This window comes from Populus alba, chromosome 12 (genome assembly GCF_005239225.2).
Source record: "Populus alba chromosome 12, ASM523922v2, whole genome shotgun sequence".
Lineage (NCBI taxonomy): Eukaryota > Viridiplantae > Streptophyta > Magnoliopsida > Malpighiales > Salicaceae > Populus > Populus alba.
This window is the reverse complement of record NC_133295.1, coordinates 11330092-11391039: the sequence shown is the minus strand read 5'-3', so window position 1 is coordinate 11391039 and position 60948 is coordinate 11330092. Positions and strand designations below refer to the sequence as shown.

General features: G+C 33.6%; 5 protein-coding genes and 2 non-coding genes across 8 annotated transcripts; 2 read left to right on the top strand and 5 right to left on the bottom strand.

Moving 5' to 3' along the window:
- The first annotated feature begins 391 nt into the window (after nucleotides 1–391).
- Nucleotides 392–1502, top strand: LOC118044747 (uncharacterized). Its single transcript, XR_012171365.1, has 3 exons — nucleotides 392–463; nucleotides 582–785; nucleotides 1240–1502. It is a non-coding gene; the product is annotated as an uncharacterized protein (transcript).
- Nucleotides 1503–3168: 1666 nt separating this feature from the next.
- TRNAR-CCU (transfer RNA arginine (anticodon CCU)) lies at nucleotides 3169–3241 on the top strand. Its single transcript has one exon. It is a non-coding gene; the product is annotated as a tRNA-Arg (tRNA).
- A 1513-nt stretch (nucleotides 3242–4754) lies between these two features.
- LOC118044748 (uncharacterized) lies at nucleotides 4755–9327 on the bottom strand. The gene is made up of 10 exons (XM_035053204.1): nucleotides 8778–9327; nucleotides 8599–8691; nucleotides 8412–8513; nucleotides 8096–8263; nucleotides 7924–8012; nucleotides 7055–7176; nucleotides 6689–6870; nucleotides 6124–6408; nucleotides 5340–5487; nucleotides 4755–5240 (listed from the first exon to the last, which is right to left on the bottom strand). Exons 1-10 carry the CDS (start codon nucleotides 9216–9218, stop codon nucleotides 4864–4866), a joined length of 2007 nt encoding a protein of 668 aa, XP_034909095.1. The 5' UTR covers nucleotides 9219–9327; the 3' UTR covers nucleotides 4755–4863.
- A 3684-nt stretch (nucleotides 9328–13011) lies between these two features.
- LOC118044752 (MA3 DOMAIN-CONTAINING TRANSLATION REGULATORY FACTOR 1) lies at nucleotides 13012–17736 on the bottom strand. 2 transcript variants are annotated; one of them, XM_035053208.2, is made up of 4 exons: nucleotides 17345–17736; nucleotides 16900–17173; nucleotides 15317–15411; nucleotides 13012–15104 (listed from the first exon to the last, which is right to left on the bottom strand). In XM_035053208.2, exons 2-4 carry the CDS (start codon nucleotides 17138–17140, stop codon nucleotides 13287–13289), a joined length of 2154 nt encoding a protein of 717 aa, XP_034909099.1. In that variant the 5' UTR covers nucleotides 17141–17173; nucleotides 17345–17736; the 3' UTR covers nucleotides 13012–13286. The 2 variants fall into 2 exon arrangements, with proteins under 2 accessions (XP_034909099.1, XP_034909098.1); XM_035053207.2 differs by having other exon boundaries at nucleotides 17422–17736.
- Nucleotides 17737–24349: 6613 nt separating this feature from the next.
- Nucleotides 24350–27371, bottom strand: LOC118044751 (pentatricopeptide repeat-containing protein At5g50280, chloroplastic). Its single transcript, XM_035053206.2, has 2 exons — nucleotides 26442–27371; nucleotides 24350–25798 (listed from the first exon to the last, which is right to left on the bottom strand). Exons 1-2 carry the CDS (start codon nucleotides 27293–27295, stop codon nucleotides 24487–24489), a joined length of 2166 nt encoding a protein of 721 aa, XP_034909097.1. The 5' UTR covers nucleotides 27296–27371; the 3' UTR covers nucleotides 24350–24486.
- A 2771-nt stretch (nucleotides 27372–30142) lies between these two features.
- LOC118044749 (protein STICHEL-like 2) lies at nucleotides 30143–36666 on the bottom strand. The gene is given in 8 exon segments (XM_035053205.2): nucleotides 30143–30634; nucleotides 30938–31171; nucleotides 31173–31840; nucleotides 32622–32840; nucleotides 32976–33161; nucleotides 33458–33677; nucleotides 33758–35442; nucleotides 36166–36666. Coding segments are annotated over 6 exon segments (2952 nt in total). The 5' UTR covers nucleotides 35345–35442; nucleotides 36166–36666; the 3' UTR covers nucleotides 30143–30634; nucleotides 30938–31099.
- Nucleotides 36667–48143: 11477 nt separating this feature from the next.
- On the bottom strand, nucleotides 48144–50033 carry LOC118044848 (probable glycosyltransferase At3g42180). Its single transcript, XM_035053330.2, has 5 exons — nucleotides 50017–50033; nucleotides 49793–49870; nucleotides 48932–49170; nucleotides 48566–48723; nucleotides 48144–48397 (listed from the first exon to the last, which is right to left on the bottom strand). The coding sequence occupies exons 1-5, from the start codon at nucleotides 50031–50033 to the stop codon at nucleotides 48296–48298; spliced, it is 594 nt and encodes a 197-aa protein (XP_034909221.1). The 3' UTR covers nucleotides 48144–48295.
- Nucleotides 50034–60948: the final 10915 nt, after the last annotated feature.

The window sequence follows — 60948 nt, the reverse complement described above, 5'->3', positions numbered from 1 at the left end:
AAACTATTACAAGGACTTGTTCCTGACAGGTATAAGACAGGGATCTGAAGTTCCATTTCCCAACTTTACTTGATTTCATAAACAAAATGTATCCTCCAGTAAATGAACAGCCAAGATATCCAGTAGATGTTCATCAAGGCCCAATCCTTGTTTCAGGAGCTCCTACTCCCAATCCTATATACACTTATGCTCCACATATGGCCGTGGGGCATGCTCCTGGTGTGGCAAGGAAGTGGTCTACTGGTCTCTGCCATTGCTGTGATGACCCCGCAAATTGTGAGCATATGAACACTCAACTACAAACACAACTTTTTTCTAGCTAAGACGATCAATTACTCTCCCTTGTAGTTTTTTCCTTTGTTAATAACTAGCTTTTATTTCATTTTATTAGGTTTGATCACTTGCCTTTGTCCTTGCATCACATTTGGACAGATTGCTGAAATAGTGAATAGAGGATCTACAAGTAAGCCAAGAAAATCAATCAGCTGATTTTAATTCTCCAGATATTTTCATTTTTTTCCCTCTTTCTGTTGTAATATCATTCATCTCATAAACTACATGTTTACTGGGTGGAATTGCAGCTTGTTTTATTAGCGGAGCAGTATATGCGCTCTTGTTGGGTTCTGCATGCTTGTACTCCTGCTGCTATCGCTCAAAACTGAGGGGCCAATATGACTTGGAGGAGGCCCCCTGTGTGGATTGCCTGGTGCACTTCTGCTGTGAGACTTGCGCGTTGAGTCAAGAGTATAGAGAGCTCAAGAATCGTGGATTTGATATGGGGATAGGTACTGTATTTATACCTGTTCAGATATTTACAGGCTTTGTGTTTCATCAACCTTTCAAAAACTAGAAGCATATAAATTTGACTGGAAAACTCCTGCCCTAATGCAAGAAATACTGAGTCCCAGGTCACATTGGAATGTTCTGACCTTTAGTTTACGATAGCCCAGAGCTACCAGTTGTGTTCATCAACAGAGTGTTAGATAGCGAAATGTTAAATACGTGAAATGATATTTTAGCTGATGATAAACTTGGTCTACATTTACTGGTGTTTGTGTTCATAAACTTCACCAATTAAGTTTGTCGAGGGAATTATACAAATTATGTCCTCGTTTAGGTATCCTGAAAGGCATGTATGAACTTATCTGCATTTTTTTACTCATTGGCTTTCTGGTTTTCTTTCATTAAATCTGATCTTGAGTTTCTTTGTTGGATGGAAATTATGGGACCAAAATGAAGGCTGGGAAGCCAATATGGTTAGATTTCAACAGCGTGGAATCACAATGGCTCCAATTGCGCCCCCAGGCATGACAAGATGACAGAGACCCTTCAGTTCAGTTCAGTTCAGTTCAGTTCTGTTTTTTTCTTCCACAGCAACAACAGATGCCAATGCTGCTGCCTATCTTCTTCTGCTATCGCGCCTGTTCTTGCAACATTTATGTCTTGTATGTCGGTTTGCTTATTTGGGCTCTGGAGTGTTTACTTGCATATATCATTTTCACATTGGCTACAAGAATTGTGAAAGTTGTGTCATAATATTATCCAGGAAAGGAAAATCTCCCATGATAAAGCTGGTGATTGGTCTACAGCGAGTGCATAGAAATTAGCAAGTGTTTATGATCATGGATCAACCAAATAATTCTCTACAAAATCTTCAATTTAACTAGATTCACCTAATAATTCCCGAAATTCTCAATTGATTAAGAATCTTTACTAACATTTTTAATCTGCAAGCACGAAATAGGCAACATTACTGACATGCCATTTTATTCTCAGATGAAAAAAAAAACAGAGACAGAAGTACATAGCTAGCTAACCTTCTTCTGAGGCTTATCCTTGGAAGTTTTCATGGCTTCTTTCCTTATGCTTTCATTAGGAAAACGACGACAACGAAGAACTACAAAATCCATGGAAGGGCCAACTTCTACCAGTTCAATCCTTGGGACCATCGTGCATGACCTTTTTAGCCGTAGTGCACAGTGGATGAGGAACACCTGATTTGAAGATATAGCTGTACATATAAGGATATTCTAAACTTTGAAAGATAAATATCAACTTATTTTCATATCTAGTCTCGCCACAACAAATTATAAGGATCCAATATCTAAGCATTATAACAGTAGTACGTATCACTTTTTGCCTTCCTTTTGGGCATTTAGCTATATATCATGTTCATATATATTATGAAATATTTAGATAGTTGCAGATGATCCAAATAAAAAATGACCTAAAATTTAAAGAACCAGAAAAGTGTTGAAGTTATGGCATCAAAACTGAAATTAATATATTAGCTGTAGGTTATTTGTCATCAATGTATATCTATTAGTAACATCATTATCTCGATATTGTTTAAGGGATAGCAGTGACAAAAATATTCTGCTCTTTGTTCTTCGCTATAAGTTCTCTGTTCCTTTATTTTTTTAACTAACATTAACTTTCAGTTCTTTATATTTCTATTATCAACATAGACGCACTGTCATCTCCCTTCTTAGTTCATCAATGGGAGATGAGGTTGATGGATAATTCAAGACAAGCAAGGAACTGGTGGAAAGACATGGCACCTTGCATTGCATGTCCTTGAACATTCACTTAAGAGTTCACCATCACCACCACTACCACACCACCTTGCATGTTCTGCGTATTTTCAAATTCTACCGTTTCATTTTCTGTAAATAAAACGTTGCTAACATGAACAAATTCTCTTTAGATGAAAAATTAATTCATCGCGGAATTTAGTTTCATATATAAATATTTAAAAAGAGGAACATGAAAACTAGCTGGCAAACATAAGTAATAAAATAAATAAATAAATAAATAAAACAACCTGGATTTCATCATCGGTGTCTCCGTCACCAACAGCTCCATATATAATCAATCACATTATATTATAAACTTGATTACAGCTTCGTGAACTTCGAGATTGAGTTGACGTAGCCCCAAGAAGCATGTATTATCTTGCCATGTTTATTATTAATTAATTAGCTAATTACTGACTATGACAAAGAAAACAAAATTAATATGATTTGAGCCTTTACACACTCATTTATTTTCTGGGGCACGTGATATGAATAAAATAATCCAGAACTCACAAGAATATTGTCATTTTTATATTAATTTGTTATTTATATTTTATTGATATATATACTTGTAGCATCCCCGTCACAACTAGCGCCTGTAGCTCAGTGGATAGAGCGTCTGTTTCCTAAGCAGAAAGTCATAGGTTCGACCCCTATCTGGCGCGTACTTCCTTTTTGCAGATTTCGTGTTTAACTAGTCGAAGACTTTTATTTATTTTATTATTTTTAAAACAATCATTTTATATCTATCTAATGTGTGATTTATGTGTTTTATTTTTGAATGAATTCTTCGGCGGAAAAATAAATAAAAAGGAAGGAAGCAATCAGGCTGTGGTCCTGAATTGAATTCATGTTATTTAGAATTATATTTATTTTTAAAAATAATTTTTTATATTTTTAAATTATTTTAATGTGATAATATTAAAAATAAATTTTAAAAAATTTAAAAAATATTATTTCAATATATTTTAAAATAATAAAAATTTTAAAAAATAATCCTCGTTATCAAACATCTTTTATCTCGGAATACATTTAGAGTGTGTTTGGCATTGCGGTAGCTGTTGCGGTTGTGATTTGAAAAAAGTTGTTTTATAAAAAATACTTTTAATTGAGGTTGGTTTGAAAAAATAGGTGTTTGGTTAAAACTGTGGTTGAAATTAAGGTTGAATAAAAAGTACTTTAATGTGTTTGGTTAAAAATGCTTTTAAAATTGAGGTTATAAAATAATTTTAAAAAATATATATTAATATTGATAATTTTAATTTAAATATTATGGATTTAACTATTGTTATTATATTATAAAATAAATCATACTTTATATAAAATATTTTTTATTATTTCAAGAAACCATCTATAATTCCATTATCTACAAAATACATCCGACAAAAACTACAATTTTTATAATTTTTTAGCATATAATAAAATTAGATAAAATATTATAATGTATAAAATTCATTCTGAATTTTTTTTTTAATTTACACACTAAAAAATAAATAAAAAAAAAAAGAAGAAGAAGTAAGTATGCGTACAAGTGAACAGTACAAGAGAATTGCATTGTTCACTTAAAAAATAGTGAACAGTGCAATTCCTTGCACTGTTCAATGAACAGTGCAATTAACGTAAACAGTAAACAAAAAGCGACGAATTCTTACTTCTCAAATGCTGCGTTTCCAACGCAGAAAAAAAAATGGGTCCCAGTGAACAGTACGCCTCAATTTTAATTAACCAAACAGTAAAACACAGCCGCAACCGCAGAGCCAAATGGGCTCTTAGTGGCGCAATGAAGGATAAGTTCGGTACCAGAAACCGTGAAAAGGACACTGTTTTGCAAAGAAAAAGAAAGGTAAATGGCATCATCGTCAACTAAAATCTCTCTTTCCCTGGCTATATTTTCTATTATTGATTTGTTTTTTGTTTTTTTTTTTTTTTTTTACAATCTTAATGACCATATAACTAACATTCGAATCTCTTCAAAAATTCTGAAACAAAGAAAAAAAACCTCCCTAGAATTGTTGGACTCCCACAGGAACGGGCAGGCAAATCAACTTGTTCCCTGCTGATGGAAATTCGGAGGACATGAGAGGGCAATGAAGACCTAATCTCTTAATTCTTTTTTTCCCTTGTTAATCCATGTCTTTGCAGGCGTGGTTATCACTAAACACTCGTTGACAAATGGAGTTGTATGAAACCAAACTGGGTTTATTATAGAGACACGTGTGCAATCATCCAACATCATTTCTTGAATTACATTTTCACAGCTATATCATCAAGCTGTTGCAATTTTGTCCTACGAATCCTGACAGCGACACGAGGACAAACCTGCACTCAATCTAGAGACAGACTCTGCTTTGATCATGTTGGACTTGGCAGCATCCAGTAAAGAGTCTGCCTCGAGGGCCTTGTTGAAGCAGTACTTGGCCTCCTCCCACCGACCCTCGGCTACAAATACCAGACCAAGATTGTTAAATGCAGGAGCATAGCCAGGCTGGAGCTCAAGAGCTTTTGTAAACATAGCCTTAGCGCGGTCATATTGCTTTTGCTGCCGATAGAGATTCCCTAGGTTGGAGAATATTGCGTGTGCTTGTTCAGGTGTTGCCCGTGCCAATGCTTCCTTATAGACGGCTTCCGCTTGTGAGGGTTCTTCTGATAATTGTAGTGAGATGCCTAGTGACCATACCATTTATTTGTAAGCCCATCTTGTGAAAGAAACATGATTTGAACTACAAGAAATATAGAAATAAATAATCATAAATCTGCTTGTACCCAGGTTTGACCACATGTAGCAGCATTCTCTAGAGCGGGAAGCTGCAACCTTGAGATACTTCTCTGCTGCCTTAAATTGTCGGGAACAGAGATAATGCAGACCGAGTTGGTGCCACTGCACCCCATCATCAGGATCCTCAGCAATTGCCTAATTAATATAACAGTGAATAATTGGGAATTTTTATTTTAGATAAGAATGAAAAGGTATATTTTATGTAAAAGATCAAGACAGGAAAGATAAATATCCAATTTTTTAGTCCTGACACGTTAGATCCTGCATGAAACCTAAATCCATCTGGAAGATGGCAAGATATTCTTTCTCCACTGCTAGAAAGTCAAGTCAGGAACCATTGTTCATCATTTCACATTCGTTTATGGATCATAATTTTTTCTTCACCAGGGGACAATTGTAAGCTGAAAAGGTGATACGAATGAAGAGAATGCGATCATAAATGATTTTGCAAGTATTCAAAATCACTAAATAGCAAGATTAGGATGAAGCATCCTTCTTTCTTTCTTTTCTTTTTTTTTTTAAAAAAAAAAATACACCTTGTTCTGTTCTATAATTTATCAGTTTAGCGAGCATGGACCATATTGCTTTTCTAAGATTAATAAGAATTCAAGTCATCATATAAAAGCACAAACTTCAGGAAAGATCAAAATGTGCATAAATTTAGTGTTCTGTGAAAGAAAGTAGAAGTTTTAAATTGTTAGTGAGTTACCATAATTATTTGATAGTTTCCAAATATAAGATGAATGAATTATGCAATGGGAAAAAAGGTACCTGCTTCAAGCTGGAGAGAGCACGCTCTTCCACCTCCATCAACTCATTTGATTCTGTATCAAATGCTGCAGCAATCTCGTGTTGGGCCTTGTGAACCATGCCAAGTCCAGCCCAAGCAATGGGAAGATCAATTGGAACAGAATCTCCCTCTCTTAATATTGAAGCCATTTCATTTCCTGCCAAGGAAAGTTGTTCACTAGGATCTTGAGACCTTTCTGCATCCTTTATTCGGTGAACTGCCACAGCATATCGAGTAGACATACAGTTGGGCTCCAGTTTTGCTGCCTGGAAGGCAACAAGTATATCAACAAAGTAATAACTTCAGCTCCACGATTTTAACACAAAAATTGATAAGGGAAAGAAATGTTGACATATGAATGCATCAGCAACCAGAAGAGTAGTTAATTATCTCATTTAGAAGATATTAAACATGGAAGAAGCTATCCAGTTGTTCATGATCAGAACTTTATCTTTTTTTTCCCCTGGTTTATCATAACATCAAGGAAACCAATGAACAACCTCAACAGTGAAGCAATAAATGACAGTAGCAATGAGCCACTAGCACCTTCTCCAAGCACTTGCTGGCACTTCTGTGGTCACCAATCATGAAATATGCATTAGCAAGATTAGCCCAAATATGTGCTGCTTTTGGTTCCAGTTTAAGTGCAGCTAGTAAACACTCCTTTGCAACATTGATAGCTTCAGCCTGATCTACAGAAGCACCTACACCAGCATTTGCCCCAGCACCTGAGAAGTTAGGAAGAGGAAGCGGGAGCTGTAGTCATGTGAGTTACATCAACCATATATGAATAACAAATGAAGTAGACGTCGATTGAACTATTCACTACATCTTAATATTCAAAGCAAGAAATTAACATAAGAAGTCAACAAAGGTCAAGATACATGAAGCTAAAACTCAACTGAATTATACCTGCAACAACCGAACCATATTTAGAGAGAAGAACAGCAGCATAGTTCACAAGGGACGAAGGATGGTTTTGATCTTTAAGGATCAAATCTTGAAAACATTTTGCTGAGAGTTCCAGATTTCCACTGCAAGCAAATCAACGAATGAGAAAGATCCAGGGAGAATATCTTACTGAAACCATAACCATAGTGTAGGTGTTCAATTGTACATCTCAATAAATCAAGTGATGAAATTAGAGCAACCAGAAAGTGCATTCAATGAGTGATCCCAATAGTACCCAAGCAAATTAATTGATTTCAACACCATTGTAAAGCAAATGAAGATAACTAAAACTAAGAAGAGAATTTTAGGATGCCCATTCCTCATCATCGCTAATGTAAGAGATAAATGTAGAAGTTTCAAAATTCTGTCAACCATCCTTTGCAGAAAGCAACTTAGTGATACCTATAATAACTGAGGTAAGATTGAAAAAAATGCCATGCTAAAAGCACATTTCAGAACCTTCAAAAAGCTTTCAAAGGAAATACATGTGCTTTGAATCCTCTCGACAAAACTGAGATAAAGTGGTCAAGATTGCTCAGAAATGATCAATAAACAGCAGATATTTTATACTTGTGGCTAAAGATACCTTGCTGGATGATATTCACCAAATTTATATAAATTATATGCTGCATTTTATGGTCTATTAGATCAAGATACCTATGATTTCTAGTCCCAGCCATTTCAAATTATTGCTGCATATTCTCAAAATATTCCTTGTTCTTTGGCTTCATCATTGAACCAATGCTGCCATTTATCTATTATCAGTAGCCAATGTTAAGACAAACGAGGTTGAGTGGATAACCAAAAGAGCATAAACAGCAATTTCTTACCTTTGCAGGGATGCAATCCCCAAGTTTGCAAGGCAATCGTAGTTGTTAGGATCAACAGCCATCAACGCGGACAAAACTGAAACAGCACTCTGAAAAGAAACAATGCAGCATACCAAGATCACAAAACATCAACTCTCATCGCAAACAACAAAAAGATCATTAGTGATAATACCTGCACACGGCCAGATTTAAGAAGTATCAAACCTAGGGTGTTCCAAACAGCTACTTGTCTAATATCCGACTGCATCGACTCCTTCAATTTAAACAGAACGTCCTCAAGCTCTTGCCCTTCAAGTTCCTTCTCCAAGCTATTATCGCCACTAGTTTCAAGCAAAATACACTACAGTACACGCATTCAATAATACGCATCACATACTTTATCGAAATAATAAATAAAAAAACAAAAACCTGCGCGTGGTGAATTTGAACTAACGAAGCAATTTCACACAACAAGAAAAAACAAAATGCACTGCAAAATATAACCAAACCTGGGCGTGGTGAATTTGAACTAAGGAGAGCAAATCCGGCCGAGCTACCTCAGCCTCGCAACGAAGCAATATCTCTTCAGCCTTCTCATAAGCCAAAATCGCCTAAAAACAAAACAAAGTTAACTGACATGAAACAAATCGAATCAATCAGAGAATAAAACGAATTAATTGTGCTCCGAAAACTAACCTTTTGAGGCTGGCTTAATCTTTGGTACATTAATCCAAGTATAAAATGCGCATGTGCATTCTTCGGCATTTTCTTCGCAACATGTAACAATCCCTAAAGAAACCCAACAAAATAATTAACCAAAATTCTATCAATTCATTAAATAAAAATAAAATGAAAATAAAAAAAAGGAAACTCACCGTTTTGAGACTGCTAACTCTCTCTTCACGATAGGAAGAAGGACCTTGGTTAGGCTGGTCATTATCATTATCAGGCCCGTAATCGAGAGGGTTGTCTAATTTACTGTTACGCGAACGTGATTTACCTAATTTACTGCTTGATTTTTTACCTTCAGTAACTTCTACGGTGGCGTTGTTATCTGCTTCTTTGGATGTTATGTTAGGTTTGTTATCCTGTGCTTCGTCTTTTAATTTCGTGAGGTCAGATGGTGACAAATGGAGGGAGTCGGTGGCGTCGGATTCAGGGGGGTTGGCGTTGAGGTCGGCTAAAATGACGAGTTTGTGAGGAGGTTGGGGAATTTTTGAGTTGGTTTCTGTGGAGTTGGCGTCTATGGTTACGAGTTCTGGTTTTATTGATTGCTGAAGGGCCCGCGCCCAGGGTTGCGGTTGCGGTTGCGACATTTTGCGTCGGAGATTGGTGCGGAGGAGGAGACGGAGGCTCTATTTTAGGTTAGAGAGAAATGTTTGGTTAGTTTGGGTACAGATATATACGTATGCAATTGGGGGTGTTCACTAGGCCGCGTTAGGACTCAACTTCGACTTTATTTAATTCAATTTGAAAATGTTCATTGAAATTTTTAAATTAAAGGTAAGGTAAGGTGGGTATTTTACAAACAAAAAACAAAAACCAAAAACTTGTAAGATACTTTTACCACTTAGTTTAGTTTCTAACTAGTTACGTGATATTTTTATTTTAAAAAGAAAATTGTATATAAAAATCTTTTCAATGTATTTTTATAGACTAGTCTAAGTTCAAATTAAAAATTTTATGTATATATAGAATTAAACAAAATGATAACTATATATGAAAATAAATAAATAAAAAGTCATCAACAATATCTAAAAATAAAACATGAAAAATCAGGAAATGAATATATATCAATATATTTAATCTCAAAAGATTGGATATTTACCTAAATGTAATTTGTCAAATTTGTTTATTAAAGTAATTTTTTATTTAAGCAAACGATAATAGAAATAAAGATATTAATTAAATTGATCAAATAAAATAAATGAAAAAAACAATATCATGCAAAACTGTACATATTAGAAATATTATATGAAAATATTTTTTATTTTAAAAAATAAAGTTTATCCGTACAAAAGATAAAAAAAAATTGTATGAATCATAAAAACTCTTCATATTTAAATATATAACTAAAACAATAATAGTCATTTAAAAGAAGCTCTTCAAATAAAATGAAAGAGGGAAGGGGTACTAATTTAAATATAAATTAAACAAATTAGAGAAAAAACCATAAAAAATAATTAAATTAAAACAATAATTAGAAGAAAAAAAGCATTAATTTAAAAATACTATCTGAAAATAAATATTTTTATTTTTTTAAAAATAAATTTCAATTATGCAAAACATAAAAAAAATATAGATGAATTAGAATAATCTCTTAAAAAAATAAATGCATACAAAATAATTAAAAAAGCAACCACTATTTAGAAAAAAAACTAATTACAAAAAATAAAAAAATTAGAGAGAATGGGTATTAATTTAATTATAAAATTATAAAATTATTTAACAAAACACATATAAAAACAACATGATTTTTTTTAAAAGGAAAAATTGTGTGTTTGTGCATAAAAGGTCAGGCCTATGCTTGACTACATCAACGATATATCGTTTGCCCCAATATCTTCTAAAATGAAAAATTCTAGACAATGAGTTTTGTGGTTTTTTCCAAATTCTAGCCACTATGGTATTCGTAAAAATAGGATCCCTTTTTTTTTTTTTTACCAAAAAACTCATTTTTCAACCTATTTGCTTTTATCTAAAACACCTTGACAAACCAATAGATTGCCTTAAAAAACCAAAAAAACTACATAAAATGCCAAGATCAACCTAAAACCAAAAATCTTCTCGAGTTTAAATATAGTTTTTTTAGGAAATTTTAAGGTGTAAAATTTTTTAAGTGGAACTCCCCTCACCAAAGGGAGCCCTTTATCACCAAGATCAATTATTTTGATGGTCAAAATTGGTGTTGATGCTGATTTTTTTTTATTATCGAAATTTGACGATCTCTTTTTATTCTCTCAAACAAAAAATTAAAAAAATAACAAAAATAAACTTTATATATCAAAATGAATTACAAAACTATTAAAGAATCAAATAGATATAAATTGCAATGTTTGAGGACTAAAGTAATTTTTTGTGATAACTTTGAAAATATCACTTATTTATGGTATGTTTTCTACTTTGGTTCTTTGTTTTTTAATTTTATCCTTGTCAATAAATTTGATTCAATTTTTTTTTTAATTTGATCCAAAAAAGATGCAATCGTGTAAAAAAATTTCAAGAACTAAAATAAATAAATAAAAATTTTCAACTGTGAACCCATAATAAAATATGAGAAGGTGACCAAAGCATGCGTGTATAGTGTTTTGGCCACACAATATATAGTTTTCTATAATACTTGTAACTAGCCAATTACACATGTTACACGAGAAGTGAGATTCTAAGTTATTTTTTAACACAAGAGAATAATGTGCTAGTATTGTGAGCACATTTTCTTAGATCATGAAAAAAAAATTAAGTGATAATTGAAAAGTTGATGCATGCATAATATAGATTAATAAATCATAAAAATATTTATTAATGCTTACTAAAGACTAAATTATTAAGATAAAAATTAGATATATATGATGATATTTAATCTTATAATATGGAAAGTTCTTGAACTCTTTCTTTTATCTAATTATATGAAAAATAAAAACATATTTTCATCCCAAATGCAATAGTTTAAATTTTATAGAAAAAATATAACTAAATATATATTATGATTTTTTTATTAATGTATCTTTCTTAACAAAACATATATCTTCCTTTAGCTATTTTTATTGCATAGAAACATCATCTCTAATAATCTGAAATACAAAAAAATGTAGATCTATAACTAAAACTTCTTTCCTTTATCAATAAGTTCTTTTTTTTAGGATAAAATATTTATTTTATCAGAAGCTTTATTTTTTAAACAAAAGCTTATTGTAATCTAAAAAACAAGTTTAAATAATAAAATGATGAATTGATAATTTTAAAAATAATATATTAAAAAATTATAAAAATAATAATGTGGAGAAAAATTACATAAAAAAGTAAGATAAAAATTTTAAAAATAGATATTTCATATACATTTAAAAAATTATACATATTAAATTCTTATACAACTATTCAGAAAGTAATATTTTAGTATTATTAGGAAAAACAATAATATCGTTTTAAAATAATTACATAATTGAATAACTATTTAAACATCATTTAGACAAATTTATTTTAAAATAATTCAATTTAAAAACATGTAAAGAAGAAAAAACGATGGGATTAAAAAAACAAAGGTCCAAGCGCACATGGGCTAGGCAAATACACCTGGTCCCCATGAAACCCAGGCCCACTCCTTTAGTTTCTTTTCTTTTTTTTTTAATGAGGCGAATGATATATCATTCGCTTTTTATTTTTATTTGGTGAACAACTCGTCGCTTGTTGGCCATCTTCTTATCACTAGATGTAGCTTCAATGACTGACAAATTAGAGTTGAAATTTTTGGATCTTAAAAACCTAGATTTCAACCATTTTCATCTAAAATATATGAAAAACAAATACATTATATACCTCTATAATCTCATCTCTAACTACAAAATACATTTATCATGATGCAGGAACTGATACACAAAACAAAGAAGATAGGGATCGAAATGAAAATTAAAAAAGGGATCAAATTAGAAAAGAAATAAATTGAAGGACTAGAGTGTAGATTTATTTGCCTTTTGAACATTAAACTTAAAAAAGGTTGCAAATTAGTGGCAATGTCCTTGTTCTTTTAATGGGCACGTGCAAACATGCAGTCTAAAAAGAGGGAAAAAAAAAATCAATCAAAAGCAGCACAAGAAGTTTATTTTTCTTTTTGGGGACTACCCTCTCTTTTTTTGAGTTATTTGTAGAGGTTAATAGCAACAAAATATAGTCATTTATTTTTCAAAAGCAGGTGAAGTGCATTTCCTAGCAATGACACTGGCCCTATTAAAATTCAATCAAAAATAAAATTTAAAATATAAAAAATATTTTAAATCTCTGCCTGACTAAGAACTTATCATCAGCAGAACCATCCTAAAATGAGAATTATGGAGCTTCAAGGAAATCAGAGAAAGGGACGGAAACAAGTAATCCTAACCATCATCACAGAGCATGTACAGAAACATCACAGGGAATTTATTTCCCCTCTTTTAACATACTCTTTTGGATGCAAGATGCGCCTAAAGCTAGGTCGTCAATAACACAAAGAAATGACCAACTTTACACAATGACTGGGATCATAAGAATCTCCATCGGATAAGCACAAAAAAGAGAGACATCAGACGGAATCTAAACATATCCTATATCTATACCTATCCACCTTTCAGCAGTACAGTGAGGCAATAGGTAACAACATACATGAGAATGACGAGAGGAAATATGCTTTCTTCTCAAGTACCTGCCACGGCGTTTGAGGAGCCGTCCGCAACAGATGACCCCAAAGGTGCAAGCAGCCAACCCTTTTTCTGGGCATACTCTACATAGAAGCTAAATTTCTCCTCTGCATTTGGAATGTCAAGAGCCAGATCATCCATTCCATCCTTGATTCGGTTGAAGCCTTTGGTCATCTGATTGATAGTGATCAGGCCTTCATTGAAACACACTTGGAGCAGATCCAGCATCCTGTCATTCTTCTTCTCCATTGCCATGACCAATGCCTTCTTCACCACCTCATGGTTAAAGAAAGGCATACCAAGATCACGAATACATTGGCAGGCTTCGCCAACAACACCCCCAGATTCATACTCCTCCAGTAGCTTTAAGATCTTGTCCTTTGCATCTTCCACAGCCCAGCCAGTTCCTCCTCCCCAACACCTCAAGAGCCTCTCGCCAGCATGGCGGGCAGCAATAAGTGATCGAGCCATGCGCACCGTCTCGCTTCCACTGCAGTTTGGTGGCAGCTTGCTGCATATTTCCTCTAGATTCAAAGGAGCCAAGACATCATCAATTACAGCCCTAGCTAGAAAGAGTGCAAGTTCATTTGAAGCATCCAAAATGTCCAGCGCTGTATCTTCTGCAGATTCCAGAAGCATGACGAAACCGTTAGCTATGTCATCGGTTGAAAATATCTCAATGTGAAGAGCTGACAGCAGCACAGACGCCATTTCCTTCTCCCTGTTCTTCCTGTCCATGGCAAGGGTGATGAGCTTTTTCAGGAAGATTGGGTTACACTCAGGCATTCCAAGATCTTCAAGACTTCGAATCAATTCAGGGATGTCATCTGAGAGAAAATACTCATGAATTATTGTCACGACCTCCTCCTTAAACCACTTAACCTTTTCATCCTCAGCTTGTACTTGTCCATCGTCACCTGAAGATTTCATGAATGAAGCATCAAGCCATCCTTCAGCAATAGCTTTGGGGATGAGGGATTGAAACAAGGATTTGGCAGATGGAATGTCAAGAGCAAGGTCATCAAGGCTCTCGGCCAATCGAGCAAAACCCTTTGCCATTTGACTGGAACTTATCAGGCCTTCTTCAGAAGCTTCCTTCAACAGCTTCAATATAAGTGGTTCTGCAGTTCGGATCTCCATGGCAAGAACCAAAGCCCTCTTGACAACCTCATGATGAAAGAATGAAACTCCCAACTCCCTTATGCACCTGCAGGCTTCAACAGCATCTCCACTCTCCACATATTCCCTCAACAGATCTGCAATTTTTTTCTTCACTTCCTCAACAGTGATGTGGGTGCTTCCACCCCACTTCCTCTCCACAAGTTCTGCATGGTGTGGAGCTGAAAGATAGCTCTTTTCAGCAGTTTGGAGAACTTGAAATCCTTTCGAGGATTCAGGTAAGGTCTTCTTTGCTCTGGTGAGGAAAGCAGGAGGAAGGATATCATCAACCACAGCACGAGCTATGAATAAAGCAAGGATGTCAACTGCATCCAGTATGTCCACTGCAAGATCATCAGCAGACTCTAGTAGTATGACAAACCCATCTCTGATCTGGGATGGGCTGATGACATCAGCATACAGTGCAGAAAGCAAAACTGAAGCCATTTCCTTCTCTTTATCATGCCTGTCCATGGCCATGGAAACAAGTCGCTTGATAAAGTACAGATGATATTCGCTAGACCCAAGTTCTCTGAGGTCAGATGCAGCCACTTCCACATCACCAGTGCTAAAGTACTCCTCTATTATTGAAACAACAGCCTTCTTGTAGTCATCTAAGGGATCTGAGATGGTTGCCCCAACAAGCTGATACGGCTCCTGTACAATGGTAGGACAGAAGAGAGCAATCTATAAGTCATGACAGGAGAATTGACCCAAATTGTTCAGAGGTGAAGCAAACAAGAAAAAAAAATATAGTAGCCCTACAAAACTAAGCTGCAGGCATATACATTTACCCAAAAGCCTCGACAAACCCAAAATGATTCAAAATGACTGGGGATGAATGAATCACATTGCAGGTAGAGACTTACCTCTCCACTGTCATAATTAGGATCACTCCGATCAATATGGGATTCGCCATCAGTGTCCAGCAGTTTTCCCCATGTTCCCTTACCACCAGCACCATCTTAAATCATTAAAAAAGAAGACAAACACTAATCAGCATGAATATGTCCTGATAATCTTCTATAAAACAATGTGTGCAAGTCAAAATAATACATTTTTTTTTATCTATTATTGGCCACTTTCAGGATTGTGTAAACAAACTAATCTAAAATGCACTAATTGGTTCTCTCTTCATTATAAATTGGTTATTCAATGTAAACTAAAGATTAGCCTGCATTATCAAAACAGTGAGGCCTTGCTGTTCAAGAGAGTTTAACACTACAGAGGCACCAAATTGCAACACAAAAATGCACAGAGCAGTTTTTCCAGTTTCTGAATCCCAAAGGAGCCATTGTCTCTCTACAGACCAGACTCCCCCCAACCCCAAAAAACCCAGTTATCCAGAGTGAAGATACTTGTATATCATAAAAAATATATAGTATTTAATTTTCTTCATTTTCTTCAATCAGCATCATCAGCGTATAAACAAATATTAGACTACTCTAGAATTAATGCCCCCTATAGAATTACCACTGCTTAGCTTTCAATTTGCCTCTGACCATCAAATGAAATGTTAACAATGAAACAAGTATTATGGCCCTTAACTAGCCTAGTGAAAGTTATATCCAGGTCACTCACTCTGTGAAGGTTATACGAGATCATTCAGAATAAATATTTCACGTACCATGCTGATCAGTGTAGGCAATGAAGACAAATTAATTAAAGTATCAGCACTTGCTAACTCAGATCTTATAACTATCCATGCACTAAGAAGAAAACAAGACATCTCCTCAGCCAGAAATTATGGTTATTATCATCCATAATATCCAAAAAAAGTACAGAAAATAGATGCAAAAATAAAATTATCAAAGATATAAAGATAATTTATCTTCTAAATGTAGATAAAATGCTTCCAAGACACGGATAAAAAAGCTAAATTATAAAGGGGAAATCCAAAGGAAACATTCTCATCATCAAACATTCGAATGAATATTCTCACTTCAGTAAAGTGTCAAAGACCTAACAAGCTTAAACTATTTGATAATATGATTATTAAATTCACTAAAGTAAGCTGCAGTGAGTCGTTTCACACATTCTCAAACAAGAAGCTCGCTGTTTGTAGGTATTCAATCAGTTATCATATTATCTCCCAGTCATTCCATTTCACGACTATTTGCTCTTTTGATCTATCCAAACATACCTTTTCTGGAATCTAGAAAGCTAATTAAGCCATGTTCTAACCTCCATCCAACATATCCCCTTCCAATCCCTCAAATACATTTAAAATAATCTATAAAAATGTCATCCCAAAATACCATGGTATGACCACACTGGATCTTCAGACATGACCATATACAAGTAAGTATCATATAATGCTACATCCAATTTTAGATTAAACTCAAAACAAAGGAAACTACACCGCCATTAATAATATTCGAAGCTATTACTCACAAGTCATAATACAAAAATAACAATCACACAAAAAACAAGCATTCCATTTCCAACACACCTTTCTTAACACGCACAAGCTTCCCCGAGTGCGATCTCCTGACATGCCTCACAGCAATCCCAGCATTAGTTGCTTTCCCGGCAGCAGGAACTTTTAAGTGATGTTCAGAAAACAATTGTGATGGGGATTTAGGCGACGAAGACAAACCCTTGGGCGACGATGACAAATTCTCTGCATTTTGGCTGGCTATTTTCAGCATTTTCCTCTGCTCACCCGTCAGAAATCCATCACCCGTCGCCATTTACACTTGTTCAATTCTATACAATCCTCAAATCTAAAATACAAATCAACAAAAATAAATAAATAGTAAGTAAATCTGGTAAACAATCTTATCTTCTTCTAAATGATTTTAAAAAATCATTGAATAAAAAAAATCAGTTTTTTTATATTTTATTAATATAAAAAAATGATGGAAACTAAAGATTCAAAATGCTCAGTTTCTTACACTTTCCCTCCTTTTCTCAGTAACCAAACACCACTCAAAGAAGAACTGACAAAATCAGAGAGGGAGAGAGATTGAACCTTTGTACACTTGAAGAGAAAGAAGATAAAATCTAAGAACCCGAGCCCGATACTTCTGTACTTGGCCCGGATCTCGAGCCAAGACAGACAGGAGAAGCAATCGGATCTCCAAACCGGACAACCTCTGATTCGAAGAATCCAAAAAAAAAAAAGAGCAAGAATATAATTGAATTGAAAAGTAAACCCCAGATGAAACGAAACGGAGCTCCGAAATTAGTGGATCCTGGAGGCTACAGTTATTTATGGGTCGAGCAGTATGAGCAACGCATGTCTCAATCTGAAAGAGAGACAGGGAAGGAAATGGATGAGAACAAAGGAAAGCGAAGAGAGCAAGTGTCTGTTATTTATAGGGAGGCTACGGTTAAGGGTACACGTCACCGGGATTTTTTGGGTTTATTATCGCTTTGATTATCCACGTGGCGTTATGTCTACAGGCTGGTCTCTGTCTTTTGTGTCCACTCGGCGGAATTGGAACCTCTTTAGGGTTTTTTCAGCAACTTCAGTTACTAAACTGCCCCTCTAGGGATTCCATGGTCCATCCACAGTTTTTTTTTTTTTTTGGTGTGTGTTTTTTTGAAGAAAATAAGAGTGGATAAATGCAATCTTGCATGACAAGAAAAAATGGAAGGAATAATGGGCAAGGTTGTGTTTTTGGAAAGTATAATTAATGTTTTCTTTTAGGGTAAGGAATTGGGTATGAAAATGATGAGGATAAATATTAAAGCAATGCTTTAATCAAATTAATTAATTAGCTTCAGGAAATTGATTGAGTGGAAGCAACATTGAATGTGTGATTTTGAGATATTTTTGGAAGTATAGGAATGGTTTCAGTTGCTTTTTTAAAATTTTTTTGTGTTAAAATGCATCAGAATAATATTTTTTTATTGTTTTTTTAATAATTATTTTTTATATCAGCGCATCAAAACGATTCAGAACATATAAAAAAAAATTAATTTTTTTTAGAAATACGGATATAACCACATTTCCAAATGCTATTTTAATTGCATTAAAATAATCTTTTTAGTTTTAAAAGTGGTGTGTTCGTTAAAAAGAAAATATAATTTATTTTTTTTTCTAGTTCAAAATTTATTTTGATTGTCATGGTAATTAATGTTTTAAAATTTTTTAGTTCAATCTCAATCACCTAAGTATAATATAATTATTTTAATTGGATTTTAATGTGCAGATATTAGACACAACATGATATATATAAAAAAAATGATACATATAAAATCTATCAAACAATTATTTTAATTTAAAAATTTAAATTATTAGATAACCTTTAACAATTTTGTATTATTTTCTAATATATTATCTCAAATAATAACTTTATGAGAATCAAAATTTGCACAAATTTGCATTTATTTAAAAAGATTCAAATCTGCGATCTCCTGGTTAATAAAGCTACGATATTAATTTGTTTTTAAATAGTATTCTTGGGAGGATCCTAGCACCACGTCTTCATTGTCATGAGTCTTATTGTGATTTAATTGTTTTTGTTTTTTTTTTTTTTAAATCTTATGCAATGTGTTAAGCTTCATCTTTTTCTTGATTCACTTCATTTGAAAAAACTTTCTTCAAATTGATGATGTTTTTGATGAAAGAGAAAGGGAGGCTTTTTACTTATTTAAACAAGGGTGGCAAATCCAGCTATAAAATGAAAAGGAGAGCAATTCTTATTGACGAATGCTAGAAGACAAGCAAAGGTCATATGAGTTTTAAAAAAGTAACAAAAGCCGGTTTATCCATCCATAAAAGTATCACCTAAATAAATAATTAAAAGATTCTTAGATTCTACTAGTTTATCCCCCCTCGTTTTCACTATGAGTTGAACAAATTTCTTGAAACTTAAAAAAAAAAAAACACATTTACATTGTTAAATTTTTGTTGGTATTATTATTTAACTCGATATAATAGTTTAACATGAAAAAATTCTACTTAATTAACTTTTTTATTGATATTTAGTTAATTTATTAATTCCACGATATAAGTTACAGACTTTACAAGATTAAATTAATTTTTATTTTATTATATCATAGCAAATACCAGCATTAATACTAAATATGAAAATTCAATAAAAATCCTATAATAAATGATGGAATTGACAATAAAAAAATTGTATAAAAAAAATATCTAAAAATCTTAACCTGATTCTTTGATTAAAATCTAGTTAAACCTATTAAACTCCTGATCTGGATTATAAATTATATTTATTTATTTTTATTTATTTATTATATGATAAAAATGCAAAAATTAATGTACTACTTACTCTAAAAGATGGACTTGAAAAAAGAATAAATTAAAATTATTCGTGTTTGTTTTAAATCAAATAGCACTCTTGGCGCTGGACTTGAACTTGCATGTGCCTCGTATGCTTCAACCAACGACTCTAAGACGCCACTTTATTTAAAGATGTCTAAAATAATATATTAACTGTTTTTTTTTTTTTCGTTAGTTGAAAAAAAGAATTACAATGAATGTTAACTAACATTCTATGAATCCAAAAGTTCCTTTATTTATTTGAGACAAAGTCCCCTTTGAAGGGAAAAATAAAGAAAAAAATCATGTTAATTGGATAAAAAGGTTTTAATTAAAAAAAAATATTTTAATCCTTATTTCAGTTCTTTCATAGTTTTTTTAATGTTTATATTCTAATATATCATCGTTACTTTCACATTAAATGAAGGAGTACATTTCTCAAAAAAACTATATTTTTTTTGTTGAGGAAAATATATAGATTAATAGGAAAAAAAAGAAGAAGGTTTATACTTGCAAATTATTTTGTTTCAATAGAATTTAAATTATAATTTTTCTTATAAGAAAATTACTAATATATAATTAAATAAAAAAAAGTCAAATAACTCTCTACAACATACATATTAGAGCAAATACTTCAATATATATTTATCTTTCAATTTTATTATTTAATCTTTAATTTATATAATTCTCTTTATATATTTGATTAAAAACTCTAGTTAGTTTTTGGGTTCACAATAAAATGTTTCTTACAAGCTAAAAAAGTATATATTGAGAATTAATACTTACATTTTCTTCTCAATTTTTTATGTTAAGAACAACTTTTGAATCTCATTTGCAATATAACGCGGGTAAATCGACAAGCACCAACTAAAATTACAAAATTGGTTAGTAATATATGAGTAATAGTAGCAATAGTTATTCGAATTAAACAAAAGAGTAATAATCTTTATAGAAAAAAAGAAGAAGAAAAGAGCTTAATGAAGATTAAGAAATTTTCTTTTTGTTTTTGTGTTTTAAAAGTGTTTTTAAAAAAATTTTAATTTTTTTTAATTTTTTTTATTTTAAATTAATATTTTTTAATGTTTTTAAATTATTTTGTTACACTGATTTTAAAAATAATTCTTTTATAAAAAAAATATATATTTTTTTTAATATATTTTTAAATAAAAAATATTTTAAAAAATAACTATAACCCACCTATCTTTAATCAGGCAAAACTAAAGCCGACACGCAAGTAAAACTGAGAATGAATTGAATAGAAAAACAATGGGCAGAAGCTAGCTTTCTAGTACCAAAAAAAATGTAAGAAAACCGCACAACTAATTAAATATAGATAAATATATAGAAAGATATAAAAAAAACTATTTATTTTTTTGTCATTAAAAATATATTTTTTATTTTTTTCTTTACTTTAAAAAAAAACAACTATATTATATAGTATCAAACAATAATAATATATTATTGTGGCTCTAAATTTCCAAGATATGACGGGAAACATTGTTTGTCTTTCAATTCTCATTCGATAATTTTTGATGTGCATCCAATAAACAAAAGAAAGAAAGAAATTAAGCAAATGGTGTCACATCAGTTATCTTCATCATCATGCTGCAACTTGCAGCACACCCCCACAGAAACACAAGGGCATATGGTGAACAAGGCAATCAATCTTGACGACGCCTAACTTTTAGAAAACTGGATTTTCTAGGGTTTTCTTTTTTTACTGGTAAAGATATTTTCGGATATTTTTAAATATCAAAATCAAGTTCCAAAATCATTGCATTGACAATAATATTAATTATATTCCCTTTCTTCAAATTCAAGTCATGAATAATAATGTATAAAGCGAGGTCAGATTTAATTGAATATATATTTGCCCTGGGCCCTTGCTTTGATGAGCAGATGTTTTTAAATTCAGAAAACTATATCATTTTTAAAAGAATATATATAAAAATCCTCAAATTCCGGTGAATCTATTTAAAAGTGTAGTTGTAGTTGTTTTTAAAATATTTTTTATGGTGAAATATATTAAAATTATATATTTTTTTATTTTTTAAAAATTATTTTTAAGATCAGCACATTAAAATAATTTAAATCATAAAAAAAAAATTATTTTTTTTTAAAACACAGTTTATAACGCGTAGAGAAAAGATTTATTTTATCACTTAACAATAAGTCATTGAATATCATTAATAAGCACGAGCATGCATATTATTAATATAAAATGAACTATAATATCCTAAAAAAACAAAAAAAAAAAAAACAAAAAGAGAAGGAAATCGGCTCTTCTTTATTTTATTTATTATTTTTTCCTTTTTGAAAATAGTTAGAAGCATTCACGATGTGGTTGGGCACTGTTTCCTGTTTTTGTAGAGCCTGGCTACTGGGAATATGACTGTTAATAAAGTGAAGGCGTTTTCTTTCCTCATCATTAGAAGGAGCTCCAGATTCCCAGGAGGTTTCCAGATAACTTGGAGGACCAGGCATGCAACTACCAGGAGTTTCGGAGTAAGTTTAAGGTAGCTGTTTTTTAGCTGTCAAGCTCCCTGCCATGTAGATAAGGAAAGGGTTCCAAGTAAGAACCCTGATTGTTAGGAGGTGTGTAATAATTATCAGACGGGAAGGTTTTTCTGCATTTTTTATTCTCGGAAGGTGTATGGATAATAATGGTTGTCAGCAGAGTGATCTGGTTCTTCTCTTTGAAACCCTAAAACCCTCACAAGCAAAGCCTGAAAAATCATGTTCAACTGTAACAGATCGTGATCCCATGGAGGAGACATTAATGGCCGTTCGTGGAACTGATGTGAAAACCTAGGAGGATGGTCCCTGTCAATGTGCAAAATCATAGTTTGGCTTCGAATGCTTCGAAGATAGTGTGTTACATGTGAGTGAGGTTGCAGATATTTGAATTAATTTCACGTCTCATGTGTTCTTTTTATAGAATTTATCCATTTAACTTTTATATTAATTATTTTTATTATTATTTGATGAGGTGTGTTTATATATGGGCAATATGGTAGGTCAATTACGAGGTATTGTCTTATATAACTTCCAATAAATTTTGTTTTTTAAAAAACACCGCATAATAAAAGAAGTGTTTTTGATATTATATAAATAACCAATGCTCTCATCTCTAATTGATGTGGAAAAATAAGATTATTATTATTATTAACAAAAATTATCTAAATATTTTAGAGACTTGGAGCAAAAACTTTAATACTTCAACATGGTAGGTAGGGCTTTTCGACTTTTGTTGGATTATATTTATTTTTAAATTTTATTTGTTACAAATTAAATTTTAATTATTTTTTTTCATTTTACTTTATATAATATTAGAATATTCTCGTTTAATTATTTTGTTATCATATAAGAACCTTTAATATTTTTTTTTAATTTAATTCTTTAATGTTTAATTGATTAAAAATCAGCTTTTATATTTTTTTTTGTGTTTTTTTATGAATTTATTTTAATAAATTTTTTAATTTCACTATTCAAACTTGGATTGATTAGTAAATAGGCTTAATAATTTTATTTAATTTGTTTTTGACATGTTAATAGATGAACTTGGAATATAATTTTTTTACTCTTTTCATTTTTAATTTTTTCTTTTTTAAAAACCTTACATCACCCTACAAATCTCAATTTCTTTTTGGTTTTTAAAAATCCTTTACATCACTCTAATATTTTTTTCATTAAAAAAAATTAAATCAACTCGTAAAGTGACGCAAGCCAACTATCAAGTCAATATCTGAGATCACATCGCAAAAGACCAGCCAAAACACCCACGCGGGAGCCTTGGTGGGGTGAACGCAGACCACCTGTCACGAGGAGGCCTTTTTTCCTCTCCTTGCCTTAAGGAAATGGACTCTTCGAGTGAGCCCAGGTCAATGGCGAGTGAACTTGGACACGAACTAGAACGGATCAATATCGAGGAAGATGGCTCCACTCCTCTCTTTTGTCCAACCTCAATGTATCAAAAGTCAAAGGTTAATAAGAAATAAACAGGGAATATGAGCGCAAGAATCATGCTTGTTCACTTAATGAACAAGCCATAAACCATGTGAAACTTTAAATTGCAAGTAGATACTGTTAGTTGCTTTTCTTAACCAAACATTTACTTTAATGCGTTTTTGAAGAAACTTGATCGCTAATTAACCAAATAAGCTTCGACTATATTTGAGAACGCGGTTCAACTTGTGTTCCCAAAAATTTCAATTTTTTTGTTTGTTAAAATTGAGTGTGGTTTGTACTTTTTAGATCGTTTTGATATGCTGATATTAAAAATGATTTTTAAAAAATAAAAAAATATCATTGACATGTATTTTGATATGAAAAGTTATTTAAAAAACAACCGCTACCACACTGCCAAACACGCTCTTAATTATGAACAGACTGCTGCGTTTTTTACAAGCTCATTCCAATTCCGGTGCACCTGTTCACTGTTTCTCTTCCTCTTTTGCAGTGTACAGGTGATTTATCGTGAAATGAAAGCTGCGACTGAGCCCTTCAAAATGAGCAACGTGGACTCTTGTTTTCACTTAATTTTGTCTTGATGTTTCATGAAGGATTATATGATTCCTGGTGATGATTATGTTCATGAAGATCTTTGTTATGCCAATTCTTTTTTTTTCTGCAGATAGTACTAAATATTGATCCAACAAAAGCATCACAATAAATATTCAAAATCCCAACTTTTTTGGAGGAAAGCCTGTAATTACGACAAATAGAAGATATATCATCTCTACAAAAAGGCCAACGTAGGTCAACGTAGCTTTACTTATGTTACAAAGCCCCCATGAATTGCAGTCATTATTTATCATGGGAAACATTAGGAGCCCTTACATGCCTTTTCTTGTTCTTCCAGAACTCATCTTTCTTCCTTTTCTTCTTAACTTTCAACATACCCATTTGGCTATTAATTATACCAAGTATAGCACTCTTGTCCCTCCTGTTCTTTATTGCAGCTTTTACATCCAATATTGCCCTAAGCTTTTGGTAGGACTTGGCATCTGGTACCTTACCACTTTTCACCATCATCTTGTGATAAAAGAATGCCCTCCTAAAATCACGAACTCGGACATACGCATAGATCATGGTTGTATAAGTGATGGAATCAGGTTCTAGTTTGAGAGTGGCCATTTCTTTCAATAGCTGAGGCAACTTTGAGTCTTGACCTCCCCGTGCATATGCGTTCATCAGCATGTTATATGTCATCACTGTTGGATGCAAGCCAAACTTCTTGAATTCATTTATCACATCCCTTGCCTCCATGTAGTGACCTTGTTTGGCAAACCCATCAAGAAGAATGTTGAATGTCACCCGTGTCCCTTCAACTTTTTCCCTCATCATCAATTTCCAAATGTCCATTAATGTTTTTGTATCACCAGCACGCCTGAATGCATCAAGAAGGGTTGTGTAAGTTTCAATTGATGGTTTGATTCCTTCTCTTTGCATATTCTCAAACGTTATATAAGCTTTTTCATGCCAGCCACTAACTGAATAAGCATGGATAAGAGCAGTATAGGAATATGAAGTAGGTTTTATCCCAGCTTTCTTCATCCTCAAGAATGCATCTGCAGCCATGTCACTCATTTTCTTCTGCCTTCCATACGCACTAATTAGGCATGTATAGGATTTAGCATTAGGTGCTAGTCCTGCATCCTGCATTTCCAGCAGCAGTTTCTCAACTATATCAGGCTGCATTCTTCTGCTGTATGCATCCATAAGAATGTTAAAGGTAGCAGATGTGGGCTTCAGGCCTTTTGCCTGCATCTCAGAATAAAGACCTTCAGCTTCTTCAATTTGGTTGGATTTGCTGTAGGAGTCCATCAATGTGTTGTAGATGATAGCATTTGAAGAAATACCTCTTCTCTCCATTTCTGTCTGGATAATAAGGGCTTCCTTCTTCAGTCCCTCGTCACAGAACGATTTTATTAGAGCACCCAGAACTTCTGGACTCCATTTGACTCCTTTCCTGGTCATTCTCTCAAAGAATTCCCATGCCTCTTTTGCAGTACAGCCCTTTTTCCTCATGACTGTAATCATTATACAACATGTCACGTGATCTGGAGAAACATTATATGCTTCCATTGCCTCATACACCTCGTAAGCGTCATTATACCTGATACAAGATGGTAGACATTAAAAATAAAGCTCTTGCAGCGCTCTTACAGCAAAACAAAATCAAATTTCCGTTTTCACACGGAAAACTGAACCAGATGCAGAGTTGCATTGGCAACAGTTAAGCCTGGATATTAATGAGATTGGGGCGCAATGAGATTGATGAAATAATTCCAGAGCTACATGCAAGGAAAAGCATGGTCTGAAAAACAAACTATTCAAGCTGACTGCCAATACTCAAGGCAGCTTATGATTGGTCATTCGGCTACAAGTAAGCAAACATTAAAGAGTTAACAAAACCTAGAAGGCACTACAAAAAAATAAGATTCACTTTCAGAAAAGCAGACACTAACAAGATATTATCCCGGTTATTTTATACACATGCGCAGAAGGGGGGGGGGGGGAAGCATGGTTGTGCAACATGTAAAAACTACATATCCCAAACACCAAACAAAGCAAAAAGTCTTTGTATTTGGCAGCCGACACAAGACATCTGGAACTTTCGATTGTGAAATCAATAACTATTAACCACATTACTCAACTTACGCAAAGAACTATCAACACCCTAAATTGGCATATACAGAAGCACATGAATGGGACTAAAAGCCAAAGCAACAACCACAAGAGAGCCAAACTTTACATACCTTCTACAGCAGAGAAGACCAGAAATAGCGGAATTATAAACATGAACATCTAGAAACTCCTTCTGTTGAGGCAAATTCCGTAACAAAATCACCAACTTATCACCCATTCCAGCTCTACCCAATATCGGAAACAAAATAGTACAAGCACGAGCAGTAACTAAAGACGGTTCTTGCAACCCCATCCACTCATAAAAATACAAACAACCCATTAACAAACCCTCCTCTCCCATCAAACCCAAAATTTCCACACTCTCCTTTGCACTAACCCTCCCTTCATAACCACCCAATATCTCTCCCAGGGTCATATTCTTTGGTAACTCCCTTGCAAGTTTCAATATTTCTCCTACAACTCCATCAGGTAGCCTGGAAACAGAATTTGAAGTAGCTATTTGTCGGCTTTCTTCATTTAGAGTGTCTGAATCAAACTGAGGAGCTAGGCGCCATGAGGAGCGTCTGTTTTTCTTGAGAGAGAATTTTCCCTGTCGAGGAGGGTCTTGTGTTGTTGAAGTCTGGGACTTGAAGAATCTTAAAATTGGGTCAACAGGGTCCTCCTCCTCCTCCTCCTCTTCTTCAACACCATCTTTGTCCTCTTCATTAGCATCATCATCATCACCATCTCCATCTTGTTGTGTTTGTGTTGTGCTTAGGTGTTCAACTTCTTGTTTTTCATGTTCAAGAAAAGGAAGGAAAATGGCAGGTGAAGAGTGAGAAGTTGCTAAGAGAGAAAATGATGGTCTTGAGGGTTTAGAGAGAATGGAAAGATGAGATTTTGAGTAGTTTGGATTAGGGTGAGGATTGTTAAACAAGAGAGGAGACGAAAGGGAGGTCTGATTTGTGAGAGCAGCAGCAGCCATGGCATGGCCTTTTCTTTTTGGTTGGATTAGGCAGGATGCTGCTTCAGCTCTCCCTCTCCGTATACACAAGCTACAAGTAGTTCCTTCCAGGCGGCCAAACGACAACTACACAAGTTTTTCTTCTTTTTTCCCTCTCTGTTTTCCCCCCTCGAAACAGACACGTCGTTTGAGTTTCATTAAAAATGCAAAATTGTTTATCATTTTGTTACTACTGTATCATTTGAAACTTGTGAATTTAACTAAAATGTGTTTAGAGTAGCGTTACTATTGTTTTTTAAAGTGTGTTTTATTTAAAAATATATTAAACTAATATTTTTTTTAATTTTAAAAAAATTATTTTTAATATAATGTATCAAAGAGATTTAAAAATACAACAAAAATTAATTTGAATAAAAAAAATAAAAAAATTCAATTTTTTTTAAATAATTAAAAAATAAAAAAAACGTCACATAATTTTATAAACAACGGTCACAATAAAAAAAAAGTATGTTAATTAAAGAAATTTTATTTTTAAAATTAATTTAGTAATTTTATTGTGTTTAAAAAAAATAAAAAAACTTAAGAAATGAAATAATTTTTATTTTTAAAAATAATTTAATTATTTTATCGTGCCTAAAAAAACTGAATTGTCTCTTCTTAATACCATATGGATTAATAAATTTTATAGAAAATATTATTTTACACCCAATAAATAAATAAATAATTTTTCTTTGAAATGACAAAATAGTAATTGTGTTCCGGTGAATAGTGATTGACCTCGGTGCCAACCGTTGTTGGGGAATTTTTTTTTTTAAATAATTCCCTTTCAAGCAAAAATCTGAAATCTCAAAACCTTGAAATATTTGCCTGTGGCCTATATATCAACTTGTTCTAAATTTGAACACTCTCCAAGACAAGCAAGTTGCTAAAAGCCTAAAACCATGTTGGGCCTCTGTGGCAGGAGAGGGTTATAGAGCTTGTCATGATGTCAAGATAAATTTTTTCCCTTCCTATCAACAGCCTTCTTCCATCCATCATTTTAGAAGGAAAAAAAAATAAAATGGTGAAATAATATATTTTTAGATGTTATACTTCTAAATTATGATATTTAATTAAATAGTATTTTAAAATCATAATAATGAGTAGGGGTGAGCAAAAAAACCGAATAACCGAGAAAACCGGAAAAACCGGAAAAAAAATAACCGAAAAAACCGAACCGAAAAAAAAACCGAATTAACCGATTAGAAAACCACAAAAAAATTCCAGTTCGGTTCGGTTTCGGTTTCTAAAGTTTGAAACCGATTAAACTGAACCGAACCGGTTCAACCAAGCCAGCACTTAAAAAAAAAAAACAAGTATAAATAGCTTCTAACCCTAAACCTAAACCTAAACCTAAACACTTTCTCACCCCTCAACCGCCACCCCCTCTCTGTCTCTCATCTCTCATCTCTCATCTCTCAAATGACAAATCTTCCATGCTTTCAAATCTTCACTTCTTTCTGCCTGGCCATATTAAAATGAAAATCAAGGCCTTTCACGAAGGAAGTCAGCCACTCATCTCATGGATTGGCTTTCTAACCATCGGCCCCCACGATTTTGTCTTCTTCTCTTTTAATTTCCAAATCTTCCATCTTGCAGGTTCATTAAAGTTGGTTTCATTAGGACTACTGGATTTTGTCTTCTTCTCTTTTAATTTTCCAATCTTCCATCTTGCAGGTTCATTAAAGTTGGCTTCATTAGGACTGCTGGAGTTTCTTCGTAAGCGAAGTTTCTTTGGGTAGTTTGATTTGTTGGCTTCTTGAAACGTAAAAGGCCTTGAGTTGGAGAGTTTCGAGGATATGTTTAAGGGTTTCAAGATCTTTCGATGGGGATTCAATCCCTTGCGTTGTGTTTGTTTAGTTTCAATCGGTTTGAACCGGTTTGGAAGGGAGAAAAATCGAACCGAACCGAACCGAAATTAATCGGTTTGAACCGGTTTTCGGTTCGGTTCGGTTCAAAAACTAAAAAAAAATAAATTTGGTTTGGTTGTTTATTTTGGTCCAAAACCGGACCGAACCGAAAATGCTCAGCCCTAATAATAAGGAATCATAAATCATGAACTGCAATATCAATTAAAGAAACCGCGATATCACTTAAATTCAGGATCAATTAATCGATTGATTCATAACAAAAATCATAAAAATATAAATATTAGGATATCATACAACAATCAAAGTAATTTAAGGAAAACAACCTCTAGAAAACTCCTATAAAAATTATAAAAATTTAAGCATGATCCAATAACTAGATAAAAAATTATGGTTTTTTTAGTTATTATTTTAGCTTGACATGATCAGACCTCTTCTTGGATTTAAATTTATCTCACTAATCTATAAATGCATATGCTATATTATTAGTAAAATTTACTTAGAGCAAATCATCATTTATTTAGTTGTGGCAGATTCTTCATTAATATATAAAAATTTAAAAAATATGTAAATAATAACTTTTTAAAATTTTAATTAGAATTTATCTTTTATATAGAAAAAAATATATATTTTAACTCTTAAAATATATTTAAAAACAATTCATAAAATTATTATTTTTTCTTTATGAAATAATTGATCAATTCATACAATTGAATCAATCGGTAAAGCCAAAATATTAGCAATGAAACTCCATGTTAAGTTATTCGGCTGAAACACGATATGTTTAAATATTGCTATTCTAAAACCTTGACAATTAGATATAAAAATAGACTTAAAAAAATATATCTTTTTAATGAAAACTAGGAGAGGGAAACAAACACTAGGGTTAGATATATTGAAACCCAGCTGTTTAGGCCAGGCCCAGACTGTTGGGTTCGCCCTCCTCTTTCTCTCCTCTCCTCTTTCTTTCCTCCTTTCATTATTTGCCATGCAAACAGTGAAATTTGAAATTTGATGTCATGTTCCCAAGCTTTCACAATTCCAGCCACATCTAGCAACCTTGTGGAATCATGTGATGGCAATATGTCACACAACTGATCAGCCAAGGATAGATTGCTACTTGTGCTTCTCATAGCTGAGCTTTGAATCTGGAATTAACAACACTGAAACTTACTTAAAATTGAAAGAACTTTGATATACTTCACTGCAGAATTCATAGCTTTGAGCATATATGTGTAGTTCGTTCATTTCACAGGGCGCACTTGTGCACGACATTCTTTAACATACATGTATGCATACAAAAAAGTGCAACGCACAGAGCATATTTGAAGCTCCTTGCAGTGAACAAAAGTACCGTCATCTTCCCTGGATAGCAGAACTACTTGGCGGCGGTACAGGGAAGAACCCAGCTAACCAAAGATGATTCTTGTTGCCAATGAGCTAGCTCCCAAACCTGCAACATTGACGCACCTTTACTCACTAAGCGAACATTCAAACCAACGTAGAATATGGCGTGCCAGCAATATCTCGGTAACTCCGTCATGTTTCTAGCTTCAAGTTAGATATTCACAGTGATTCGTGGTAAGCAAATTCATGATAACTAAATACAAGAACAAAACAGATTGAAGCAAGATGATCACATAGGGAGAGAAATGGAAAATTTCCCAATAAAAAGAGCATCCGATTACCAATACTAGAAAACTACTTTGTCGTTTAGGAAATGAATCTTCCGGGGAATGTTTGGAATAAAACTTACATTATTTAAGAAATGGAGAATCCCGTGCCAGTTCCCCAAATTTATATATTCTCAGTCTTTTTGCCACAACTTGCTTTGCTTGGCCTTAGATACTCATGCATACATTGCATTCAATAGCTAAGTACTGTAAAGTCCATATGTGATTGGATGCTAGGTGAGCTCTTACCCATTCTCAATTGTGGAGCTGTAGTTGTTGCCACTTGATAAATATGAATCACTGGCAATGGTGCATGTTTTCAATAGACTCCTTCCCAGGGATAGACAATGCCAGCTTGTTTTCTTGATGAGTACAAATATGAACCACTTTAGTAGTCTCTGAAGAACGTGACTTCTTTGGCAGCCTAAGACTTTTAGGAAAGCAGTTCGGCTGATCCTCGGCCTCTCGACCAGAGAAAATTGTATAGTCATTGTCGCTTTCTCCAGCCTTTGAAGAAGGAAACCCATACCCAGGTGTTTCAGATGTATCATTAGGTAGTGATCTGTGAGATGAGGTTGGCCCTATGCTCAGCACATTACCTTCACTATTTCTTAAAGCCTTCCCTACTTCCACTCTGTGATAACAGCTGTGTGGTATTTGGGATCCACAATCAGAGAGACAGGCTGAAATAGCTTTCTCCCTTGTCATAGGTTTTTCAGAGATGTGATCAGAGTAGTCGTGGTCACTTCCACATTCCATGGGTGGATGTGAGTTGTGACGAGTTATCCGAGAACAACCAAACAAGCTAAAAGATAGCCTCCTTAGTTTGGCACACTTTGACACAGGAGCACAAACTACAAGATTGATCCGGATTTCAACGTTACAACCCAGAACTGTTTGCAGTGAACTTGCAATAAACTTCCATGACTTTTCAGCCTTGGATGCATAGTTTGGATGATGGAATTCCAATTCAGCTACTGCCAGACCTAAAGTGCAATATGGCTCAGTCATCAATTGCAAGATAGAGAAACATATTCCTTGCTTTCAAACAAATTTATAAGTAAGCTGCTAACGAGAACCCTTTGAGCAAAAAATGAGACATTCTACCAGCATCTACAGGGTTGATGGAGGAAGAAAGCAATCAATATGGCAATGATGCCATTGAAACTTTCAAAACTTGCACATATAAGCAACTGACGCACTAAACACAAGCTTCATGAATTTTTTTGCAACAGCTAATGTTCTGAAACCCAGCCCAGGTCAATGGGTCCTGGTCATCCCGGAGACCCGTTTCCTTTTGGACTGGCTATGCAAATTACCTTGGGAAACCAGTCAAACTAGTGGGTCAACCTGTAACCCAAGTGAGACCCTGTCAACTTTTTTTTCATAAAAAAAACCAACATTGTTTCACTTTTTTTTTTTCCAAAACAAAATTATTTTGAAACAAAATTTTAAAAAAATGACACATTCAACATGTGACTAAGGCCTTGGGCCAGGTCATGGGCGAAGGCAAGTTTCAAACTTTAGTCAATTAACCTGTTTATTTATTAATAGCAAGAGATCATTTGGATAATCGTCCCCTTCCTTCCTATGGTGTAATCTACTATTTTGTATGGTTTTGACATTAAGGTTGCTTATGAATCCATTGTTTGAAAGTCGACTAGTGATAGCAAATCACATGGAAGGCCATTCCTTCATTTTCTATATGACAAAAGTATGGTAAGGGTGGATGCAGAATATTGGAAAAGAAAAACCATATGCATGTACCTTTATTAAATTGAAGAGAAGATAGTTTCCCTTGTTTCCTAAGAAAATTCCTGAGTGAATTTGATTTGCATAATTCACTAGCTCTCTTCCATATGGAATCCAATGTCACTTTACAATCCCCTTGTACTTGCAATCTTTCCGACTTCCTGTCTTCACATGAATGCAGGGCAAGATGCTTCAAGCTCTCCCCTGTCGATGGCGTGCTCGAAAAGTCCCCATCTGTATCCACAAGAATTAACTTTACATGAAAAATTTATTCCAGTTAACAGTTGGGACTTTCTCAACCATGAGAGAGTGAGGGGGAATACACTTAGATGAATGGAATGCTAAAAAAGGCCGTGGTAAACATCTGACCTCGGTCATGTCCATTTCTCATTGAAGACTTTGAATCATTCACATCCATGGGAGAGGCTTCCAGCGAGCTCAACTGCAGAAGAGCTACTGTTAGCCATGTACTTTGGTTTTTTGACATCCTCAGTTGCTTCTCACTGTCAGATAGGATTTTCAATGCATGACTCAGTCTCTGCATGTCTCCTTCAGCTGTGAGAAGAAAACTTGCAACTTTCAGCATATAATAAAGATGTGCAAATGCATATAGTGACAAATAAAGCAGATGATACAGCTAAAAATAAAAGGAGAATATGTTCATATTGAAGTTGAAAACAACACAATTTAAACAGGCATCATGTGCTAGATAATATGCAAAGTCAGAAAGAATGCAAAACTAAATGAGGGGCTTAAATAATCGTTGGCAAAGCATTCAAGTCGATGTTACTAAAATTGATAATTTTCTCCAAAGCAAGACAGCACAGATATTTGAACTGTACAAAACTTACAAGCATGCTTCCTTGAAAACTTTCTTCTGACTTCAGAACTATTATCTTGGCATTTTCCAGCAAGAACATCCATTATGAGATTTGCCAGCTGTGATACAAGTTGCATAGGATCAATCCTGGACCTCATCAATTCCCTGGCTCTTATGACAGTGCTTGACGTGTCAGATGACAAAGCCAGATCCAGCAAATCAAACAATTCATCATCAGAAACCACTCCAATCTGACAATAACATTATAACTTCTATTAATTCGATGAGAAGAAATGTGCAGTAAATATTCACAAGAAAAGAGAGCACTCACAAGCTCATGGGCCAAGGACATTGTAATTCGTTTACCAAGCAAACTCAACTGATCAAGCATAATTTCAGCATCCCTAAGGGAACCACCTGACTTAGCAGCAATGAAGTCTAAAGCAACCTGATCAAAGTCAAGATCTTCTTCAACACAGATATTCCTCAATCTGCCGGCTATATCAGCATCTTTTATCTTTGGAAAATGATATTTTTGAGACCGAGAGACTGCACTTCTCGGTAGCATATCAAGTTCAGGAGTGATCATCACAAAGACAACATTTTGCGACAGGTTCTCTAGGCTATTCAAAACAGTTCCCCATGTCTCTCCATGCAACAAATGACACTCGTCAACAATGAAAACTTTGAAACGTGATGAAATTGGTGGCATTGATGCATTCTTTATAAGAGATCTAATCCCTTTGGCCCGATTAATTCTCATGGAGTCAACTTCTTTCACATCCCGGCTCCTCCCAGAAAAGAACGCAACACATTCTCGGCAGACCCCACATGGTTTGTACTCATGTGAGAGGCAATTCAGGGCAGCAGCAAATATCCTCGAGGCAGAGGTCTTGCCTGTGCCACGAGGACCATGGAAGAGATATAAAGAGGCTATCCTTCCTTTGGAAATGGCACCCAAAAGAGATCTTACAACTACATTTTGTCCCACCAATTCATCAAAAGATTTTGGCCTAAATTTCTGACTCAAGCTCCTAGGAGTTTCATTTGTAGTGTGCTTCCAGCTCCTTTTCCCACGAGGAGCTGTCTCAGCTACATCTCTGGACAACAATGGACTGCCTTCTGCGTCGGAATATGGATTTGAATCTCTGAGTCTTGGGGTTTTTGTCCAGCAGCAGCTTATCCCGCATCCACGGTCATTTTGAACCATGAAATCAGCGTCATCATTAGCAAACAATGACGTGCTATGGCTGGACAAAGCATCACTGACAGATAAGCATGGACTCTCTGCACGACTCAAAACGTCACCCACCCCACTGTATGACTTGACTTGATTTTTGGATCGAGGTTTTTGTCTGGGAACAGATCGGTCAATACTTTCTCCTAGTGGAGATCCTGTAATGGGTCCACTAGTTGAATCCCGGTCCTCCAGTTGATTGCTCAAAGGTGTGGAGCATACCAAATCCAACTCTTTGTTCCTATGACTGCCATAATATTCTTCACTCAACAACTTAGTTCCACTAGCCTCTCTCTCACAATTATCCCCTTCAACATTTTCAGTCCCAAGAGGAGCATCCATACTTTTCACTCCACCCGAACTCTGACGGAAAATTAACTCGGACCTTCCCATATCATATTGCGAATCAAAATTATCAACTTGTTCCTCCCGGTGTTCATCAAGACCTAAATTTTTCCATCCTGAAAGACCAGTGTGATTTAAGCGACCTTCTTTGGAAACATCGGCAAACTGTATAGATATTTCTTTGGTGGAATTTGTTTCCCAGGTGGCATTTTCCAGCAAAGCAGAGAATTTGCTCATAGAATTGGTTGATGGATCCCTTAGTGACCTCACTCTCCTGAGGGCTATGAGGGTTCTTGTTATGGGAATATCGACTGAATGTCGCCTCCCGTCAGCCATCTTCCAAAATCAAACAGTACGAATAAGAAATAAACTCCTTTGGCCCACTCCAGAATCAAATTTCAGGATCCAACACCATAGAGAGATGTAATCCCATCCTGATAGAACAAAAATCCATACATCCTAGATAAGAAACACACCTTCATATCTTATCTATATCCAAAACCCATCATCGCATGGACATTATGAAGCCTATATTAATTTATTTATTTTAAAAAAAGAAAAAGGTGAGGGTGACTGGTGATGGAGGGGGGGACCTCAAGATATTTCAAAGACCAAACACGACAATCATACCCTTTATCTCCTGTTCACTCTACAAACCCATAGCCACATAGACCGGAAAAATGCAGAAAGTCAAAAGATATTCTAAATAAATTTAATTATCATCAATAAGAATCAGCATGAACAAAAGTGAGAAAAAGGAATGGAGAAAACAAGTTTGAATCGCATAATAATTAAAAACGGCATGCAAGAACGCATCACATTCCATCCACAAACCACGTCGAAAGCAAGAGAATAAAAAAGGGTACCTTTAACCTCCAAAAAGAAGAGCAACAGAGAAGAGAATCAAGATGAAGAAGACAGCCAGGAGAGCATGCACAAACGTTAAGCCAATCTCATTGCTCTTCTAAACAGAGATAATAGCAGGACTTGAAGTAAGAAAGATCAACCTTGATTATTATTTATTTTTTAAAAGAAAGAAAGACAAGAGAGCGAATCCAAGAATTCCGAGGGCATTTCAAACAAGGAAGAAATAAAATAAAGAGCAAGTAAGAAAACAAATAAAGAACACGACAAAGTTTGAGAAAACCAAAACTAACCTGGAAAATAAATTAAATGGAAACGTAATTCATGCTGCTACTACTACGTCCATGGAAATTATTCAAACATCGAAGTTAGCAAATGCTTGAATAATAGCGTAAAAGGCGGAATACCGAAGAGCCCACAACAAAACAGGTCGTCTTGGTTTTAACAGGCGATGTCTTTGAAGAAGATATAACATAGCAGTTCAACTGTACATGAACCCTGTTGATTTTGCTGTGGGAGTAGATGGCATTGATGATAGATGTCGATGAGGTGATGGCAACTGGTTGGCAAGAAGTGGTAAGTGTAATTAATGAGACTACTGGGGCTGATATTGAATTTAAAGAAGAGAAGTAAATAAGCTTTCCTTTCTTTTCTTTCCTTTTCTTTTCTTTTTATATTGTTTTTCAAGTTCCATTCTGCAATTATATTATTATATTTCTTCTATCTATCTTGGCAAATGGCACGCAGAAGCAGAGGTAGCAGACGGGGGTGGGGGGAGACTGGCTGTCTCTTCTCTAGCCTCTCTGGTCTCTACTGTCTGTGGTCTGTATGTCTCGAAAAGAGAGCTTCGTTGGACTATAAGGGTGGTTTTAGTAATTTCACTCGATAGGATATGGTGTCCGTTTCAGTTAGTTTTGGTGGTTGGTGCCAAAAAGGCTGCATCTGTGGTCCGAGTGTCAGCGTGGGTAAAATAAAAATCAGCTTCTTCTGGTTTCGGACACTGTTGTTTCGCACTTGTTTTCTGAAGATATTTTTATTTAAAAATATTTTAAAAAATTTAAAATTTATTTTTTATATTAACTCATTAAATATCTAAATATTTTTTTATATTAAAATAAAATTTAATCCGACCCGCGTGAAAATAATCTAGTTCCTACTATTCTTCTATCACGCTTCTAAATTCTACAGTACTCATGAAGCTGTGCAGCGGCTATGTACCCTCGCTGGAGCGAGGGACAGATTATTCTGTGTTTGTCTTTCTCAGCTCGCTTTTATGTTTGCAGGGAAACAAACATAATAAAATATTTAATAATATATTAAATTGTATTTTATACTGGAAAATCATTAAAAATTTAAATTTAAAATATAATTTTGTGAAGCTATTTTTATATATTTTTTTAACTGAATTTTGTAAAATTTTATTTATTTTTTTCTTTGCTTTAAATTAATTTTTTTTATTTTCACATCATTTTGAAGTGCTAATATTAAATATAATTTTTTAAAAATAAAAAAAATATTATTTTAATACATTTTCAAATAAAAAATATTTTTAAAAGCAACTTCAACCACACTCATAAATATAATAATTAAATATTTTACATATTTGTTTTTGCTACAAATAAATTTTAACCATAATTTTTAATAAACACATATTTAAATCTAATTAATTATGGCTAGGCAGTGTACGCTTATTATAAAATTAATTTTTTTCGATTCAAATATGTTTGTCTCGGTTTTTTTTTATTTGACTTTTTTTTTTCTAATTTTTTTTAGTTTGGTTTTAAGCTTATAAAATTGAAAGCAAACCGAACCAATTGATTTTTTTTAAAATTCTAATCAATTTAATTAGTTTTTTTTTCATGATTCGGTTTTTTTCTGTTTTTTTTTCTGATTTTTTTTATTAAATCAATTTTTTGATTTTTTTATCCACCTCTACTTTGTTAAACCATTAAAAAATAAAATAATACTTATCTTTAAAATAAATTTCAAGATAGGAAAAAAAATAAAGATCATGAAACCATTCAATCGCCGTCATAGCTATTGGAAGTGTACAGTTGGAGTTTTGTTCATCGGTTTTTTTTCCATCGAATTTCGGGTCTCTCTGGACATTCAAAAATGAATAGATTTTCAAGGTTTCAAAAAGGAACCTGAATACTTTCCTCCTTTCAAGATGCTCAACATTGAAAATTGCTGGGACATTGAATTTTTTTATTTTTAATTATTTTTTATATTTTTAATTGTTTTAACATATTAATATCAAAAATAAATTTTAAAAAATAAAATAAATATTATCTTAATATTTTATAAATAACTTTAAAAAATTAACTATCATCATATTATTAAGAATTTGTTTGGAAAGTGGTTACTGTTATTTTTTAAAGCATTATTTACTTAAAAATATATTAAAATAATTTTTTTTATTTTTTTAAAATTATTTTTAATATTCAAACTTCAAAATAATCTAAAATATAAAAATATTAAAAATATATTAATTTAAAAAATAATTAAGCTAATAGCAAGTAAATACAATCAAGAAAAGGGTATTAAAAATCCATGAGGCCTAAAGGCTGATAAGACAGGCTATAGGGCTAGAAATTAGAATATCATTTGACAAAGAAATTGTGAATATCTCTATAAGGCGAGGGGTTGTTTACGACAAGAAAGGAGTCCTACCCTACTAAATAAATAACATTGTTGTCAGAGCCCTTTACAACGAGGCAGGAAATAGGGAATCCTTGACACCTGCACCCTATACTGACCCTACAAGAAAATATAAGGATAAATTTCACAATTAGAAACCGAAATATAATTAAATAAAAAATAACATCAGATAATTATTTTTTAAAAATAGTACAGTTTAAAAATATTAATTATGATTTAGAAACGTGAAATTTTTAAATTAAAAATATTTGATGACTGTGATATTCTTAAGAAAAATGTTTTGAGAAGCGAATGAATATTTTAAAAAATATTAGATATTTATAATATTTAACATTTAATTAATATCATGTTTTAAAATTATAATATTTGATAAATTCAAGTATAACAAAATCAAATTTTTTTTTACACGTAATCATTCTTTAAGTTTATTTTATATATATATATATATATATATAGCAAAAGAACAAAAAGGACGTAGGATGGAAGCCTATATAGGAAATTATGGGACTGTGTGTATAGTCTGTGATCCGCCGTTTACCTATGCCTTCGATGGCGACATTTCCGTGACGTGACGTCGTCTCTTTTATCATCTTGTCTTTTGCCTTTTTATGTGGCAGAGGCCCAAGAAATTCTCGCCGTTCCCGTTTTCTAGTTAATTAAATACAATAAATATCAAGTCAACTAATCCAACCGTGCCCATTAATCCTCGGAGGGTTCCGGCCCATGAGCCCATCTAATTACAATTTGTTAACAAGCTATTATTAATCTTTCTTAATAGTTTTCAGACCTGAGATCTAGATTCAGGTCCCGTCTTGATTAATTTTTTTAATTTTTTTAAATTAAAATGATATTGTTTTAGTAAAAAATAAATAAAAATCAAGAAGTTATAACTAAATTTTTAAATATACCTTGTTGGGTTACATCAAATTTTTTTCTTCTTTATTTTTTTTTCAATCCAACCCGATTTTAACTTTAAATATACCGGGTTTTAAATCAATCCACCAGATCTCAAAACCATGCTTAATATACCTATATCCCTCATCCCTTCAAGTATTCAAGTCTATAATTTAAATCCACGGAGGCTTACGAATTTGCTTCTTAACTAGGTTGGAAGCAAACTTTACTAGATTTTGGTATTTTAATTATAGGTAATTGCAATGAAGGCTCCTAAATACATGCAAAACAAGTTTCTTACGAGGATAAAAAGGAACTCTTCAATACTAAAAATATAGTTTTAAAAGCTATGAGCATTGTGTTGGAGAAATAATTGAAAAAAATAATAAATGCATGAAAATAATAATAAACACACTTAAAAAACACATGAACTTACATGGAGTGGGGGGTACATGAGAGAAGATATTATTTGACCTAGTTTGGAGATAATTATGTGAGATAATAAACTTTTATGATTATATTATTGATTAAGAAATGATATTATTAGGTAGATCATGCTCTAACACATATATACCTTAACACCATTTATATAAGGCTACCTATGATAAGGTCACCTTAACATTTGATACCCATAACCAACTACATAAAAGACAGGTTTGAAAAATTAATTTCGAGCATTCTACACCAAGGTAAGAGAACATTGGGTTTGAAATTACCCTAACGAGGGTATCCAAGTTAAGTTACAAGTAAAATCAGATAAGACATCGATTTAATAAAATCTAATTGACTTAAATATGATTTTTAGTAATTCAATTGATACATTCGAGTAAACACTAAAAATTTTTATTTTAAAAAGAAAAAGACGATGAACTGGGATTTTACAATTATGCTTTTAGGTTCCTAAACTCAAATGAGGGGTTAAATTCTATTTGTGATAAGTCATGTGACCCACCAAGCCTAGGGTTGGCAATCTTGGTGACCATCGCTTCATGTCTTGTGTCAATGCCCAATAATAAATGGGGAAAATCCCAGGCTCTTTCATAGCCCTTCATGAGAGCAATTATGGATCCATTACTGCACTCAGTTTGGGTAAAAACAAATAGAGGCATTGAGATGAGTTATTATTTTTCAAGTTAATATGTTATTTTTTATTTCTAGTGACCTTATAAAGTTGACTGAGTGAATATCAAGGTATTTTTTTATATATAAAAATAAGTAAAACAACAAGTTAGGTCTGAGAACTACGCTTCTAGGTGCCTAAACTCAAAGAAAGTCAAGTCCTATCTCAAATAAAGGGTGTTTAAAAGCGTGTTTGACAGTGTAATAGTGGTTGCTTTTCAAATAATTTTTCGTGTCGAAATACATGCCAATAATATTTTTTTTTTTTTTTAAAAATCATTTTTTGACATCAGCACATCAAAACGATCCAGAAAGTACAAACCGCACTCAATTTTAGCAAAAAAAAAAATTCAAAATTTAATGAAAACGCAGATACAAACGTAATGCCAAATGGTGTCTTTAAAAATGTGATAGCAGTTGTTTTTTAAAGTATTTTTAAAATTATTTAATTTTTTTAAAATTATTTTTAATATTAGTATATCAAAACAATTTAAAAATAAAATATAAAAGATTAATTTTAAATAAAAAATTTCAAAAATTTATCTATATCCCATTTAAAACGCAATACCAAAAAAGGGCATAAGGCATGCTTGGATGATATTGGTGACCCACGAAGCTTTGGGTTGGTAAAGTTGATGGGCGTTGTCTCGTGTCTCGTGTCTAGTTATAGATTGGGCAAATCCCGGATCCATTCATGAGCACAATTTTTGATCCATTATTGATGTGCTTGGTTTGGGTTTAAAAATGGACGCATTCAACTTGATCTCATATTTTAATATTAATATCTTGTCATCATTATTTAAGTTTTTTTTTTCTTCATAAATAGTAATTCATGAAAATTTATTTATTTTTAAATTAATTTTTTATATATATTCTTGAATTGTTTTAATGTATTTTTTTAAAAAATATTGCAAGTTGCTAAATCATTATTGCTTTCGCTGATTTGAATTTGCATTCCAAACAATATTTTATAAAAAAATAATTTTTTTTTCAAAAAAACTTATTTTATGTATATTTCATACATATACATTAGATTTTTTTTTTGATGTGTTGATGTAAAAAAATATTTAACAAATAAAAAATATTATATTTATATATTTTCAAGTAAAACACACTTTAAAATACAATTATTACCATACTCCTAAACAACCATCATCTATCTATTATTTGTGTAGAAAAAATATCATTTTTTTTATTAAATTATATTTATATTTTTGCGAGAGTGCACAACTATGCTTAAATTCTAGTACTTGTTTTTAACTCTCCATCATTATTTTTAGTCAACTCATATTTTAAAAAATTTCAATATTGTTTTATAAAAAACTATTTTTATATATATTTTAATTTTTTTAATACGTTAATTTTAAAAAATAAAAAAATATATTATTTTAATATATTTTAACATAAAAAATATTATAAAAAATAATTACAACTACGCTAAAAAAAACCAAGTCGGGTGGGTGGGTGGCTGTCTTCGTTACTTTTAATGACCTCTTTCGGGAAGGTCGAGTCCACTTTCCTTTTTTGGATAGTTGAATTTCGAGTGTGACAGATCATTGATTCGGTGAACAATTTGTCTTTGTTTTGTCATAATAATTCCTCTCTTTTCCTCAAAACACGCATACTTTTTTAAGGCATAATAATGGCTCCGCAACGGAAATGATATGGCCTGTCTTATATCATTATATTTAAATAAGTTTAAAAAAATAAAAAAATAATTTTAATTAAAAAAATAACTTTTTAAAAAACATAATCGCATTTCCAAATATTAACTCAACTCTGTAAGGAAAATAATGTCTCTTGATATTCAAAAAAATATTTAAAAATATAATAATAATTGTGTTTTAAAATGTTTTTTTATTCATAAATATATTAAAATAATATATGTTTTTTAAAAAATTATTATTTTAATATCAACATATCAAAACAATTTAAAAAATAAAAAAACTAATTTTAATTATAAAAATCAATTTTTTTAAAAATATAACCGCGTTTCTAAACACTACCTAAATCTTATCAGGTCTTTTTTATGCACATCTGTTTCATTTGTTGTAAATTTCACCTATATATTTTTGCAGTAACACTTTAATTTTTTTTTTTTAAATAGATTTTTGTTGCTTTAAATTAAGTTTTTTAATGTTTTTAGATTGTTTTGCTATTGGTGTCAAAAAAATAAATTTTAAAATTAAAAAAATATTTTAATTTCAATACATTTAAAATAAAAAATATTTTAAAAAATAATTACTATCACAATATTAAATACTTTATGAGAGGAAATTAAACAACCACATTAAAACAGGGGGTGGTAACCAAGATTAATGAAACAAAATATTTAGGGATTAGTGAATCTCATAAACCGAATATTTAAAGTTACTTCAGAAATTATTTTTCCTTAATTACCAAGAACAAAATGCTAATTCTACATAATGATTTTGTCTCGAATTACAGGGAACAGGACCTGTTAGTGGCTCAATGCCCACATTATTGTTCTTATTCTCTCTCATTTTCTCTTTGATAAACCAACTAAGATTCCTAACAATTCCAATAATTGTCAACATTAATTCCAAGAAATTAACTTCACTTATCTTATGTATATATTCTTCAATATGTTTCTATGAGAGGTGATTATTTTTGATTTGTTAGTTTTTTATATAAAAAAAACTAAATCAATTTTTTTTTTTAAAAAAACCAAAACCAGTTCAAACCGACCGGTTTCAGTTTTTTAGGACAAAACTGGTTTGACTTTATTTTTTTGGTTTTGGCTCTATTTGGCTTGGTTTTTTTTTTTTTTCTGTTTTTTTTTTTTTCAGTTTGGGTTTGGTTTTTTTGGTTTCAGGATTATAAAACCGAAAATCAAACCAATCGATTTTTTTAAAATTCTAATCGGTTTAATCGGTTTTTTTTACTGTTCAGTTTTCTCAGTTATTTTTTTTCGGTTTAATAGCTTTTTTTTTACAGTTTGGTTTTTTCGGTAATTTTTTTTGGGTTTTTCAGTTTCTTTACCAACCCCTAGTTTCTATTACTTCAATTGCTTTCAATTTTATCTTTAATTTATTTGCATGTAAGATGTTTTCACTAAAACTAACAAAAATACCCTCATACTACTAAAACCTAATATATTTTTTAAAAAATAATCACAACAAAATGAATTTTAATACAATATGGTAATCCTTAAATTTATATTTTTAAATCAATAATGTGAGGTTTGAGCTTCTTAAATTATGGTGTTTCCATAATTAGCATAGAATTAAGTAAAATATAAGATAAACTTGGACTGATCAAAATTAGAGGCGAAACTAATATATATATACAACAATGAGATAAGATAAAAATTACTTTTGAGGAAGTAGTTCCATTATATATACCTCAAAAGTAATTGAATTACATTAACTAATTTAGGTAGGATGTGTTAGCAATATCATCATGAATTTTATTAAACAAAAAGTGGAAGCTCAAGAAAAAATACCACAAAAACATATGTTCATGTTGTCAGTTGATTCAGCTGCAATTTAAGCCAAAAAGATCTCTTGGTTTTTTTTTTTTTATTATTATTAATGTGAGTATTTGAGTTAGCTTGCGTGTATCTCATATTAATTCCACGAATTCTAAAATTAACAACCATATAAATCTCTAATAACCATTATAGTAACAACCACAAGTCTTGAATATGAGATTACAAGGAGAACAAACTCTTTAATTTTAAATTTTTGCCACTAAACCACTTATTAAATGATTACATCTCTCTGTTTTTAAAACACAAGGTTGAAGTTTAATTTTTTTTCAACACATGAAATAATTATTCTCTGATACGTAGTAAATGAAAAAAATGATGCAGAATCTTGTTTGGTAGTTCATAGGAGCTGTGGAGTTCTTTTTTTTTTTTTTGCTGACCTCGTAAGATCCCTTTGTTCTCTCCCCGAATTGCTTTATAGGCATGGACAAAGCTCAGAATGCTATCTAAAGATTTTCAACTTGGATTTCAAGAGACCTCGTATAAATAAAGAACACATTATGGTGATATAATAACTTTTTTTTTTTTTTTTAGAGGTAGAAGTTACATTTCATCCTTGACATTGCACAGAGAGGTGTCTTTTTAGCTTTTAAACAAAATTGGGTTTTAAAGGTGTGATGATTGAAGGTTGAAAGAAGTGTATATTTTTTGAATATTTTTTTTAATGTTAATTCTAAAAGGAATTACTTTAAATAGAGATGATTGATTTGCTTTTGCATTTTTTTTTTATGAATTGAATTTGATTTGGGATTCAAACAATGCTTAAAAAATATTTCAAATGCAAAAATTAATTTAAACATGTGGATTGAATTGAATTTAAAGGATTCCAAACAATCTGTTAATATGTAGCAATTCAATATTGATATATCCTATAATTTTTTTTCATAGATATAATATCCTAATACAAATAAGAAAAGAGCTAAAATTGCATGAATAGTAGCAATAAGTCATTTGGAGCAGGTATTACCATCCACATATTATAATGCAACTTTCTCTTTTGAGTGAGAATATGATATGTAGCACATATTTTTATGAATGAACTTTCAAATGCTCATACTGGTGAAGACATATGAAATGCTCTTTATTTGTTCCCTCTCCAAATCATTTCTTGGGCCTTTGTTTAAAATTGAACTTGTCACATTTGACAATAGATGTAACACTAGATGAAAATTTTTTTATACAAAATCTCTTCAAATTTTTATTATATAGGTTTCTTGAGACAATTCTAATATCCTTTAGGTCTGTCTTTTTTAATCTTTATGTTTATGCCATTAGAAACTTTACTCATATCTTTCATATCAAATTGCATAGAAAGAAATTGCTTCACCTTATAAAGCAAACTCAAATCACTTGAAGCACGTAGATATATCATATATATATATATATAATTAAGAAAATTTTTTTTCCACTATCCTTATGATATATACATTGATCCCACACATTGTTTGTAAAACTAAATGAAGAAATGATATTATAACATTTTAAATACCATTGTTAGGAGGCTTGTTTTAGCCCGAATATAGATTTTTTAAGTGTTAAATAATCATTTTAACTCAATAACTTAAGCTTTTAGGTAAGGTTTCAAGGTATAATTTATATTATTCTCTAACATGCTCTCTCAAGTGAAAGTACTTTGAGCTTGAAACTTACACATGCCCACGTTGTCTTGTGCTTAATTTTGATCAAATAAATGAGGATGGTGAGATTCGAACTCGTAACCGCTTGGTCATCAAGGCTCTAATACCATGTCAAAGAACCATCTCAACTAAATAACTTAAGCTATTACGTAATGTTTCAAAATATAACTTATATTATTCTCCAACATTAAGCTTACAAACCAAGTTATTATTTCTTCTAAAATGAAACATTCTAGTTGTTTTATGTAAGTGTCTTCCTCAAGGTCTCTATTGAGGAATGTTATTTTTACATTTATTTAATGCAACTCCATATAAAAAATGAGATACTAATGCCATAATTATTTGAAATAGAAAAGAAGGTATCGTTATAATCAATTCCTTCTTTTTAAGTGAATCCTTTAGCTATAAGTCTTACCTTATATCTTTCAATATTGCCTAAAAAGTGTATTTTGATTTTAAAAACCCATTTTAAACTAGTGGTTTTTCCCTCTACAAGCAATTCAACAAGATTATGTACTTGGCTATTAGCCATTGAATCCAACTCATCCTTCATAATATTATAATAGAATATGGATTTATTTTCGATCATAACTTGTGAAAACATAATAGGGCCATCTTCATCATTAATGTTCATGTCAGATTCTTATAGGTACATAACAAAATATATAAATCATTATAGGTTTCCCAACTCTTAAATATCTTCTAAATGTTACATCAACATCTTCAGCTCGAGAATACTGAGTAATTGGATCGTGATGATGTGATTTTTCAATGATTGGTTGTTCTTGAGTTATTAAATCTTGATAGTTACCATGAAACATAACTAATTTACGTGAAGATGTAGAAACATGTTCAAAACTACTACCCTCCTAAAAAAAAGTTTCAAGGTTGGCCACTCCCACTAATATCATCATTCTTTAAGAACCTTGCATTCTTATTTTTCACAATTCTTGTCACATTAGATGGATGATAGAATCTCCATCCTTAGATGTTTTTGCATAACCAATGAAATATCCATTGACTATTCTCGAGTCTAATTTTATCTCATGTGGTTGTTGACTCTAACTTCAGCTAGGCAACACAATACATATCCATGTTTTAAATTATATTTCCAATATTTTTCATGATTCAAATGATATTTATGAACCACCGTGTTTGGAACCCTATTTAGTCCATATGCCATAGATTTTAGAGCTTTACTTCGCAAATACAACGAGAGATCAAAGTTGCCAATCATACTCCTCACCATGTTCATTAATGTTAGATTTCTCATTTCAACCATATCATTTTAAGAAGATGAGTTTGGAATTGTGTATTATGCCACCATGCCTTGTTTCTAAAAAAGAAACCCTTGCAAATGGAAATGGTAATTGTCCATTTTCAATGTACATTCCATAATATTCACCACCTTTACCTCACCTTATAATCTTAATTTATTTTCCTAATCGTTTCTCCATTTCTGCTTTAGAAACCTTAATACCATTCAATAAAGGTAATGAAAGATTTCTGACCGTACACTTCATAAAAACTTGAGATATCAATGTGCATAATCTGTAAAACATTAGAAGTCCTCGTTAAACCTTTATTATACTTGTTAGTTTGTTTTTTTTAATGCAATCCATATAAGTACTAAGATTAGTAAACTCAAGAGCCTCAAGGACTTTATGATTTACAAACTCTTAATTATATAAATGAAGATATGACCTAATATCTTATGTCATAATATGAAAGATCTCTCATTTTCAACACCATGCAAAATGACAACATTATTACATGATATAGTCATAAGACTATAATCAAGGGTACAATTTTAAAATCATGTGTTAACCTAATTTAACTCCAGTTGATTTTTTATATCCTTTTCTAATTCAATTTTCTTGAAATTCATCAATTAATATTGAGTTGATTGAAAATTGAGTTTCATAATTTGTTTTGAATTGATTTCTGTGGGGAAATCTCAATCTCATGACTCGAGTTAAGGGCTTGGCAAGTTAACCTGTGTTGATTTGGGTCTTTTTATGATTTTTTTTAATTTTATTATTTGATATTGAGTTAATTGAAAATTAGATTTTATAATTTGTTTTGATCTTATAATAATAGTTGTAGATTTGATGGATTAACCAAGACTGAATCAGATTTATTCGATATGTTGCTATTTCAATAATAATAAAATATTGTCTTCAATTTATTTTAGTCAAACTATATTTTTAACAATCATCCAAGTTATTTTTATTTTTTCTAAGTTGATCAAGTTATATCGAATTAATTCCTATAAAATTTATTTTTTATTCATGCTAGATAAATATTAGCAACATAGCTAAGAAAAATTATCTATCACCAACTAAAAAGGATAAAAGTGATTCCACCATAAAATTTTAGACGCCAGAACTCATCCACAGTCGATAACATGCAGACAAATATATGTGCAATCTTTCTATTGTAGAGGATCAACAATTTAAAATGTAAGCCTCGTGGCAGATACATCCTTGAATTGAAGTATTTAAGAGTAGCAAAATGAAATGGAAGAAAATTCGAGAAACAAAGGATCAAAGTATTAAAAGGTGTCGGACGCACGCAAAACTGGAGACCTGTTCCGGTAGTTCAGTACCTAATGATGTGGCGGCGCTTCCACAGCTCATACATAACCAAGTGAAACTCGTCATACTTGGCAGGAGGAGAATGCCACTTGAAGTGCTTTCTAACCTGAAAACCAGAAGAAACATAAATCAAGTGCTGCTCCTGCAGGATCTCACCAAAGTCATCAAGGTAATCTCTCCATAGTTCAAGCTAATATCAGTTAATCATGAAGGCCACCGTAGAATCTAGGGAATGAAAAAGTTAATCCCAAATAAAGATAAAATTCATATCTACCTTAAGAACATTTTGATGCATTTTCTCGTACTTTCCTTCTGGTATGGATTTAAGAATTTTCTCCAGTTCGAGAACATCGTCTTCTTTGAGAATTACAGAGAATTTATCCCAGTCAAGAATGTCATTGAATGGCAAGTCGTAGTAGTCCGACATGACGACTGCAGAAAGACACACATGAACTGCTTTAAAAGGAAACCAGCCTGGGTAAAATACACAGCCCCTTTCTTTGATTTTATTATCTATGCTTTACATAAGAATGTTCTTGCATGATATCATCAGAACTGAATACTTTTCAAAATGTTGCCGTGGATGAACATTTTTGAAGTGTTCAACAAAAAGAAAAAGCCTTGTGAGAAACGTTCTTACCAGGTACACATCCAAAAGCCATCGATTCTGATAAGCAAACACCACCAACTTGAGTCTCCCCACGAGGACAGATGCAAAACTTACTCCGATATATTTCCTTTTCAAAATTGTATAGCACAGTGGCCCCTTTTAATTTCTCGACGAAATGGAACTCAAATTCTTGAAAATCCTTTTGAAATAATACGAGTTTCTTCCTTACATCTGAGTTGGGAGAACCAGCCCAGAAACCAAGTTTAGTCCTGCAATAATTTTCCACAGAAGCTTAGCCAAAGCATCAATGATTCTGTAAAATGTTATCTTTTTGGATGTGTACCAACTAGAATGTATTGTTGAATTAAAGATCTAAACTTAACCTTTTTTTATTTGTAAGAATGTATATATAACATAAATGGATTTATATTCCTAATTTCTCAGTAGATAAACATCTAGTTGTAAATCATTTTAAATTACATAGAGACATATTTACATCACATTAAACTGATACGTGGATTGGATGAAAAGAAATGTGCGATGTTGGGAGAACCAGCCAGAAACCAAGTTTAGTCCTGCAATATTTTCCACAGAAGCTTAGCCAAAGCATCAATGATTCTGTTAATGTGTTATGAACTACAAACTTTCAATGAGAAGTTTGAAATATGAAAGCATAAATCGAATTCAAGATGTATAACAAAGAATTAATCACTGCAGCCTATTTGATGAATGCTCAAGAATGCGACTCCCAAGTTATAAAATCATTATCAAGAGAGAAAATCCTGCCCATAGGCGCGTGACAATTGCAGGGAACTCTAATGCCAGATTTTACTTTTGTTCAGATGCGCAAAAATCATTCAGAACAGCTAAATTTGGTAAATATCTCACTACCTGGGAGGGTTTATCATCTCTTGGGACAGCAGGAGAGGGCGAGACTCCACAGTTGACCTGGCAAGTTGCATCAGGTTTCTGAAGTTCAGTATTTGAGCTCACTTAAGGAGTATAGTTTCAAAAAATGTTCATGGAAAATCGGGAATTGAAATTTGCAATAAATGCTTTCGATAAGCACCCCACTCAAGGATATAACACAAAGTGGTTACAACATAAGAGATTACCTGTTCCACATCGTCATCTCCATTCATGGAGGCGAGGAGAGCTCAGTATTTTGTGGGAGGGCAACATCCTTCTGTGGAATATAGTTGAATCATTTAACTTGGTGAACACACAAGTCGAATTGCATTCTTCAAGGAAGAAACGGGATTTTTTAGTAGCCGTGCTGCCAATGTTATGGCAACTGACAAAAAAGTGATCAGCACCTAAAGTCCTATTCCAGTAAGGGTATGTGGAAATTAAGCTCTTGACATATCTCTTGATAACCTTCTCCCTGTAACCAGGTAAAGGTTCCTGCATTAAGAAAAAATCGTTGCTTTAGATGCATACCAACTAAAACAAGGACAGGTTTTTTTAAATCCAAATTATGAGAAAGAAAACAAAAAAAAAGAACCAATCAACAAACTTGTGGAAAATATCTACAAAGATGAATAAAATTAACCATCTATATCTGCATCAATCTCTGAATCCTTGAAAGATGCACGATTACATAATTTATGCACAAGAAATGAAATTCTTTCCCAGCATAAAGATAAGTAAATACTAGACTCATTGCTTATATTCAACCACAAATTAAGATCAAATTAAATAATTTCTTGCAATTTAAGCACATACCTCGTCACTCAATGGCTGACAAGAAATGGGAATAAAGAAGAGATGAGCCTCTTCAGGATTTTTAGTCAAGAACGGACTATCTCTTAGATTCATGAAGAAGTGAGATGTTCACTTGCATGATTTGCTCTTTGAGCGTGTTATTTTGTTGAGTGATAAACATGTCCTGGGTTTCCACCTGGGTACGCAAAGACCTTAAAATCCTTCTCCATTGCCTCATGATTCAGCAAGAAAAATGCTCTTGAGTGATAGATGTCATCGGTCGAATCTTGAACTGTATATTGAATCAAATCGCCCTTCAAAAAGACAAAAAAACGAGCGTTAAAAGGGAGCAAGAAGACGAGAGAAAGCAAAACATAGATAAAGCAGGGAACTGAAATTGATTAAAAAATATTAAGAACTGAAATTGGCATTTAAAACCCACGAACTGCACCAAAAAAGAAGAGAGAAGGAATTGCATGCAAGAAAGCAAACAGAGAATCTTGGATTGGGAGAAAGAGCATTAGTAGAGAAAACAAGGGCACTGCAACAACGGCGAGAAGAATGTCGATGCATAAAAGTAATCCAAGAGACTGACAAAACGTGAAATTGGTCTTCCAAAATTAAGTTTAGTAAAAAAAAAGACAGAAAGTGAAAGAAAGAGAGTACATGAGAAGTGATTGGTAACCAGTAGCTGTACTGGCTGTACTGGCACAGGATAGAGACTACGCCCAAACCGATGACCACGAGCGTAAATTCTTTGAGAATACTCATTTTCTTGAGAACGATAGAGAGGGGTAGCTGGGGATCCAAGTTTTCTTGTAGAGATAGAGAAGAGAAGAGAAGAGAGGAGAGGAGAATATTGATGGGAGATCAAAAGAAAGAAAGAAATAGAATTGTTTGTGCTGTTGGTTTGGCGGTTGCTTTAACTATCAAATTCTGCTAGTTTAGATTAGTGCACGTTCCAAAGTTATTTGCATTTGTCCGAGAGGCCATCTGATTGATTCTGGATGTGTTCCAGGTGATAGATTAGTTCATTTATACAAGCATTTTGTTTTCCGTTGATTCTAGATGTGTTCCAGGTTATAGATTAGTTCTTTAATCATCAGTATCTATACCTACAGCCAAGAATTTCTCTGCTTTTATCTGGTCAGACTACCATGAATTACCACTCAACGACATTCTTGTTTGGAAGAAATTCTCTGTAATGCTCAAGGAGAGATATCTATCAACTGAAGAAAATCCTTGCAGACATGCCATAGCAAGAATACGAAGCCCTGCAGACCAAAACCTTCCATGGACATACACTTTTCTCTCACAGAGCCCTCTACTTCAATTGTTTGTGAAATTCACTCTGTAGATTAGGTTCCTTTATATTGTTTTCCTTATTGTGTGTGAACTGTCTAATTTCTTTAACTCCCTACTCTTGAATCAGGTCCAAAGGCACTTTCAGAGGAACCTACCTCCATTCTAACATGATTCATTTTACATGGTCATGTATGACTTGAGGCTACGCCACCATGTTACCAAGTACTATGACTAAATTTCTGAAACTCCCGTTTCATAAAGATGAACTTTGCTTTTTTGAATCCATCCAAGTTTCAATATTGAAAAACGTGTTCTATGCCCTCAAATTTGCTTCTGTTACTGCGCAATGACTACTTTCTAATAAATGTCAACTCATAATTTTCTCAAAAGTCAGAAAATCTAGTTTTGCTGATAATTTCCCTTATAATGAAGTTGTTTACAGATCCTATCTTCTGAAACTGGAACCTTGTAGCTTGATGACAGCCCCAGTTCTGTGAATCTTCACCTTTTTGACAGCACTCTGGAACACTAATTTCCCTGCCTTGTATAGACATAAATCGCCAACATGGTCATGTAAGATTAAGAACAATCCATGTCTTGTTCAGGAAGACGATATCAGTGATTAAGTGTCCTGCTCAGCTGCAAGCTCAATCTATAATTCCTCGAGCATCAACAAAACTTGTGAAATGGTAGGCCGATCCTTTCCTCAATATCTTATATAAGAGTCAAAATTCTGTAAATATATATAGTCTTTGTTGGCAAATTATGCAAAGCACTTCTTAAATTCATCCTGTGTATAATCCTCCCAAGAAAAAACTCCATAGCTCGGCCCTGCCACCACTTTACACAACCTTTCAAAAATTGTCTGTAATACTCCATGTTATTCTTATTCGAATATCCATTTGTAATACTAAAAACATGAAAATTATTATAAATAAAATACATTAAGATTTCTTTAAAACAACAAAAGCGTTGAGATTAATTATTTTTACGTATTATAATGTACATTTCAAAATAATATTTTTACTTTGGCAAATGCTAAAAAAACGCATCAAAACTACTTTTTTTTTTGTATCATATTCAAGTAGATATTTCTTATCTTCTCTAGTCATAATTGGTTTTAAATCTCTTAAATTGTGTTTATTAAGTTAAGTAATTTAATATTTTTTTTAATAGATGTATATGGTTTTTTAGTAATTTTAGCTTCAATATATATTTTATATTTATTTATAAAATAAAAAATTTAAGCTAAAAATCAAACCGAAATAAGCCATTTTCTTAAAATAAAATAAACTAACAGTCTTTTGTCATGTAATGTTCACCTGTTCACTCTATAATTCACTTCCTGCTAATTACTTCACAAAACTTCCAATAAATTTGTATTTTCCATGAGCATGCTCTGCTTAATTCGCCCATCATCTCGCATTCTCAGGTCATGTTCTTCTTTGTGGTGAGATTAATTGTCTCCCAAGCAAGAAGAATTCACTTCATGGACATCCTTAACAGACATATTATTCATACAATTGTCCCCTAACGTAGACGCAACTACTCTTTGTGTCTTATTACTGAAGGTTGGATATGTCTGGTATATATGGTGAACGTAAATCTTTTCATATTTATCCTCTGTCTCTGTAAATAGATGGAATTAACTTTCTTGCAAGTCCTGTGCTTGCATTTTTGGTTTTTTCCAGGCAGATCGATAACATATTAGTCAATCTCTCCACAGCTAAAGAGAGAATTTTGCGAGTAATCATGTAGCAGGTTTGACCTCAACTACCAGACATGTCCCAAACACAATCGATTAATAAAGTGAAATGCTCTCACATCTGTGGCTAAAAAAGGGATGGCCAAGTGTGAAAATGATTAGGTCCAGGCGTGATTCACATGAAAAGGAGTTACCTCGATTGAATACTACAGCCAGGGCATATGAATGCCAATGATCATGCAATATATCCATCACCCGCCATTGTCTTCTCAAGAAGCTTCGTCGAATCCCTTTTCTGTACGCATGGCGTATGATAGCCTGTATCGAGCCTGAATATTTTCGAAGTAGTCATTGCGACAGTAACAGAAGCAACTTGGGCTAAGTGAACTTTTTCTTTTCTTAGCTGATAGCAACACGTTCTCCTCCATCGAAGCCATCCCTTTAAAGATGTGTGCACCATTTTAGCTCTCAAAGATAATTTTTATGTAGTTACTTTAATTTTGTCACCGATATCTTGTAATACGTGACTAGCTAACTAAATCCTCGAGTACTGTAGCCAGCGACACCCCAGTATTCTGATTAATTGGTTTGATTTCGATGGAAAATATAATTAATTGGTTTGATTTGGGAAATTGTCAAGCATAATCTTACATTGATCTGCAAATCTTCTGATTTGGAACACCCCACTTGACAAATCGCTTGTCACTCACGTTGAATCTATTAAGACAAGTACGGTGATGTGAAAATTGATAGATTAATGAAAATTAAGTTAATACTGTGGGTGGCTGCCTAAATAGTGTGTTGTACAACAAAATGCCTGAGAAAATGTAAGAGAAATAATAAGGGAACATAAGAAAATGGAAAATTTGACTTTCCTTCACAAAATTGGCAACTAAGAAGAAAAACTGATCTTGATGTGAAACATCAAGGATCCCATGCATGTGCAAATGAGAAAACCTATTGCTTAAAGGAAGAGAAAGAGAACGCCACATGGAATTGCCTTTGAGCACCACGTGTGATTGGATGGAAGAGAGGAGTTGCTGAGTAGCTTTCACTCACTCACAATCCCACCATCATCTTGCTGAGTAGCTTTCACTCACTCACTCCAAGAATCATCTCTGCGGAGTATGAACCACCACCTTTTATGTTATCTCACGCTCCCAAACCCTAACTGCTCAACGAAGACCCTTCAGTATGCTCTGGTCCTTGTTTTCTTTTCACAGCACCCCACCATCCATGATCAAAGGCCATGCAGACAGGGAATCATAAAAGAGAATCAGAAATCTCGATCCCCATGTGAGTAACTAGCTAGAGCTGTCACGAGTCAGGAAATACACGGATACTACGGCTTCTCTTACGGGCTCCAAAGTGTACAGCTTAAGAGCTCACTATTTCTCCATGTCAAAATCGGGGATCCTGTATTCGTTTCCTTGTGTGAATCATAGGCGAGGTTCGCGGCCGGTAATTTCTTTTTTTGTTGGTTATTGATCAAGGAATTAATTAAAGAACGAAGAAAAACTATATGGGCCTACAAGCAGCTAGTGAGATTTGATTTCGAGGGCAAAAGCATGTGCAGCTGCTGTCATTGAGAATTTCTTGGTGCAACGTATAATCAAATCAATATCTTTTTTTTTTTTTTTTTTGAATGACAAAATCAAATGTTGCGGACCAAAAAATGTTCTTCGTTGGACATGCAACTAGTGGACCAATAGTCTTATTTCCTAGCTACTTGTTGTTCAAATCAGATCGTATTAATTTTGTTTTTGATGCACCTAGTAGAAAATCCTTTCAATTTTTTACTAGTTGTGGATGGATGGGGTACTTTTTTCTTAAAAATTTAATGTTTAGAGAGCTCAAATAAATTGATTTTATTTTAATTAATAAGTCTTATTAATGAGTTTTGTTCATCGAAAAGGATTCTACTCCTTAGAAAATGAATCGCAGAGATCAAAACTTTCCATAAGACTAACATTGCTGATGAAAAATTGAAAAAGAAGAAGGTAAGGGTGTCAATTAGGATTATCAAAGAACCATCTTTAATTCAATAGTTTAAGTTATTAGGTGAGGTTCTAGAAAGTTGAGAAATAATTAGGAGGCTTAACCTAATAGGTTAGCCAACCCTTTCTATATATATGAGTAGGGCAATATACAATAGTAAAGGTGGAGATTACCACATAAGAATATGACTACAATATTTCCTATATAATTACATTCTATAATACGCCCCCTCAAGCTGAGGGTGGAGGATCAACCCGAAGCTTGAATTTAAAAGTAGTAAATGAAGCAGCAGGAAGTGGCTTAGTGAAGACATCGGCAAGTTGATCCTGAGAGGAAATAAAACGAATCTGAATCTCCTTCTTCGCAACTCTATCTCGGACAAAATGATAATCAATCTCAATATGTTTTGTGCGAGCATGAAATATAGGGTTTGCAGACAAATACGTGGCACCAAGGTTGTCACACCAGATAATAGGAGCAGAATGAGTCGGAATCTGAAGATCCGTTAACAAGTACTGAAGCCAGATAACTTCAGCCGTGCCATCGGCTAAGGCTTTGTACTCAGCTTCCGTCGAAGAACGAGCAACAGTGCGTTGCTTACTCGATTTCCATGAAATTGGCGTCTGACCAAAGAACACAAGATAACCACCTGTAGACTTTCTATCCTCAATACTACCTGCCCAATCTGCATCTGTAAAACCGTGTAAAGCAAAGGAAGAGCTGCGAGTAATATGTAAACCATGTGATGCCGTACCACGGAGATAACGCAAGATGCGTTTCACGGCAGCCCAATGGGATTCTGTAGGAGCATGCATAAATTGACAGACCCGGTTAACAGCAAAGCAAATATCCGGGCGTGTGAAAGTGAGATATTGGAGAGAGCACCAACAAGTTGCCGAAAACGAGTAGCATCAGAAAACAATGGATCCGGCATAATGGTGGCTTTGGATGCCGAAATAGGAGTATCAACTGGTTTACAGGATAACATACCAGCTCGTGTGAGGATATCAAGTGTATATTTATGTTGACAAAGCATAAGTCCCAGACTAGTACACTGCACTTCAAATACCCAAGAAAATAATGAACATCACCCCAAATCCCGAAGTTTAAATTCAGAGCTCAGTAGCTGAATGAGTCGTTGTAGCAGAGTTTCCATTATTACCCGTAAGCAGAATATCATCAACATAAACCAAAAGATAACAAATGTCACTACCAAACCGAGAAGATAAACAATGAGGTATCCACTTTAGAAGCACGGAAAACCAATGGATAATAGAAAATCATTCAGACGAGTGTACCAAGCCCGCGGAGCCTGTTTTAACCCATATAGAGATTTATGCAATCGACATACATGACCTGGGAGTGCAGAATCAACAAAACCTGGAGGTTGTTTCATGTAAACCTCTTCATCAAGGACTCCATTTAGAAATGCATTATGAATGTCAAGCTGATGAATTTTCCAACCACTCGAAACTGCAATGGAGAACACTAAGCGGACTGTTGCCTGTTTGATAACAGGACTAAAAGTTTCTGAGTAATCAATACCTTCTTGCTGAGTGAAGCCCCTAGCAACCAGGCGCGCCTTATACCTCTCAATGCTACCATCAGATTTGCGTTTAATTTTGTAGACCCATCGGCTACCAACAACATTCATGGACGGATGAAATGGCACTAAAGTCCATGTTCTGTTTGCGCGTAAGGCCTGAATTTCCTCTCGCATAGCATTATGCCACGCCTCATATCTGTTTAGCATCAGGAAAAATAAGTGGCTCATGCGAGGGAGGAGAAGATACCCGACTGAAGGAAGCAGCAGAGGTGGCTGCCGTGGTGGTGATCAGCGCTGTCTTGGGCGGTCTCGGACGAAGAACCATGGGTGTTTAGGAGCAGCGGGACATGGAAGTAGCAACACCTGTACCTGGAATGTGCTGAAGAGGATAAGAGGAGAGATCAACACAAAGTTGCAGACCAGGAGGTGAAGCCGGGGAGGTGCGAGGTTGTGCCGCAACTGAATCCTGCAAGTCAGAACCTGTTCCTGCACAATAATCATTGGAAAGACAAGCATGTGGTGATAGTATGGCTGTGTGGGGTGGTGAGGCAGGGTCGGCTAAATCAACGGGCAGGGGAGCAAGCTGGGGGGTTGCGGCAAGGGGCAAAGGTGAGTTGTGTGTTTTTGCCGAGTTGGGAAGGAAGAGGCTGAAAACAGGAAGGGGGTTGCAGTGATGGAAGATAGGTAGGTGGAGTGGGGGGAACCGGGGGTGTTGTTACCTGTTTACAGACTTTTGAAAAGGAAAGACACATTCATGAAAACGAACATGACGGGAGACATAGACACGACCAGACTCTAAATCAAGACACCGATAACCAAGATGAGACGAGCTATAGCCTAAAAACACACAAGGAGAAGATCGAAAATCTAATTTATGAGCATGATATGGACGTAAAAAATGGAAAACAAAGACACCCAAAAGTGCGTAGAAAAATTATAATCAGGAGTGCGATGAAACAGACACGCAAAAGGAGATTTATTTTGAAGAACAGGAGTAGGCATGCGATTAATAAGATAGACCGATGATTCCATAGCATAGTTCCAAAAACGCAATGGGGCATTAACAACTGTCCTAAGAGGGTTAGGCCAGTTTCGACAATATGTCTATGACGACGTTCAACTGTGCCATTTTGTTTCATGAGTATGAGGACAAATTAATCGATGATGAATACCAATTGTTTGAAAAAAATGTATTTAATTTACGATATTCACCACCCCAATCAGTTTGAACAGATTTAATTTTAAGAGAAAACTGACGCTCACAAGTGTCTGAAAACGTTGAAACGTGGAAAATACATCAGATTTCGCAACAAGCGGATAATACCAGATATATTTTAGTGTGCGCATCAACAAAAGATAACAAAATAACGAAAACCATCAGAAGAAAAACATTGGAGCAGGACCCCAAACATCACTAAAAATTAATTCAAGTGGGGTAGAAGTTTTGTGACCCGTCGGTCGTAATGACAAAACGGGATGACTTGCCTAAAGGACATGCTTGACATTGAGTAAAAGATCGTTTAGACGTACAAATAATTTTATTATCAGAAACTAACAAATTTAGAATGCGAGGAGTTGGATGACCTAAACGACGATGCCACAAGTCGGCAGTCGCGGAAATGCAAGGAGACCAAAAAGCTTGAGGAACTGACGTAGCCGAGGACTCGGAGAGAACATAAAGACCATCATGACTCCGACCGGAAAGAAGAACTTCCTTGGGTGACGAGATCCTTCACATAAAACACAGAATCGTGAAATTCAAAATAAACATGATTATCACGACAGAAATTTCTGAACAGATAACAACGGTTTGGTAATGTGAGGCACACGAAGAACATTAGTTTAATGTAAACAAAGCGTTTGGGGGAATATAAAAGTAGTATGTCCAACATGGGATATGTCAAGGGCCTTACCATCACCAACATGCAAGAAATCATTACCAAGATAAGGAGCAGAATCAGTTAGAGTTGCAAGATCAGGCGTCACATGTTGATTCGCGCCGGTGTCGGGAAACCAAGTCGTTGGCAGCAGAATCATTCGCAACAACAAGGTGAGCAGAGGGCTGCTGTGTGCTGCTTTATCCTTCCAACCCAACTTTTTTCCGCGAAACTGATAGCATTGAAAGAGCTGAATGGCCAGGAGTGGAACATAATTGGCAGCGGACATGTCCAGACCACTGCCCCTGATTTGGCCGAAAATCTGCAGCAGAGGTGCGCCTGTTCTGCCACTGATTTTGCCTCCAATCTGCAGCGGAATGACCTCTGTTTGGGGCCTGAAATCGGTTGGTGTTTGAGCGCCAATTACCTCTAGAACGTCCCAATGTTTCGGCTGTGATTAGTCATGGCATAATAAGCAGAATTCGGAGGTGTTGGCAGCAATGGTGGCTGCTGCGGCAGAGAAGAAGAAGACAGCAGTGATGAAGAGGATGAACCGACAGCCATGGAGTGAAAAGAGTTCTTGTGCAGAAACTCATGGGTAAGGAGATGGCTATGAAGATCAGCATACGATAGCGGTTTAGCCTTGGTTATGAGACTAGTTACCAAGTCTTTGAACTCACCGCGAAGTCCACGAAACACATAGAGATTGAAATCTTCAAGGGACATTGGGCGACCAGCAGCAGCCAATTCGTCAAATAACGATTTGGCTTGCTGCATATACATACTAACCGATGCATCACCTTGCCGAAGGTCTTGAAAGGAGCCATGTAGTTTGCATGATCCGAGAATTAGATGGAGAGGCAAGTTTGCCTTCTCAAAGCGTGCGCCAAACACAATGTTACGAAGTAGAACAATCGACGACAAGATGCAGCACATCCACGGAAAGAGAGGAGAGAAGAGCACTCAAAATAAGTTGATCTTGTTGCTTCCAACGAAGAAAAGAGGGGCTTGTCTGATGGCAGAAGAAGAATCAGCCGAAGCATCAATCATATGAGATGGAGGACACGGCAAGGAGCCGTCAACAAACTGAAAAACACCTTGACCAAGGAGATATGGCTTCATCTGCATTCTCCAATAAAGATAGTTGGTGTTCGTAAGTTTTTCAACGACACAACATGGTGGCGTGTTTGATAGAGGAACCATTGGAGATTTGTTCCCATAAGAGGCAGAGGAACGGCAGAGCCGGCAGCAGGAAGAGGGCTGGCCGGTGATGATGCATCACCGGTGGAGGGAGAGGTTGGAGGCAACGGCGGCAGGAGGAGAGTCCATGGGTGGAGAAAATTAGGGCCGGCTGCAAAGAGAGAAATATTAGGAGGCTCTGATACCAAGTTGAGAAATAATTAGGAGGCTTAACCTAATAGGTTAGCCAACCCTTTCTATAATATATGAGTAGGGCAATATACAATAGTAAAGGTGGAGATTACCACATAAGAATATGACTACAATATTTCCTATATAATTACATTCTATAATATAGAATATAATTTATATTATTCTCTAACACGCCCATTTAAATAAAAGTCTTTTTGGACTTGAAATTTACACATGCCCATATTAGCTTGTGTTTAATTTTTTTATCAAATAAATAAGGATGGTGAGAATTCAAACTCGTGATCGTTTTGATCATTAAAGATTCTAATATTATATCAAAGAATCATCTTAATCCCATAACTTAAGTTAATTAAATAAAAATTTCAGAATATAATTTATATTATTCTCTAAAAATAATATTTTCTTACTACATGTGTATACAGGTATATATGTGGAATGGTCGAGTCCTTTTAATTACTGCAAACCCTGTGTGTAGCACAGATGTTTTTGGTGCCTACAGAAATGTCGCCTGCTTTCCACT

Coding starts and splice junctions, on each gene's coding strand:
- LOC118044748 (XM_035053204.1), bottom strand. CDS start 9,218: ATGTCGCAACCGCAACCGCAACCCTGGGCGCGGGCCCTTCAGCAATCA. Junction 8,514..8,598: donor GATTAAGCCAGCCTCAAAAG/GTTAGTTTTCGG, acceptor TTTTGTTTTTAG/GCGATTTTGGCTTATGAGAA. Junction 5,488..6,123: donor CTCTCTCCAGCTTGAAGCAG/GTACCTTTTTTC, acceptor TATATTAATTAG/GCAATTGCTGAGGATCCTGA.
- LOC118044752 (XM_035053208.2), bottom strand. CDS start 17,140: ATGGCGACGGGTGATGGATTTCTGACGGGTGAGCAGAGGAAAATGCTG. Junction 15,412..16,899: donor GCTTGTGCGTGTTAAGAAAG/GTGTGTTGGAAA, acceptor TAATGATTTAAG/ATGGTGCTGGTGGTAAGGGA. Junction 15,105..15,316: donor CTAATTATGACAGTGGAGAG/GTAAGTCTCTAC, acceptor ACCATTGTACAG/GAGCCGTATCAGCTTGTTGG.
- LOC118044751 (XM_035053206.2), bottom strand. CDS start 27,295: ATGGCTGCTGCTGCTCTCACAAATCAGACCTCCCTTTCGTCTCCTCTC. Junction 25,799..26,441: donor GGTCTTCTCTGCTGTAGAAG/GTATGTAAAGTT, acceptor ATCTTGTATCAG/GTATAATGACGCTTACGAGG.
- LOC118044848 (XM_035053330.2), bottom strand. Junction 48,724..48,931: donor GGCTTTTGGATGTGTACCTG/GTAAGAACGTTT, acceptor GTCTTTCTGCAG/TCGTCATGTCGGACTACTAC. Junction 48,398..48,565: donor TGCATCAAAATGTTCTTAAG/GTAGATATGAAT, acceptor TCTGGTTTTCAG/GTTAGAAAGCACTTCAAGTG.